Source organism: Nicotiana tabacum, chromosome 4 (assembly GCF_000715075.1).
Source record: "Nicotiana tabacum cultivar K326 chromosome 4, ASM71507v2, whole genome shotgun sequence".
Classification (NCBI taxonomy): Eukaryota; Viridiplantae; Streptophyta; class Magnoliopsida; order Solanales; family Solanaceae; genus Nicotiana; species Nicotiana tabacum.
In genome coordinates, this window is record NC_134083.1 from 6,521,725 (window position 1) to 6,593,813 (window position 72,089).

The following is a 72,089-nucleotide window of genomic DNA, read 5'->3' on the forward strand; positions in this document are numbered from 1 at the left end:
CTAAAATAAGTAATTAAAATAATTTAAATAAGTCAGGTATGATTAAAAGTGACTGTGTTAAAACCACAGAACTCGAGAATGCCTAACACCTTCTCCCGGATTAACAGAATTTCTTACCCGGTCTTCTGGTTTTGCGAACCTTAAACAGAGTCAATTTTCACGATTTGGGATTTTAAAATAAAATGGTGACTTGGGACACCATAAATTATTCCAAGTGGTGACTCTGATTAAATAAATAATCTCATTTCGAATAATATCACTTAAATTGGAAAAACTCCCCTATACCCCGGGAAAAAGGAGGTGTGACAGCTCTGGCGACTCTGTTGGGGAAAAGAACCCATAACGTTTTGTTCAGGATTCAGAATTCGAGCTTGTAATGTGATCTATACTTGGCTTTATTGATTGGATGTTATTACTGTGTTTTTGGGCCTAATGTGCTAATTACCTCTTATTTACCGCTTTGATATTATCTGAACTGTATTAAATTGTCTTCTTACGCCTCCTTTATGAGTCTTCTGAATTTATGGTGCATACGTGCGTGTGGCCCACTTTTCTGTTAGAAGTGTGTTGTTCTTTCTATTTCCTATACTCTAGGTTTGGGCAGCCAAATGGGTTTGAAATGCATGAAAAGGTCCTTAACAATAAGTAGAACAAAGACACATGGCAGATTCATCGTCGCTTCGCCTTCATAGTGGTGTTTCTGGGAATTATGGTCTTCCCAAATGAGGAGCGGACAATTGATACCCGCATAGCCAGGGTTGTACAGGTCCTCACTACCAAAGAACATCACACTCTTGCCCCGATCATTCTATCATACATTTATCGGGCGTTGACTTTGTGTAAGTCCGGGGCAAAATTCTTCGAAGGGTGTAATATTTTATTACAAATGTGGTTGATCGAGCATCTCCGACTTCACCCCAAGTGTATGAGCTATGGTCCTAGCAAGGACAATTTCATTGAGAGTTACGAAGAGAGAGTAAAAGATTACAACTCTCCAGAAAGGGTGGAAGCCTGGATATCCCACTTAAGATCTTTAAATGCAAGTCAAATTGAGTGGACTTTGGGATGGCTCCGGGTAAGAGAGGTGATACACATGTCGGCCCTAAAAAGTTATTTGCTACTATTGGGTTTGAGAAGTGTCCAGCAGTATGCGCCACACAGAGTTCTAAGACAGCTAGGAAAGTACCAAGTAGTACCTGAGGATGAAGAATTGAGTGTGCAAGTGATTGAGCTACACCCCGAAGCCCCACTCACCGAAGCTTTAATCCAGCATATTTGAAATGGTTGTCGCTACTTGAAATATGATACTCAGGTGCCAGATCTTGCTAGAGGTGAGGTAGATCCGGGTTATGCTATATGGTTTGGGAAGAGGTCTCGCGTGGATGATGAGCCAGAGCCCAAAAGGCCCATAAAAAGGCCGCATGTTCAAGCCTTTGATGATAAAATCCAAGAACGGTTGGCCTGGGGTGAACGGGAAAAGGGATACAAAGCAACTATTCATGCCTTAGAAGAAAGGCTGAGAAACCTCAATTTTGAGAAAGACTTGAAAGAACAAGAAGCCGAAGGGGAAAAGAAGAGTCTGATCCGCAAAAATGAAGCCCTTCGTACCCAACTTCAACAGATGAAGAAAGCCTCTGAACTGCCAGTGAGAAGTTGGAAAGACCAAAGAACCATTGCCAATCTGATGGAAAAGGTGCAAGATTATGATTCCCTCCTGGCAAAGACTGAAAAGGCATTGGACAAAGCCAAGGAAAAGATCGTACAGTTAAATGAGAAGGCCGAATCAAGTAAGGATCGCCAAGTAATAAAATTTGAAGAAGAGAGGACTCAATTCGAGAGAGAGAGAAGGCTCATTGGGTACGTTCAGAAGCTCAGCTCCATGCACAGTTGGAAGAAATGAGAAGGTACCACAGAGAATACCAGCATGTAGATTTTGATAGGGAGATGGCTCAGGCAATACTCGAGCAGGCTAGACTTCGGGCTCAGTTAGAGTCGGCCTTAGATCGCGAGGACCACATAAGGGAGATTGCCACCACTCGCCAGCAGCAGTTATAAGATTGAGACCATAATTTTCAGTACTTCAGAGAGCGAGTCCATGATTTGGCTGTTTATACCGCTCAAAGTTGTGTAAACTGCCAAGGGATGGATTATGAGAAGTTTTTGGAGCATGCACCTACTTTTGCCCGTCATCTTGCAGCAGAGTTAGAAAGGATGTACCGTACATTGGGGGGTCAACCAGGGCAAGCCCCATCATGAGCAGATGTTCTAGTGGTTGAAAGCAAGAAGATTGTTGAGTTAAAATATAGTCGTAGTTGTTAGAACTTTTCATGTAGTAGTTATGTTTTAGTTTGAGTCATTGTTGAACCATTAAAATCGTTGTCTTTTAGTCTTGTTAGAGTCTGGTAAGTCATTTTCAATGTAATGTCCTTTCTGTTATTGTATTATTTCGTTTTGTTAAAAAAAACTATTATTGTTTTTCCCTGAACTACGTAATGGTCTGATTCATACAGTGTCATGATAAGTAGGTAATCCTCATCGGATGCGATCATAACCATAATTAATCTGGAAAAAAAGGGGAAAAAAATAAAAATAAAAAGAGCGTTAAATTCAAGATGAAAATAAACCAATAAATCAATAAGCCGGGATGAAGCATAAAGCCTTCCAAGATCATTTTAGAAATGAAAATGGCATTAGGTGCATGACATATAATATGTGATTAATATCTGCAAAATGCCTAACTCTAACACGTTTATTGTTTGTCATTTTAAAAGATAAAGTTAAACAAAGGTGGTTGGTTTGTGGTTTAAACTAGCGACTCGCCCTTACAACACGAGATCAAAAGGAAAAAGTAGAATGGCAAACAACAGTGAGAATGAGTCAGATAATGATGATGTCCATGGATAATTGATTGAACAGGGTTCGGGACTGGTTGAAGAAGTAAGAGTGTTGAAGCAACAATTGGCAGAGGTGTACCAAGCCTGGGTAAATGGACAGGCACCACCCTTACTACCCATAGGGCCTTCGGATAATCTTCATAATGTGTCAGTTTCAACTCAAGTGCCCATCTCCATAACAAGTAACACATTGTACCAACCTGGATTCAGTCCGAGCATTAACCTTCCCACTATCCCCAGTACATCCATTCTACGTCCTCCAATCGCACCCCTCAGAAATGACCCACCTACTATACCCATTGTCCATACTTTCACTGTCCCTCAACCGGCTCTTGCTTAAAAGTCCAATAATGATCCACAACTGGATGCTCATGATGCCCAACATTACTCTCCCGAACTGACTTTCAAGGTTCTAGATTCATACAAGCATACTCATCATAACGTGTTCCCAATTGAGATCGAAAAGCCCAACAAGAATATGGAACAAGAGGAAATGACCAGAAAAATGAAGAGCTTGGAACAAACCATGAGAAACATACAGGGTTTGGGAGGCCACAAGAGTGTTTCGTTTAACGATCTATGCATGTTTCCCCATGTTCATTTGCCACCCGGCTTCAAGACCCCCAAGTTTGACAATTATGACGGGCATGGTGATCCCGTTGCCCATTTGAAGAGGTATTGTAACCAATTAAGGGGAGCGGGAGGCAAAGAAGAATTGCTCATGGCTTATTTTGGGGAAAGTTTGACAGGAATTGCTTCAGAGTGGTTCATAAATCAAGACATCTCTCACTGGCACGTTTGGAATAACATGGCTCAAGATTTTGTCCAAAAGTTTCAGTATAATATTGATATAGTGCCAGACCGCTCCTCTCTCGTCAATATTAAGAAGAAACCAACAGAAAGCTTCAAAGAATATGCAATCAAGTGGAGAGAGCAGGATGCTAGGGTCAAACCACCAATGAAAGAGGCATAAATGATTAACTATTTTCTCCAAGCTCAGGATCCTTATTACCTCCATTACATGTTGGCTGCCATTGGTAAACCTTTTGCTAAGGCGATTAAGATTAGTAAAATAGTTGAGAATGGCATGAAGTCGGGCAAAATTGTGAGTCAGGCAGCCTTTAAGGCGACCACGCAAGCAATTCAAAGTGGGTCAGGCAGTTTCGGAAATCGAAAAAAGAAAGAGGAAGGATCCATGATGGCATCTGGGTTCGGGGGAGTTCAAAGAGGAATAGTTCCTTATTATGTGCAATTCCAACAGGGACAATCCAATTCTCCTCAATATTACTATCCACCTCAGGGTCCCCGATACTCAGTTCCCCCACAACAATACACAGTGTTTAATGCTCAGGCTTATGCTAGGCCTCTCAATCACCAGCAATGGCGGGCACCGATTCCACAAGGCTCCCATCAACTCCGGCCGAATTTTCAGGCACCATATAATCCTCGTTCCCGATAAGAATATGTGAGGGAACAGGAGCCAAAGAAAGCGTTCACCCCAATTGAAGAATCATATACAAGCCTATTTCGAAAGTTGATGCAGTTGAAGTTGATTGAACCTATTATGCCGCGTTATGTGAATCCAAATTCAAAAGGTTTTGACTCAAATGCAAGATGTGAGTATCGCTCTAACACCCAAGGTCATAGTACCGAAAATTGTTGGACATTAAAGAAAGCCATTGAAAATTTGATTGAAGCAAAGGCAATTGTGGTAACCAATAATAAGGATACTCCTAATATCACAAACAATCCGCCCCTAGCTCATGATAATACATATTTTATTGGGATAATTTGTGATGATCGGGATTATAAGAAGTCCGGCAAGACATAGATGGTTGTTAACCATAGAACAAGAACCAAAAATGATAGTGAGCCCGCCGCAATTGACATCGTTGATTGTGAAAGGTGCGAGTTCTAGTTTGAACTTGGCAGGTTTTGAAAAAACGATTCTCTATGTCCCTGGAAACACAAAAAAGGTTGAGGTTCAATTAGGTGGGCCAAACCTTTACATCCCTGGGGGCATTCAAAAGATTATTCCGAATAATGGTTTGAGAAATATAACAGAGCCAGTTATGATCCGACCTGTTGCCCAACTCCCAGTGACAAACACAAAATCTATTCCCCGGAATTATAACAAAACTATCATGACATACAAAGGAAAAGAGATAGTTGAAGAAACAGATGAAATGAGGGGCTTGACCCACTCTGGAAAGTGTTATTCACCAGAGGAATTGAGAAAAGCTAAGCAAGCTAGGGAAAGTCACTTGCCAGTGAAAGAACCTGTTGCAGAAAAAGAAGCGGAGGAATTCCTTAAGAAGATAAAAATGCAAGACTACTCAATCATTGACCAACTAAGGAAAACTCCTGCTCAGATATCTTTATTATCTCTACTTTTGCATTCATAAGAGCATCGCCGTGTGTTGATCAAAACTCTAAACGAGGCATATGTCTCAGAAAAGACAACGGTGAATCAGCTAGAAAAAATGGCTGAAAGATTCTTTGAAGTAAATAGAATTACTTTCGGCGATGATGATTTGCCTGAGAAAGGGGCTGGCCACAATAGAGCTTTGCATTTTATGGTCAAATGTGAAGGGCACTACGTAAATGGAGTCATGATTGATGGAGGCTCAAGTGTAGATGTATGTCCTCTTTCTACTCTACAACAGCTGAACATTAACACTAATAAAATTCGAACCAGTAATGTCAGCATCAGCTTTTGATGGTTCAAAAAGAGACACTATTGGGGAAATCGAACTCACCATGACAATCAGACCGGTTGATTTTAACATTGTCTTTCAAGTGTTAGATATGGAAACTTCCTATAATTTTCTTTTGAGAAGGCCGTGGATCCATATGGCCAGAGCTGTACCATCCACCCTATATCAAATGGTAAAATTCAAGTATGACAGGCAAGAAATTATTGTTCATGGGGAGGACGACTCATCCGTCTATAAAGACCTTTCCATTCCATGTATCGAGGCCAAGGAAGGATGTGAATCCATCATTTATCAAGTATTTGAGGTGATTGAGGTGGACCAAGTGGAAGAAGGAAAACCAATTCTGCATCCCCGTCTTTTAGCCACATCTATGATGGTAGCTTCGCTGATGTTGAGGAACGGCTATGAACTAGGAAAAGGATTGGGATCCTCTCTGCAAGGAATTATGAACCCCATTGCTCCCTTTTTGAAGAAAGATACCTTTTGCTTGGGTTTTAAACCAACACCAGCTGACATAGACAGAGCCAAGGCCCGTAAAAAGAATGGTTGGAATATGTCCAAACCAATCCCTCACATTGCCTACTCTTTTGTCAAGCCACAATTTGAAGAAGTCCAAAATGCTTCTACTCAAGATGACATTGATGAAGTTTGCTAGGGTCTCAAGGAGATTTTCTATGAGATCAATATGGTTCAAGTTGGGGAGGGCCCTAGCCGTGCAAGTGTTCAGTTGATTGGTCCAGATACCTCACTCAGCAACTGGAAAGCAACTCCTCTTCCCATTAGGAAGGAGTCTTGGTAGCATGTTTTGTTATTTTTTCTGTATTTGGATTATTTTAAGGGTTGCAGTCCAGATATTTTAGTTTAATTGCTTTGCTGTGATGTTAACCCTTCTATCCTTTCAAATTCAATGAAATGAAGTTCCATTTTCGTAGTAAAATTCTATCTTTTCATTTCCCTAATTTTTGTTAATTTATTATCATTTTCAGTTTCGTTAATGTTGGCTTTAAAAACATGACATGCACGCGGAATTCATGCCCAGATCTTAAAAAGCTGTCTAATCTCGAAATAATGAATCAAGAAGTTGAGTATGACGAAGATGAGGCTTTTAAGGAAATAAAAAGGGAATTGGATCAATTTGAGAATAAGCCTAAGCCTAACTTAAATGAAACTGAGGCAATTAACCTGGAAAGTCCTGAAGAAACCAGAGAAACAAAAATAAGCATTAATACTGAACAAAAGACGGGAGATGCCATAATTCAAGTTTTTTTCGAGTACAGAGATGTATTTGCTTGGTCGTATGATGACATGCTGGGTTTGGGTGCCGATTTAGTGGTCCATAAGCTTCCCACATATCCTAATTTTTCACCAATCCAGCAAAAACAAAGGAAATTTAAGACAGACATGAGTGATAAGATTAAAGAAGAAATCATGAAGCAACTAAGTGCAAATGTGATCAGGGTCGTCCAATACACTACATGGTTAGAAAATGTTGTGCCACTGCCAAAGAAGGATGGAAAAATCAGAGTTTGTGTTGACTATAGGGATTTAAACAAAGCAAGTCCAAAGGACAACTTTCCCTTACCCAACATTCATATCCTTGTTGATAATTGTGCTAAACATGAGATCCAATCTTTTGTGGATTGTTATGCCGGATATCACCAAATTCTGATGGATGAAGAAGATGCAGAAAAGACCACCTTCACAACTCCATGGGGAACTTATTGTTATAGGGTCATGACATTCGGTTTGAAGAATGCAGGGGCAACTTACATTAGATCCATGACTACCATATTCCATGACATGATACACAAAGAGATTGAAGTGTACGTTGATGATGTGATCATTAAGTCGAGAACACAAGCTGACCATGTGCAAGACTTGAAAAAGTTCTTTGAAAGGCTACGAAGGTACAATCTCAAACTCAATCCAACCAAATGTGCATCTGGAGTTCCTTCTGGGAAGCTTTTGGGTTTTATAGTTAGTCGAAGAGGCATTGAGTTAGATCGCTCCAAGATAAAGACCATTCAAGAGCTGCCTCCCCCGAAGAACAAAACAGAAGTCATGAGTTTACTCGGGAGGTTAAATTACATCAGCAGGTTCATCGCGCAACTTACAACCACATGTGAGCCTATTTTTAAGTTGTTGGAAAAGAATGTCGATATCAAGTGGACAGATGAGTGCCAAGAAGCTTTTGATAAGATCAAGGAATATTTGTCGAATCCCCTTATTTTGGTCCCGCCGGAACCTGGTAGGCCTCTGTTTTTATATCTATCAGTAATGGATAGTTCCTTTGGTTGTGTTCTGGGTCAACATGATGCCACAGGCAAAAGGGAACAAGCAATATATTATTTGAGCAAAAAGTTCACCACTTATGAGGCCAAATACACTCTTTTGGAAAGGACATGTTGCGCCTTAACTTGGGTCGCCCAGAAGCTTAGGCATTATCTTTTGGCCTATACAACATACCTCATATCCCGAATGGATATCCCGAAGTACATCTTTCAAAAGCCGATGCCAACTGGCAAATTGGCAAAGTGGAAAATCTTGCTCATAGAGTTTGATATTGTTTATGTAACTCGCACTACCATGAAGGCACAAGCTTTGGCTAATCATCTGGCTAAAAACCCGATTGATGATGAGTATGAATCTTTGAACACATATTTCCCAGATGAAGAGGTTAATTTAGTTGAAGAAGTAGTCCAAGATGACAGTCAAATTTGGAAACTATACTTTGATGGGGCTGTCAACATCAAAGGCATAGGGATTGGGACAATTCAGGTATCACCTACTGGGTAACATTACCCTGCCACGGTGCAACTTCGTTTTTTCTGGGAAAACAACATAGCAGAATATGAAGCTTGCATCATGGGTCTAACCATGGCAATAAACCTAAATGTGCATGAACTGTTGGTGATGGGAGATTCAGATTTGCTTTTTCGGCAAGCTCAAGGTGATTGGGAGACTCGAGACATCAAGCTCATTCCATATAGACAATGTGTGGAGGATCTTAGCAAAAGTTTCAAGTCCATCGAATTCAGGTACATTCCCAGGTGTCACAATGAATTAGCTGATGCCTTGGCCACCCTGGCCTCAATGCTTCCATATCCGGGTAATACTCACATTGACCCATTAGAAATTCAAATTCGGTATCAACATGGTTATTGCTATACAATTGAAGCAGGACCAGATGGTGAACCATGGTATCGTGATATTAAACAATTTCAGAAAATAAGAGAAAATCTGGAACATGCTAATAGGGATCAAAAGAGAACTATTAGGCGACTCTCTAATGGTTTCTTTTTGAGTGGGGAAATCCTATACAAAAGAACTCCGGATTTGAATTTGTTGAGATGTGTGGATGCCAAAGAAGCTGAAATGATTATGAATGAGGTGCACTCGAGAGTTTGTGGTCCGCACATGAATGGATATGTTCTAGCAAAGAAAATCCTTCGGGCAGGATATTATTGGCTTACTATGGAACGAGATTTCTTTCGTTTTGTTCGCAAGTGCCGCCAGTGTTAGATTCACAGTGATTTGATTCACTCGCCTACTTCAGAGTTGTATCCTATGTCGGTTCCTTAGCCTTTTGTTTCTTGGGGAATGGACGTCATTGGCCCAATCGATCCAAAAGCTTCAAATGGGCACAAATTCATCTTGGTTGCAATTGATTACTTCACCAAATGGGTGGAAGCTATTACATTGAAAGCAGTTACCAAGAAAGAAGTAGTATACATTGTTCACTCCAACATCGTCTGTCATTTCGGTATTCCAAAAATCATTATCACGGATAATGCTGCTAATTTGAATAGTCACCTGGTGAAGGAGGTATGTGAATAATTTAAAATTGAGCATCGCAATTCTACTCCTTACCGTCCCATGACTAATGGATCTGTTGAAGATGCGAATAAGAACATCAAGAAGATTCTTAGGAAGATGATCCAAGGGTCTAGATGATGGCACGAGAAACTGCCTTTTGCTCTTTTGGGATATCGGACAACTATCCGTACATCAGTTGGCGCAACGCCCTACTTATTAGTTTATGGAACTGAAGCGGTCATACCTACTGAAATTGAGATTCCCTCTCTCCGAATCATTGTTGAAGCAGGGATTGAGGATACTGAATGGGTGAAGTCCCGATTGGAACATTTGAGTTTGATTGATGAAAAGCGTTTGGCGGCAGTTTGTTTTGGTCAGTTATACCAACAAAGAATGGCACGCGCTTACAATAAGAAAGTGCGCCCAAGACAATTCGAGGTAGGGCAACTTGTTTTAAAACGTATCTTTCCGCACCAGGAAGAAGCAAAAGGAAAGTTCGCCCCGAATTGGCAAGGTCCTTACCCCGTCAAAAAAGTATTGTCAAAAGGAGCTTTACACTTGGCAGATATAGAAGGAAAGGTGGTTGATATATCCGTCAACGCAAATGCGGTCAAGAGATACTATGTCTGACATGGCTCTGTTGGGGCATTTTTATATTTAGCATTCTCAGGTTGGGATGACGAAAGGCTATAATTCTCGCTACCCAAACACCGGTCAACCCTAGTTAGCCCTTTTGAAGACTTGTTTATATTTCTTTGTTTTCCCCTCTTTTGGAACCAAAGTATTTTTTAAAAAAAATAAAAAAAAAAGAAAAAAATAGAAAAAGATTCATCATCAAAAGAAGTTCAGGTTTATTGAACTACGTCTGACCTGATTCCAAAAAGATACGTAGGCAACCTCACTCTGGGGTTCAGTCACACAAAAATAAAAATCCATATTTTTCCAGTATTCAAATAAACTGGGCATGATTTTATTTTATTTTCGATGGTTGTTCCATCAAAATGGTTCCAAAAGTTGTAATTCATTTGAATAGTTCTTTTTACCTTTCCCTGCTATGACCTTCTGAGCAACTTTTGAGAATGCTAAGTCAATATACTACGGGTGATGCCTGAGTTAATGTAAAGAGAGAAAAATAAATAAGAGAGTCTTATTGGTGAAAACCCTCACGGGCACTATACGACAATGGTGAGTTGAGAGAAAGGCAAATGAGATAGGTCAGTTGGTGAAAACCCACATAGGGCATCATTGATTGATTTATGTCTTCATATATCCTGGCACAAGTATGGTTAAGACAAAGAACTCAGCTCCAAAGTGAAGTTTACAACAGATTTTGAGAATTAGACGGTTCAAACGGATCGGGCATCCAGTCCAAAGTGCATGTCATGTTCATTGAAGTCAGCATATTCCCCCAGATAAGTCCTTTCTTTTTTTTCCCCTGAAAGGGACACTTCTTGATTAAGTTGTAACAAGTATTAGTTCACCTTCTTGTTTTCTTTCGCATTACTTTTTTTTGAGTCCCTTTCAGTCTAATTTTGTCAAAGCAAAGCAAAGAAAAGGCCGCAAAGTTGGTTATAGTTTTCCCGTTATATAAAGCAAAAATTGCTGGGCATAAACCGTATGGGCAAAGGCATAAAGCCATCTGTGATTTTTTCCTAACGAACAAAAGGCTTGAAGGACTAAACAATGTTCAAGGCTCAACAAAAGTTACTCAGTTAAAGGTTGTGAGAAAGAATATCTCTAGAAAGAAAAGACAAAATCTCCCGGCAATTTGTACAATCATCAACAGAGTCAGTTTTTCTAACAAGTGTAATGGACGCAAGGTCAAATCGCCCAAGAAATCAAGGTCACAAACTGACCATCATTTTAAAACTAACAAGTCTTTCTTTGTTCAAAACAAGAACATAACAATTTTAGGAAACAGTTCGTGAAAAGACGAACACCACCAAGTGAAGTTCTCAAATCCTTGATTTTCTCCTAATATACATGTAATCATGTTATTTTTAGTTTCATTATAGGGAATCAATACCCTATCTTCAACACAGGGTACTACATCCCCTGGTTGCATTTCTGGTTGCAAACATAGGGTACGACATTCCCTAGTAGCATCCCAGAGTGCCAAAAGCCTCACCTCATTGCCAACACAGGGTACTACATCCCCTGGTTGTATTTTTTGTTGCATACATAGGGTACGGCATTCCCTAGTAGCATCCCAGACTGCCAAGAGCCTCACATTATTGCCAACACAGGGTACTACATCCCCTGGTTGCATTTCTTGTTGCATAAATAGGGTACGACATTTCTTAGTAGCATCCCAGAACGCCATGAACCTCATCTTATTGCCAACACAGGGTACTATATCCCATGGTTGCATTTCTTGTTGCAAACATAGGGTATGACATTTTCTAGTAGCACCCCAGAGTGCCTGGAGCCTCATATTATTGCCAACACAGGGTACTACAGCCCCTGGTTGTATTTTTTGTTGCAAACATAAGGTACGACATTCCCTAGTAGCATCTCAGAGCGCCACGAGCATCATTTTATTTCCAACATAGGGTACGACATTCCCTAGTAGTGTCCTATGAGTGCCTCGAGCCTCATCTTATTTCCAACAAAGGATACTACATCCCCTGGCTGCATTATGTTTTACCAACATAGGGTATGATATTTTCAAGTAGCATCCTAGAGTGTCACAAGCCTCATCTTATTATTAGCACAGGGTACTACATCCCCTGATTGCATTCCTTCTTGTTAACATAGGGTACGACATCTCTTATTATAAAAAAAAAAAAGGGATGCAAAGCCCTATTTTTTTAATTCTTTATTTCTGCAATAGCAAAGATAGTTTAATGTGTTTTCAATAACTCACAAAAAGTTTTAGTGCAAACTGGGGGCAAAATATTTTTATTCGTTTTGTTTGTTTCTGATGACTTGCAGGTTTTTCTGCAAAGTACGGATTGGATGTGAAAAAATAAAGATTCCATCTCTTGCTAGAGAAAGTGAAACATTTGATCGCAATACCAAACGCAACTAACTTTGACATAGGGCTCAAGATTCATCTTCTCATCATCTGATCAAGAAACAAGCCTGTGAGAATATTTCATAGTTTGTTACATCGAGAGCATCAAGTTTCAGTCTAAAGTCAATGGGGCAAGCAACTCAAGAATCAAGACAAGACTCCAGATGACAGTTAGATAGAAATTTTGTAACTCTTAGATTTCAACAGTATGTAATTTTCTTTTCATTTTTATGTAATAGTAGGAACCGCGGATCGGAACCTCGACGGAACTTCGCTCGGCTCTTTATCTAAGCGTACTCTGTCACTCTTTTTCCATTTGAACTACACGTGACCTGATTCCCTTATAACCCGGTATATGTAGGCTACCTAAAGGCTCGGACACATCTTTTCTTTTATCTTCTTTTCCTTTTTAAATAATAGTGAGGTCAAAAATCAGTCACCTTGTTCATTTTCTTTGCTTGAAAACTCTTCATGTTTCCAAGCAAAGAGCGGCATGTTGTGAACAACTAATTTTTTACCATACCCAAATTTTATACTATTTTAGTGTAAATATTTATTTAAGGTCTAATCTTAATATTTTAAACTTTTATTTTACTCTTAATATTTTAAACTTTTATTTTACTCTTAATAGATTTTAGTTTTAAAAGAAAAATAATTACAAAAATATTCACATGCTTGTAGTACAAATTTTATTTCCATTTCTAAAGAGAAAAAGAAAATTTACAAAGCTAAATGGTTTCTTTTAATTAGAATTTGAATAAGTTGTGGTATTTATTTTAGTGTAATTAAATTATATATATATATATATATATATATATATATATATATATATATATCTTTTTTTTGTTGTTAATCAGACTTAGTTAATTAATATTTTAATTGAATTTTAGTTCTAAAAGAAACAAAAAAGAAAAAAAGAAAGAAGAAGAAGCAATTAAGTTTACGTAACTTTGCAAAAGTTTAGTAATAAACTTTAACTTAAAAGAGATTTCACTCACCCCATTACTCTCATATACACCTCCATATTCACGTGATTTGCTCTCACAAAGATAAAAATATAACTAACTCCCTAATTCCGTTCCCCTTCACATCAATCTACTCCAGCCCACACCTCACGTCTCAATTCTTTTCTGAACCTCAATCCCACGTCTTCACTTCGACTCCTTGGCACAAGACTTGATAACTACCATTGTTCTTCTTTATAAAAGAAAAAACTCACGAAGAAAAGAAAAAGAACATTGGAGAGGAATCGGATAAAAAAAATCATCCATCAAAATACCACAAAGAAGGAACTCACTTTCTTCCTTGGATAGAGAACGAAAATAGTCAAGGAAATAGGTCTCCGGTTGCGGTTAGGTTCTGCAATCACTGCTCAAGTTTCATACTGGCGATATTTTGAATTCTACGTTAAAGGTTCATTACTTGCTTTGCCTTTTAAATTTTGTCTCTTATACTATTTTGAATATTGGATCCATATCTTAATCATTTCCATCCCATTTTGATGTGTCCGATTTGGATTATGTGATAAAGCATGAAATGAATTTGGCTTTATAATTCAGTTTATTTATTTATATTGAAGGATTAGTTTTTGGAGATGAATTACTAAATGGGTTTAGAATGTATAATATTAAGGGGAATAATGATTATCTATTTGCATGGTGGCATCTTTTGGTTTATAAAATATTGAATCGACTTCATGACCCATTATATTTGGGGTTTGATTTTTTTAGTTATTTTAAACCAATAGAAATATCTGTGATTTGATCTATCTGCTCTCATGTTGGTATTTAGATTACCATACGGTTTAAAAATTTAAAAAATTGGTGAACAAACAACATGGGATGTTGGGGGTTTTAGCAAGATCTGGAACGAATTTGACCTTTGAAGTATTCTGTCATATGCATATTATTTGAGTGAGCTCATATCAAACTACTGTTTGTTTCATTACCACGTCTGTCGTTTTGCTTCAAGGAAAGTATGATTTATTTTGTTAGATCATCTAATAAACTTTTAAATAATTCAAATTTAGATAGTTTTTGTAGAGCTAAGAGGAATTTTGAGAGTTTAGATTTAATTTTTTGGGCCTCATACGAGCCCACCATTTCGGTATTAGATTGATTCTTATCATGTTACTTTGCTGCAATAGGGAGCAGACGAACTTTTCCAAGCCCATTTCCTTTAGTATCCATATGGTGGCCCAATAACGAATAAATAATACTAACCTATTTTTTTCATAGATAATAAATGTGCATACCTGCTCTATACTATTAGTCCACTTAACACCCTCAAAAGTACTTCATTCATCAAACTAATTCCATATCCATAAATCATGGCCTCACAACAATCTCAAATGTAGCAAAAAAACAAACAATGAATACGCAAGTATGCTTTTAGGTGCGCTCTTAATTAATTGAATCATCGTGATTATGTATACGTTCGCGTGACATAATTATGATTCCCAAAATTAAAACTAAGGTATGCGTTCGCGCAACTTTGGGCAAACAAATCTTAAAAATAATAAAGTATTATTAATTATGTACACGTACGCGTGACATGATTCATGACACACCAAACAAGATGGGTACACGTACATGTGACTCATTTCAAGATAATTCCATAATTACGAATAATCAAGCAATCTAAAAGCGGTAAAAGGTAAAATGCACATAGGTTCTAAAATAAGTAATTAAAACAATTTAAATAAGCCAGGTATGATTAAAAGTGACTGTGTTAAAAGCACAAAACTCAGGAATGCCTAACACCTTCTCCCGAATTAACAGAATTTCTTACCCGATCTTCTGATTTCGCGGACTTTAAACAGAGTCAATTTCCATGATTTGGGATTTTAAAATAAACTGGTGACTTGGGACACCATAAATTATTCCAAATGATGATTCTGATTAAATAAATAATCCCATTTCGAATAATGTCACTTAAATTAGAAAAACTCCCCTATACCCCGGAAAAAAGAAGGTGTGACAGTGGCTTGGAAACAACTCATAGCACGTTCGAGATCGAACGTATGTTTAAGTGAAGGAGAATGTAATGACCCATCCGGTCGTTTTGAGTATTATAACCTCATTCCCTCATTTACTGCTCAATTTATGCCTTATAATTGATTTATGACTTATTAGGTTAATTGGTTCGAGTCTGGAAGGATTTCGGAGTGAAATGAGACACTTAGTCTAATAATTGAAAACTTAACTTAAAATAGTGACCGGATGTCGACTTATGTGTAAACTACCTCGAAATGGAGTTTTGATGATTCCAATAGCTCCGTATAGTGATTTTGGACTTAGGAGCGTGTCCGGAAAATTATTTGGAGGTCCGTAGTGGAATTAGGCTTGAAATGCCGAAAGTTGAATTTTTTGAAAGTTTGACCGGGGGTTGACTTTTTGATATCGAGGTCAGAATCCGATTATGGAAATTTAAATAGCTTCATTATGTCATTTATGACTTGTGTGCAAAATTTAAGGTCAATCGGACTTGATTCGATAAGTTTCGGCATCGAATATAGAAGTTAGGAATTTCATAAGACTAAAGTTTCAAATGAGTTCGCACAAGACCTAACTTCAAATGAGAATAACTATCAGGACACAAAGTTTTATATGGTGTATTACCTATCAAATGAAATATCTTTGAGTCTAGTTTCTAACTCTTCAAACCGTTCGTCATTTGGACATTTCTACAAGAAGTTATGACAAAATTACCAAAGGCTGGAAAAATACAATTATGCGACCAATTATGTGATCGCAAAATAGTTATGCGATCGCAAAACTGCTTCTGCGACCGCAAACTGGTCGCAGATTGGACCAAAAGAGCCCAGTTCTGGGCACCGATTTTGTGATCATTTTTGCGGCATGCATACCCATTCTGCGGTCCATTATGCGACCGCAGACCTGCTTTCAGAGGGTTAATTTTTTTATTTTTATAACCCGACCCCATTTTGATAAATAGGCTTTGGGGCTTATTTTGGGGCAATTATTTGATGATTTTAGAGAGAAGTGAGAGTGTTCTAGAGAGAAGAAGTAGATGAAATATCTTGTTCATCAAATTCTTGTCCAAGCCTTGAAATCCAACAAGAAATCCATCAAGTTCTTCATCAAAGAGGTAAGGTTCTAATCCCTAATCTTCAATTTCGAGTTTCGGTAATGATGGGTGATTAAGAGTATGATTCTTGGGTGTAAGAGTATTATTTATACGTATCAATGAGATTTATGGAAAGTTGATACGCGCCATTTGGAAGTTGAGCTGAATCAAATTAATTGTGACTAGATTCGAGCCGTTTGGAAGTTGATACGCGCATAATGGAATTTCTGGAGCATTGCTTAGCTTGCTCGACATTGAATTTGGCTTGTTCGAGGTAAGTAACTCTTCTAATCTTGGAGTTGAGGGTATGAACCCTGAATATATGTATTCTGTAAAATGTTGGGAGGTGACGCACATGCTAGGTGACGGGCGTGTGGGCGTGCACTATATAAATTGTGACACAATTATTTCTGTGAAATGTTGTAGTTAAATGATCTTGGCATTTTCCATGCGATTTTATGGGTTAAAGAAATTGAGCTGAAAAGCATATTAAAAATCATGTTGAGGCTATGTGCCAGTATTATTGGGACCCACAGAGGTCATATTGTTGTGAAATATTTATTTTAAATTAAAAATTCATACTCAGTCATATTCATTTCATTGTATATCATATCTCAGTCTCTATTGTTATTTATTAATACATCATATCATCAATTTTGGGCTATTCTCATGACATTGTGAGCCCATGAGAGAGAGACTGGAGAGATTGATGACTGAGGGAGGCCGAGGGCCTGATTGTGAGGATATTTTTGGGATCGGGCTGCACACCACAGCAGGCCATGTTGGCTTTATATATATTATTACTATTATATGGATCGGGGCTGCCCACATGCAGCAGGCCTTATTGTCTTATTTTTGCACGTGAGTTGGCCGTGCAGAACGTGAGTTGGCCGTGCGGATCCTTATATTATTATTGCGTGTGAGTTGGCCATGGAGCACGTGAGTTGGCCGTGCAGATCCTTATATTATTATTGCACGTGAGTTGGCCGTGCAGCATGTGAGTTGGCCGTGCAGATCTAGATATTTATATTATGGCACGTGAGTTGTCCGTGCAGCACGTGAGTTGTCCGTGCTTATAGCTCTTGGGCTGTAGGAGCCCCTCACGAGTCTGTACACACTCCCAGTGAGCGCAGTCTACTATAAACAGGGATCGGGTTGCACGCCGCAGCAGGTATTATATAGCGCTGAGTGATTGAGTGTGCTGAGCACAGTGAAAGAGAATGTGAGACAATGAGAATGAGTACTCTGAGAGAGTGTGAGTACATGAGTGCAATCTGTGAGATACATTGCTTTGACATGCACACATGACATATATGCATAGATATGTGTTTTCCTCATGCTGTATGGTATCACATTATTCATGATTTCTCACACATGTTGGAAGATGGGCATAGTGATGCATTTGTTTTACACTGGTTATCTGGGAAAGGAAATGAGATATTTTATTTATTATTGAAAGAATTTTGGAAAAAAATAATGTTCTCAAATTATTCATATTTTTGGCAACTTCGGCAAATGATTTGGGTTTTCACTGATGTATTTGAAAGGATGAACTATTATTTTTGAAATCATAATTTGGCTGAGCATTTTATCTCTGTGTTTCTTCTGGTATTATTTGCTTTATGTTGTTATGGACTGTTGTGGACTAGTGGTTTTGGACCCGAGCTTGGTAGAAGCCCGTCACTGCTTTCAACCTAAGGCGAGGTTTGTTACTTACTCAGTACATCGGGTCGGTTGTACTGATACTGCACTTCTGCATGTTGTGTGCAGATATTGGCTGTCGTTGTGGCTGTGTTCGATGGTTGCCGAATTTGAAGATGTACCTGTGTTCCTGTTGTAGCTGCCTCTAGTTCAGGGTAGCCTTAGATTTATAAAAGCTTTGTTTATGTACTATTCAAACAGACTATGTATTTATTTCATTTTTGCTTTGTATACTCTATTCTTAGAAGCTCATGATTTGTACTACTAGTTCTTGGGAAAATGTATTGGTTTTAGATATTTTCTTTTAAATAATAGTTATTGTAATTGAATAGTTGGTAATTGGTTTACCCAACGGGTTGTGTTAGGTACCATCACGACTAGTTGGATTTTGGGTCGTGACATAAAACTTCCCGTATGTGATTTTAATATTTTATGACTTGCGGGGATGGTTGGTTCGGGATTTGGAAGTGTTTGGGGTAAAATCGGAACACTTGGTTCCTTAAGTTGGCCTTGAAGGGCTAAGTTTGACTTTGGTCAACATTTTGAGAAAACGACCCCGGAATCGGGATTTGACGGTTCCAATAGCTCCGCATGATGATTTTGGACTTAGGAGCGTGTTCGAAATTTTATTTTGAAGTCCGTAGTTAAATTATGCTTGAAATGGCTAAAAAAAGAATTTAAGTTTGGAAGTTTGACCAGAGAGTTGACTTTTTGATATCGGAGTCGGAATCCAGTTCTGAAAATTTACATAGCTCCGTTATGTCATTTATGACTTGTGTGCAAAATTTGAGTTCAAACGGACTTGATTTGATAGGTTTCGACATCGAACATAGAAGTTGGAAATTTTAAGTTTCATTAAGCTCGAATTGGAGCATAATTCGTGGTTTTAGCGTCGTTTTATGTGATTTATGATTTCAAATAAGTTTGTATGATATTTTAGGACTTGTTGGTATAATTGGTTAAGGTCCCGAAGGGCTCGGGTGAGTTTCGGACGGCTAACGGAACATTTTTGACTTTTGGAACACTGCTGATTGCTGCTGGTATCTTCTTCTAATTTCCTTATACGCGATTGCATAGGTTGGTCTGCGATCGCATAGAGTAATTTAGACAGAGGTGGAATTGTTCTACGCGATCGCGTGATTGGGGTTGCGATCGTGTATGCTTAATTTGGGCAGCTGGGAATTTGTTCTCTGCGATCGCGTGGACACGTCCGCGATCGCGTAGGTTGGGATAGTGTGTGCATCGCGATCACGTGTCATTGTTTGCGATCGCATAGGGGAATTTGAGAGGAAGCTGGGCCACGCATTTATGCCACGCGATCGCGTGAAGAGGGATGCGATCGCGTAGAGTCAGAACCTTGTGCATCGCGATCGCGTGAGACTTGATGCGATCGCGTAGGGTTACTTCTTGGCAGAAATATTTGTGGTACGCGATCGCGTGAGGAAGTTCGCGATCGCGTAGAAGGAATAACTGGGCAGAGAGTTTAAGTTCTGAAAATGGGACTCCATTTTTAACGATTTGGAGCTCGGATTTGGACGATATTTGGGAGATATTCAGAGAAACAACGGGGTAAGTGTTCTTAACTCAATATTGGTAAAATTACTCGAATCCATCACTGTTTTTAACATTTAATTGGTGAATTGAGTTGGAAAAGTTTGAAAACCCTTTTGGATAGATTTGAGGATTTGAGGGCCGAATTATTAGTGAAATTTAGTGATTTTGGTATGGGTAGACTCGTGGTTGAGTGGGCGTTCATTTTTTATAACTTTCGCCGGATTTCAAGACGTGGGTCCCACGAACGAAGTTTTAATTAATTTCGGAATTTTATTGAAAATGTTGTATTTTCTTATAGAATTGACTCCTATAATTTTTAGTGATTGTATCGAATTATTTTGGCTAGATTCAAGCCAGATAAAGTTGGATAATCGTGGAAAGGGCCTTCTAGTGGATTAAATTGGAGCAAGACGAGGTAAGTCTCTTGTCTAATCTTGTGAGGGAGAAATTACCTCATAAGTGATTTAAATTAATAATTGTTGTAAATTGTGGGGGCTACGTATGCACCAGGTGACGAGAGTCCGTGCGTAGCTACTATTAATGTTAAAGTCCGGATAGTTTTGGACTCAAAAGCATGAATTACTTGTGTAAATTATATTCTTTATTTAATTAAATTATTTGATATATATATATATATATATATATATATATATATATATATATATATATATATATATATATTAGGGAAGATATTAAAGGATGAAAATCCCATATGCTTAATTTTCTGTTTAAATTTATTAATTGTTAAAAAAAATTGTTCATCCTCCCGAATTGATTTTAATAAATATACTCTCTTTCCGGAGGTACATAAGAAAATGTCTTCCTTTCTTGTGGAGCGGGCCGAACGCCTCGGTAGCATAGATGCATCTATGGATCGTACCGCATGTCCCTCGGCAGTGTACACGACACTCTGGACCGGGTCGTACGTCCTCGGCAGAAATCGTGCTTAATAATAAAAATTACACGATACTCTAATGGTTTATTTCAGCTTGCGAAGCTAATTAATAAATTAGAAAATCCTTGGAATTTAATGAATTATTATTCATGTTTGTTAAGGAATTAATTGTTATTCCTGTAAATGAAATTAATTGATAAATTAGAAATTATTTGAATTGAAGGAATTTAATTAATATATTGAGAATTTTTGCATTTGAAGGAATTTAATTATTTCTGCTGGTTAAATAAATTATTGTAAATTCTGTGAATAATGTTGATTTAGATATTCTATTTTTATTTCAATTATTATTATTGACCCTTAGTGAGTGTCATAGTCAGCCATCTCGTCTCTACCACTTCGAGATTAGGCTTGATACTTACTGGATACACGTTGCTTACGTACTCATACTACACTTGCTGCACTTTTTGTGCAGGACCTGAGGCAAGTACTAGTGGGGACCTATCGTCTTACACCCACACTATCCAGGGGCATAGTGGTGAGTTACCTTTCTGAGCCGTTCTGCAGCTACTAGTGTCTCTCCTTGTATTTTATTTTATTTTATTATTCTGTCTAGTATTTAAGGTTTTGTATAATCTACTAGATGCTCATACACTTGTGACACCAGGTCTTGGCACACACATTAGTAGAATTTGGTGTCTTATTATTTTTTTTAGGATTTAAATTTTATCGCTATATGTTTAATTTATTAGGTGGCTTGCCTAGCTATAGTGTTGGGCGCAATCACGACCTATAGATGAAATTGGGTAGTGACAGGTTGGCCCCTCCACTGGACTTTTACTGCAGAAATCATCTTGGACCTCAACTGGCGAACCTGTTTATCAACAATGGCAACTGGCTCCCCGTCAAAACCCAAGCTATTATCTAGCTGAACTGTGTTGAAGTCTAACACATGTGATAGGTCGGCATGATACTTCCGGAGCATAGATACATGGAAAATCGGATGAACTCCCGATAGACTGGGTGGAAATGCAAGCTCATAAGTAACCTCCCCAACTCGTCTCAACACCTCAAATGGGCCTATAAACCTTGGGCTCAATTTCCCTTTTTCCCAAATCTCATGATTCCCTTCATCGGCGAAACTTTCAAAAGAACTTTTTCACCCACCATAAATGATAAATCATGCGCTTTCTGATCCGCGTAACTCTTCTGTCTGAACTGTGATGTACAAAGTCGCTCCCCAACTTTACCTTTTCCAAGGCATCTTTCACCAAATTGGTATCATATAATTTAGCCTCATTGGGTTCAAACCATCCAATGGGCGAACAATATCGCCGACCATATAAAGCCTCAAATGGATCCATCTCGATGCTGGATTGGTAACTGTTATTATAAGCAAACTCGGCCAAAGGCAAGAAACGATCCCACTGACCTCCAAAGTCAATCACACATGCCCTGAGCATATCCTCCAAAATCTGAATTGTCCGCTCTGACTGCCCGTTGGTCTGCGGATGAAAGGTTGTGCTGAGCTCTACACGGGTCCCCAACTCACTCTATACTGCTCTACAGAATTGTGAAGTAAACTGAGGGCCTCTATCTGATATGATAGAAATTGGCACACCGTGCAACCGAACTATCTCCTGAATATAAATCTGGGCCAACCTCTCTGAAGTATACGTAGTCACAACAGGAATAAAATGTGCCGACTTGGTCAACCTATCAACAATCACCCAAACTGCATCAAACTTCCGTAAGGTCCGCGACAACCCAACTACAAAGTCCATAGTGATGCGTTCCCATTTCCACTCTGGTATATTCATCTGCTGAAGTAGGCCACCTGGCCTCTAGTGTTCGTATTTAACTTGCTGGCAATTTAGACACCTAGCTACATAATCGACTATGTCATTTTTCATTCGTCGCCACCAATAATGCTGCCTCAGGTCACGATACATCTTCATGGCACCTGGATGAATAGAATATCGAGAACTGTGTGCTTCCTCTAGGATCTTTTTCCTCAGTCCATCCACATTAGGAATACATAGACGATCTTAGTCGCAGAACACCATCCGCTCCAATAGTACCTTCCTTGGCACCACTTTGTAGTATCGTTTCTTGAAGAACCATTAAGTGTGTATCATCATACTGGGGAGCCTTGATCTGTTAAAATAGTAAAGACTGGGCTACAACACATGCAAGAACTCGGATGGGCTCTGAAATGTCCAATATCACAAGTCGGTTAGCCAAGGATTGAATATCCAAAGCTAATGACCTCTCCTCTGCTGTAATGAAATCCAAACTACCCATACTCTCTGCCTTTCTACTTAAGGCGTCTGCAACCACATTTGCTTTACCCATATGATATAGGATAGTAATATCATAATCTTTCGGTAATTCCAGCCATCTGCATTGCCTCAAATTTAGGTCCCTCTACTTGAACAAATGCTGCAAACTGCGATGATCAGTGTAAACTTCACAAGACACCCCATAAATATAATGCCTCCAAATCTTAAGAGCGTGAACAATCACAACTAATTCTAAATCATGTACCGGATAATTCTTCTCGTGGGGCTTCAGCTGACGTGAAGCATATGCAACAACCCGCCCTTCCTGCATCAATACACAACCCAAGCCAACGCGTGAAGCGTCGCAATACACTGTATATATTCCTAAACCGGAAGGCAAAATTAACACTGGTGTTGTAGTCAATGCTGTATTGAACTTCTGAAAGCTCACTTCACAATCATCGGACCATCGAAACGGATCACCCTTCTGGGTTAATTTAGTCAAAGGTGCTGCAATAGATGAAAAACCTTCCAGGAACACACGATAATAACCTGCTAAACCCAGAAAACTCCTGATCTCAGTCGCCGAAGTGGGACGATGCCAATTCTGAACTGCCTCAATATTTTTGGGATCAATGTTAATACCCTCACCCGATACAATATGCCCCAAAAATGCTATAGACTCTAGCCAAAACTCACATTTAGAGAATTTAGCATATAACTTTTGTTTCTGCAACGTCTGAAGCACTACTCTCATATGCTTCTCATGTTCCTCCTTACTGGGCGAGTAGATCAAGATGTCATCAATGAAGACAATGACAAACGAATTAATATATGGCATGAATACCCTGTTCATCAAATCCATAAATGTTGTTGGGGCAAATCGAAGGACATCACCAGAAACTCATAATGACCATATCTAGACCGAAAAGCAGTCTTCGGAACATCCGAATCCTAAATCTTCAACTATGGTACACCCGACCTCAAGTCGATCTTAGAGAACACCGTAGTACCCTGCAACTGGTCAAATAGATCATTAATACACGGCAATGGGTACTTGTTCTTAATTGTGACTTTGTTCAATTGGCAATAATCAATACACATCTGCATTATTACATCCTTCTTTTTCACAAATAATATCGATGCACCCCAAGGCGATACACTCGGTCTGACGAACCCTTTGGCTAGTAACTCTTCAAGTTGTTCTTTCAATTCTTTCGGAGTCATGCGATAAGATGGGATAGATATAGGTTGGGTATTTGGAGCCAAGTCGATACAGAAATCAATATCACGATCAGGTGGAATACCTGAAAGATCTGAAGGAAATATATCGGAGAACTCCCAAACTACAGGCACTGAATCAGTAGCAGGAGTCTCTGCAGTAGTATCCCGAACATAGGCTAGATAAGCCAAACAACCGTTCTCAACCATATGTTGAGCCTTTTATAAAAGAAATAACTCGATTAATTGAACTAACAGACGAACCCTTCCACTCCAACTTAGGCAATGCTGGGATAGCCAAGGTAACTGTCTTGGCATGACAATCTAGAATAACATGATATGGAGATAACCAGTCCATTCCCAGAATAATTTCAAAATCGGTAATCTCAAGCAGTAGGAGATCTACTCTAGTTTCATAACCACAAAATTTAATAATACATGACAAGTAGATCCGGTTCAAAACAACAGAATCGCCTATAGGAGTGGACACATAAACATGAGTACTCAAGGACTCACGAGAAACACCCAGGAATAGAGCAAATAGAGATGACACATATGAATACGTAGATCCTGGATCAAATAATACCGAGGCATCTTTGCCGCTTACAGAAATAATACATGTAATCACAGCATCTGAGGCCTCTGCATCTGGTCTGGCCGGAAAAGCATAGAACCGAGCTGGAGCGCCAGCTGGCTGGCCTCCGCCTGGCTGACCTCCACCTCTTGGTGGTCGGACAACTGGTGGAGCAACTGGTCCGGTAATCATAGGTTGCTGACCCTGTTGTACTAGTTTACCCCGAAGCATGGGGCAGAATCTCCGTATATGACTGGGGTCCCCGCACTCGTAACAACTCTTCGATGCGATGGGCTGATGACTAAGAGTCTGGCCCTGGGAACTGAATACCCACTAGGAGGACCCTGAATAGCTGGTGGGCGATAAGAACTCTCTGGTATAGCATTGAGATAGGGTTGCAGTAGAGCAACTCGAGGAGGCGGTGGTGCTGGATATGGAGGCCTGCTGGACTGCCCTCTCACGAACTGACCTCTGCCCCCAGACGGAGCACCTCTGAACTCTCCAGTATACCTGAACCGCTTATCTCTCATAACCTTCTCTCGGCTCCGCTGACGTACACTCTCAATCCTGCGGGCTATCTCCACGACTAGCTCATAAGAAGTACCCATCTCAACATCTCTAACAATAGTGACCTGAATGCCAGTATGTAAACCCACAACAAACCTCGGCACTCTATCCGCCTTAGTAGGGAATATCATAAGTGCATGGCGAGATAACTCAGAAAATCTCACGTCATAATCGGTCACTAACATCTGACCATGCTGGAGCTGCTCAAACTGAAACCTCAACTCTTCCCTCTGGGAGGGTGGAATATACCTGTCCAGGAAGATACGTGTGAACCTGTCCCAAGTCACGAGAGGAGAATCTGCTAGTCTGCCAAGAACATAAGACTGCCACCATCTACGGGCTCTACCCTCTAGCTGAAAAGTAGTAAAGTCTACCCCGTGAGACTCCAATATCCTCATATTGTATAGTCTATCCTTGCACCGATCAATGAAATCCCGGGGATCCTCATGCCGATCACCCCTAAATATAGGAGGATGTAGTCTAGTCCATTTGTCCAATAGTTTCTGCGGATCAGCGGCTGCAGCTAACCTGGGCTCAGGTGTAGCTGCTGCCACTGGCTGGGCTCCACCCACGGGTAGTGCACCCTGGGTCTGATATACAGCAGTTGCATGTCCATGAGCCTGTGCGGTAGGGGTCTGTGCTCTCCCCCCCGGAATGTGACTGGGTCTGCCGGAAATAAACCGGCCTGAGTCATATTGTCCATGAACTGCAGCATACGACCCATAACATCCTAAAATCCTGATGCAAATATGAAATCCACCGGAGCTGGATCTGCCACAAGCACCTCACCATGTTCCTCAATAATGGAATTCTCTACTGGACCTAGTGGCGGCTTAACTGGAACAGTCCTGGGACGTCCTCGCCCTCTACCATGGGCTGGAGCTCTCCCTCGGCCTCGGCCTCTAGCAACTGGGGAGTAGCTCTTCCCTAGTCTGGAACCTCATTAGAACGCGTTCTCACCATCTGTGAGAGAATAAGAGAATGATATTTAGAACTACATCAATTGCACGATGGAATATGAAGAAAGGTAGTTTTCTAACACCCTATAGCCTCTCGAAGATAAGTTCAGACGTCTCCATACCGATCCGCAAGACTCTATTAGGTCTGCTCATAACTTGTGAGACCTACGTGAACCTAGTGCTCTGATACCATATTGTCATGGTCCAATTTCATCTATAGGTCGTGATTGCCCCCAACACTATAGCTAGGCAAGCCAACTAATAAATTAAACATATAGCAATAAAATTTAAATCCAAGAAAAATAATAAGACACCAAATTCTACCAATGTGTGTGCCAAGACCTGGTGTCACAAGTCTATGAACATCTAGTAGATTATACAAAACTCCAAATACTGTCTGAAATAAAAATAGACAGAATTAAAAATATAAAAAGATGCACTGGTAGCTGCAGGGCGGCTCAGAAAGGTAGCTCACCACTACGCCCCTGGATAACGAAGATATGCGATGATAGGTCATCCACTAGTATCTATCTCAGATCCTGCACAAAAAGTGCAGCAAGTATAGCATGAGTATGTAAACAACGTGTACCCAATAAGTATCAAGCTTATTCTCGAAGTGGTAGAGACGAGATGGCCGACTTTGACACTCACTAAGGGTCAACAATAATAAATGAAATAAATTATAATTATTCAAATCAGTATGATTCACAGAATTAACAATAATTTTATTCAATTAGTAGAAATAATAAAAATCCTTCAAATGCAACAATTTCCAATCTATTAAATAAATCATTCAATTTCAATAACAATTTCAATTTATCAAATAGATTTACAAGCTGCAATTCAATTTCAATAAATTTTCAATTTATCAAATAGCTTTACAAACTGCAATAAACTGTCTAAGTATCGTGTAATTATTATTATTATTAAGTACGATTTCTGCTGAGGTCGTACTGCCCGATCCAGAGTGTCGTGTACACTGCCGAGGGACGTGCTGTACGATCCATAGATGCATCTATCCTACCGAGGCATTCGGCCCACTCCACAAGAAAGGGGTACATTTTCTTATGTACCTCCGGAAGGAGAGTATATTTATTATAAGAGAAATTCGGGAAGAAGAACAATTTTTCTTAACAATTAATTAATTTAATCAGAAAATCAAGTATATGAGATTTTCATCCCTTAATATTTTTATCTAACAATTCACAATATATATATCAAATAATATTAATTAACTAAAGAATACAATTTACACAAGTAATTCATGCTTTGAATCCTAAACTACCCGCACTTTAGCATTAATAGTAGCTATGCACGAACTCTCGTCACCTCGTGCGTACGTAGCCTCCATAATTAGCAATAATTATTACTTTAATTACCTATGGGATAATTTTTCCCTCACAAGATTAGACAAGAGACTTACCTCGTCTTGCTCTAATTTAATTCAGTAGTAGGTCTTTTCCTCGATTATCCAACTTCGATTGGCTCGAATCTAACTAAAAATAATTTGATACAATCACTAAAATTTATAGGAATCAATTCTATAAGAAAATACTATATTTTCAATAAAAATTCCGAAATTAATTAAAAATTCAATAGTGGGGCCCACGTCTCGGAATCCGGCGAAAGTTACGAAATCCGACAACTCATTCAATTACGAGTCCAACCATACCAGTTTCACTCAAATCCGACTCTGAATCGATATTGAAATCTCAAAAATTCATTTTTATGAGATTTCTAAAAAAATTCCAAATTTTAATCTCAAAACTATAATTAAATTGTGAAAATAATGATATATTTTTGTATATTGACCAAATCCGAGTTAGAATCACTTACCCCTAATATTTTTCCTTGAAAATATATCAAAATCGCCGCTGCTCAAGCTCCAATTCGTCAAAAATGGCAAATGAGACGAAGTCCCCTATTTTTATAACTTACAGATCTGTCCAGTCCGATCATGCAGTCCGATCATGGACCTCGATCATGGACCTCGATCAGGGAGCTCGGTCCTGGACCTCGATCATGGAGTCCGATTTTATACCTCGGTCATGGAGTTCGATTTTGACAGATAAGGGGAAAAAACCATATCAGCCAAAAACTAGCAAAACTCTAAATAGTATGATGTTTCCCGGGGCAAATGCACAAATAGCTATTCTCAGGTTAATCTCTAAATAGTATCCCTGAGAATAGCTATTTGTCCGCTTGTGTGCTAAGTCGTGCTCTAGTAATTTCCAGCTTGGGATTTAGTTTAATAACATTTGGAAAGGAGAGTTTTGGAGCAACAGTAAAATTATTTTTGTGTGACCTATAGTTTACAGGTTCGAGCCGTGGAAGCAGCCTGTACTACTTGTATTAGGGCAGCATATCTTACATCATACCCCTTGGGATGGGTGCGGCCCTTCCCCGGATCCTACGTGAATAAAGAATACTTTGTGCATCAAGCTGCCCTTTAATGTAAATAAATTTTACAGCACCTGTGCAATTTAATTTGTTATAGAAGATTACCTTTCTGTTGCCTATTTTCCGTTATCAATTGCACTTATTATATGTAATTTTTCCTTTAATTACCTTTACATTGACATTGTACAAACATTAAAAAGCTAACTTTAAGTCTTAATGTGGGAAGTGATTTTGTCGTATCGAATTTTCATAATAGTTTTACGGCTTTAAGTTTTTTACTTATTCATAACCTAATATTTTATTGTTACTTAAAAAGCAACTGTTATAACTTTTATTGTAAGAATTATTGAACTATATCAACATATTTAATTATTGAATATTATTATCGACTTGAAATAAAACAAAAAAGATCACCATATTGTTACAGAAACCAGAATATTTTGAGATATGAACCTCATCATTGCTAGAAAACATTACTATGAAAACACGTAAAAATAATCAAAGCTTTTAGTTTTTATTTAATTTCAAAATAACTTTTGAAGTCAAGAATATTGATATTGAACATTATATAAGAGGAAACAATACCATGATATCTAAGGAAAGAATACTTCATCTGAAATGAAATACTTATGCAAAAGAATAAGATTCAAATAAAACTGAAGAACACAAGTGAATGTCACCATGAGCAGGAAGGAGTTCTATGTCCATAAGGGTTATGTTGGTGCATAGGATAGAGTTACTACAAGCAAAATGCATTGCTATATTCTTTAATTTGAAGAGGCAGTAGAATTGGTCAATTATGAATATGGACTGCAGAAGTACCTTTCATGTCCTGATCGTCATTCTATTATCGGCTGCTTTATGAAACACTCTAATGTTTGATGCGCAGCAACACAAGAATATATCCCTTTTTCATTGTTTTTTGCCGTTAGTATTTCTGACTTCAATGCTAAGTAGCCCTTATACCATTAATTAGGAACCACAGGAGGAGTTGTGATTTGTTGGTGATTGAAGAAGAAGCTGTTTATTCTGGGTTTTATTGCTCTGGTGAAAATCTCTAATTGATAAAAAAAAGTCTCAGAATTTAACGTTTGTATAACATAGGTAGGCGTCCTTTCCAATTGCCACAGTTATTTTCGTTAACTGTTCCGACCTTTCCGCTCCTTTTGGAAGGAAGTGAACGCACCTTTTGATTTTTCTTTTTAACGAACATAAAAGGGAATAAAATTGGGGGAAAAAAAACAAAAAAAACAAGAAAAAAGATAAATACCAATCCTAAATGAAAAGATGTGCCATGTCAGCACTCTTTGGCCCTCCTTTATATATATATATATATATATATATATATATATATATATATATATATGAACCTCCAATTCCAAGAACACAAATTAAAGGTTTAATTCAGTTCTGCTTAGAAAGGCGGAAGTAGTAGTTCAAATATAAACCATATTTTAACTTTATATATATATAAAACCTCTAATTCCAAGAACACAAAAGGTTTAATTCAAATATAAACCATGTTTTAACTTTGGAAAAAAAAACTTTCACGTCCTGAAAAGGAAAGAAAGTATAATTTCCATGTCAACTTATATGGTAAGTCATGACCAACTCCAACGAGGAATAGGAAGTTGTAAAAGAACTGACTGAAATATATATAAATTAGCTTGCGGTTCTTATGCTTATACGAGCCTGTAATTCCAATGGCAGAAAATTAAGGTTCAATTCGCTCTCAAAATTATGGAGGAAATAGGTGATGGAGAGGACAGAATATCAGAGTTGCCTATACAAATAATTCATGACATCTTACGATCGGATTCGTCGTCAATATGGGCTAAAAGAAGAAGCTCGAACTTGCATCTTGTCTAAGACATGGAGTTCAATTTGGAGATCGCGGCCTGAAGTGATAATCAATCAATCCATCCACAACAGTTTCATGAATTCCACGGAGAAATTCGTTAAATTCGTTGATGATTCCTTGCGGTCCCATGTCGAGCAAAACTTAAGAATAGAAATACTCCGCCTCATAATCGTTGGTTGAACTTGGCAATTAAACATAATGTCAGATCTCTAGAAATTCATCCAACGTCTAATTTTAGCTACTGCATACCTGATGCTATTTATGCAGCTAAGACGCTGACTGAATTATCGCTGAACAAGTGCAACTTTGAAATTGATAATAACAACAGTACCACTAATAAATTGCAACGGATAATTAGTACATGCCCGTTTATCAGGGACCTAAAAATAGGTCATTGCACGGGGATCCAGAATTTTCATGTTTTCGGCCTAGTAAATCTGGAGAAATTGGAGCTACGTATGTGTAAGAAACTCGCAAAGGTGGAAATCTGGGCTCCAAATCTTCGATAGTGATGGGTTGAGTTTGGGCTGTCTCATGGGTTGAGTTTGGGCTAGCTTGTAATATGGGTTGAGATGGGTTATGCCCAAATCATCTAATCAGGAAAAATGTTTCATGCCCAACCCATTAAATGTTGGGCGGATTGGACGAGTCAAATGGATTTGGGTTGTTTTTGCCACCTCTACATAGGATTCATATCTCTATCGAATTGTTTTCTCCCTTCAGTTTGCTCCATGGTGAATTGGACGAATTATCGTTCTAAATACTTGATTTATGCATTGCGCTACTTGTTTAACTTGGTATTTGGGCTTTGCACAATATGCAGAGTATTCTTATTTATGAAGATCCAAGTGAAATTCTTGTTCCACCAACTTGAAAACTAGAGCTATGCATAGAGAATTCTTCAATGCATCTTGAGTCATTCGTAAATGAAATGATGTTTTCTCAGCCCATGACAGTATCTATAGTGCATGGCATGGACAGCAAAATACTTCAGGTATAAACATACATTATATCCCAAAATGATAGTGTTTAAGTGGTTTTTTTATACAACTCGATATTCTCATACGTACCGCAGTCCTTAAGGCGCACATTTAAACATGTACAAACGAAAAACATTCTCATAATTATAAGGATTTGAACATATGACATAGCACAAATTTTAGACGATCTTTCCCTCTAAATTAAGAGCTTCTTATATCAAGGGGATTGAACTAGGTAAAAATATTTATTATCTTGTTGGCACGGTATAATTTTCTAAAGGAAAGAAATTCAAATTAAGCCTCTTCATTATGTTTTGATATGTTGCTGGTATATATCTAAGATTTTCACGTGGTATGGAATAACAGGCGTTCAGTGAAACAACAAAAGAATGCAGAATGAAGCAATACAAAAGATTAAATGAAGTCATTATTCACAAAGGCGCAACTGAGGATGGGGGAACGTCCTGTCTGAACTCTTGGCTCAAATTACCACCTTTATGTTTAAATGGGAGGAACCTCCTAATTGATGTCGCACGTTTCAAGTTTCTTCGGACTTTGCTCTATAGTATAGTTTACATATACATATATTTTAACCTTTCAGTATTTGGAATTAACCAACTTCGCTTCTCTGTGCGATTATATATTGAAAAAGGGTTAATGCATGCTTGGGTGCAACAGGTAAAAGTCTGGTCATGATTTTATGGATAGCCCGAGTGCTAAATTTTCTTCGATGTAGTCTGCTTTTATTTTTCGTTGTTTTATGTTTCTTTTGACTTTCTTGATTTGAGGCTTAAATGTTAGACTCGTCACACCCAAAAAAAGAAAAAAACAAGGTTGCCCCATACTCTTTTATATATAACTTAAAATTTAGTTAATAAAAACAGAATGACTGCATAACTTCAATTTAGGTCCATTTCTTTTCTTTCCTTAATAAAATTTAAAATATTCATCTCAGACCCCCTCTTTTATGTATTTTGGTGATCATCGATTGATCTCATTAATTTGCTTCCAACTAGGAGACATCTTTTGTAATACAACAGAAAGAAGTTATATGGAGTAGTATTATTTTGTTTTAATTTTTTCGGTTTCAGGTACCCTAAAATTAACTATTGCTAGACATTGAAATTCTTGTATAATATGTATTGTTCTTTCTCACTTCTGAATTATATTGAAGAAAAGGCCACCTTTTCATTAAGGATCATCAATTCCTCTTTCAAATAGTTTCAAACACAAGACAATAGATTCAACTCCCAACACAGTCATACAATTGATTTAGTTGGTCAGCTTTTTCAAACCACAAAAGACTTGCAACCAGTAAACCTACAACACTCAAACAAGCAAAAAATTAAACAAACCATTCAACATCTTGCACAGTGCAACATCTTGCCTACAGTGCAAGTTATTTTTCATAGACACGCGGGGTTAAAACTTGTTCATGCTTGGTGAATCGTAAACCTTCCCTTGGGATTTTTCACCTTAGGCTTATTGCCATACATATCACGCTCTCCCTTATACTCGTCGTTCACCAAATTCACATTCTCGATCACCACACCCAAGTCCTACATGCAAACATCACCGACTGTTAAAAAAAGAGATTAGTTGATGCAAAAATTATGAAATTGGAGGTGGAACTTACAGTAGTAAGTTTCCAGCGCCATTGAACTCGTATCCTTCAGGAGCCATCTCATCGCAGTCGAAGAGCAAGAGTGGAGCATAAGCTCCGCTCTCTGAGTCCTCTGCTGTGAACGGCCTCCCATATCTCGGAATCAACGTCACAGTCCCATATTTCTTGCACTCTTTGCACTGAATATGAGAAACTTAAAGAGATGAGAAACAAAGCTGGAGCGTCTAATTAAACAAGGATAAAATTAGGAGTTTGTTTTACTCTTATAACATGGTTAACTGTGTCACGGCCGTGCTGGACACTCTCGCTGATATAGACGCATTGTCTTTTCGACAGTTCCTGGCAGTTTTGGCAGCGAAGCTGAAACAAAAACAGAGAAGTAGAAAGTAAGATTACTTGATCTTCATATAACAAAATGAAAGTCTATGAAACTTATAATCTAACTTTAAAAAAATGTGGCATGTTTTCATCATCTGCTCCACCGTTTGGAACCATGGTGGCAGTGTGGTTCAACCTAGCACTGATTTCTAGTAGAAATTTCATATTTGCCTTTCTGCCTTTCTAGTAGAATATAGGTGTTAAGTACTCTAGTTTCAAGTGAGAATTGAGGGGAGGAACAACACTCTTATATAGGAGTAAGCATGTGATATTGGGCATATTTTGATATGTGTTGATGTTACTTTACCCATATTTTAACCATTTTTTGATGTTATTTGATATTTAAAATATCCAACATGGTTTAATTATTGGTTTTATGACTAATTGAGTTGTGTCTGATGAATTAGGGTGTTTGGAGTGCAAATATATGAAGAAAAGGTGCTCTAGGTAGAGGAAGAGGGGTTGGATGCGTCGCATTCAATCTAGAGAAAAAAATTAGATTTCGTGCACCCTTAGCAGTGAAGTCGGCCCATAGCATCCACACCTGGGCAAAGCTGAGAAGGAGGAACAAAGGGTGGATACGACGCATCCACCCTAGCATGCGAAGCTGAGAAGTGGAGGACGAGGTGGATGCGACGCATCCACCCCAGCATCAATCCCTGTAGCCAAGTCGGATTAGGAATAGGAGAACTTTGGCCCACGACTTTTGTACGCAATATATAAGCCAAAAACGCCTCTTTTAGGGCATCTAACATATTGGGAAGAGGGAAAAGGCCACGACAAAGCTGGGGAACCACAGAATTCATCTTGAGTTCTTATTTTTCCTTCTTTTATTGATTATTATGCACTGTTGTGAATTATTTGATGATTGCATGAACATGAATGGCTAAGAACCCTATTGTTCTAGGGTCATGGGTATACATGAATGTTGATGTTTGAAGTTTAATTTGACGAAGTTGATTTTATCATATTGAGTTGGTTATTTAATTCTGTTTTTAATTATTTTACTGAGTAGCTAACAGTGAAATACTATCTACGAATCTAGAGTTGAACTCGAAACTGAGAACTCTAGATTGCATATAGAATTAAATAGAGCAAGTTCTTAAACCCAGGTATCGGGGAACGGATTCGCAATTGGGATAGACATATACCTAATTGCCTTGCTCGGTTGCAATACAGGAATTGTAAATGCGTGCTTGTTAATCTTAATTCCATAGACATATAGGTATTAAGTTAGCTTGAATAGGCGAGTAAGGGTTCGACAGATTCTTATGAGTAATATCAACCCTGTCAATCAACAATCCAGATAAATCAATTAGTTATTTTAAGCTAAGAATGCAACATGATTGTTAGATAACCTGTGATCCTGGAATATTATCTCCCATTGATTGTCATTTAAAACTATTTAAGTGTTGTGTTGATTTCTAGTAATTCTTTACTTGATAGTCTTTAGGTAGTAAATTAGACAATTATTTATTTTATAAGAAATCGCTTGAATCGATAAGCTATTTGAGTTTGAATTAGTCAAAAGTTAATCATAAGTCTTCGTGGGAACGATAATTTATTCACTACTCTATTACTTGATGACCGTGTATACTTGCGTGAGTGTGTTTGGTCGCAACAGCATGTGAGAGAAAATGTGAGTGGGGGTGTAGAATGGTGAATTATTGGTGCATAAATTGTATGTGTTCAACATTATTAGTGTCTAAAATACCTATTTAGTGCTAGAAAATGATACTAATATAATAAATTAAGCATAAATATTATACACACGGAAGTGGAAATTTTTTTAATATTAATTAGAATAACACGGATGATGAAAATACCGAATAAATGAAAGAAGATTGGTTGAGAATATCTATCATAGACCGGCTATCCCAACTATCAGAGAGAAATAAAGGAACTTTAGTCTATGATAAAATATTACTTGACATCCCGTATTTATATTAGTTTATTAATTAATTATAAGTCATATCAACTTGAGTACTATGATTAAGTATTTTAATAAGGTGAGAATATACATATGACAAACGATAGTTAAATGAGAAAATTTTATGTATAAAAACATATGCTACACGTTATGATTTCTATCAACCCTCTTCATAATTAGAAAAGCATGCCTATATAAGCTGAATTCTCAAAGTTCTCATATATAGGCAGTGTTAGGATTTGAACTTGTGAGTTAAGAATTATATTTCTTTGAAGTTGTTGAATTTTAAATTAATAACTTGTATATATTAAATAAATTTATAAGACAAATACAAAATTTGGACTGAAATTAATTGGTTCGACCAAACTTATAAGATGGTCTCTAGCTCCGTCCCTATTCTCATATATAATAGGTAATTTTCTAAGTCTAAAAAGTTGTACTAGCTAGTGAAGATAAACCAGGCGAAAATGCTCTTATAAGCATCAAAAATAAATATTGAGTTTCTCTTCTTCAGTTTTTGGCTTTTTGACAGTTGATGTGTATATATGAGCATTTTGGTGCTGTTTTTTTTTTTTTTTTTTGTTATATATCCCCATGCCATAATTAACTATGCTAATATTCTGTTTCTTTAAATTTCTTTTTAGAGGACGTGGATTATATATAAGGCGTAGGACTTCCAAGTTTTGAACTCTGTTGTTAACTTGTCAAAAGAACATGAATTATATGTTGACAATTTGAGGATTACAGTAAAAGAGTAAAAGGAAAATATATTTGACATTGTAATGAATAAAGTTAAACATCCGCTAAAGGTGGTTTACAAGAGTGGGTTTCTCTAGTGGTAAGTACCCTTAACTTCCAACACAAGAGGTTGTGAGTTCGAGTCACCCCAAGAGCAAGGTAGAGAGTTATTGAAGGGAAGGATATTGAGGGTTTATCGGAATCAGCCTCTCTACCTCCGGTAGGGATAAGACAAACAAAAGAAGAAAATAGTAAAGAAGTAAAATGAAAGGAATAAAGTAAAATGAAAGGAATAAAATGAAATGAAAGGAATAAAATGAAATCTGAGATGAAGTTACTATCTTTCTTTTATCAACAGAAAATAAGTCCCATCCCTTTTTAAGAATTTGACCAGTTGAAAAATGTCCCATATTCCCACAACACACAAATCGCTCTGTAGAAAGAATACGGTAAAAGCAAAGGCATATAGTGCATGCCCTGAGCAGAGATTACAACTAGTACTTCTTATTTTTGGTGTATGCGTTTTGAATAAAAACATCAATAGTAGCGGTAGGAATAAACATGAAGGGCTAATCTTGGCATAAAAATTTAGTACCCTTTTATCCTTTGTTTGGTTATTAATTTTGGGATAAATTATCCCAAAATTAATAATAGTACTGGGATAACTTATACCTGCGAGAGGGTGGCTGAATACTAATCACATGATAAGTTATCTTAGGATTAATACAACATACCAAACAGTCAATAAAAAATAATACTCGGATAACTAATTTCAGCATAACTAATCTTAATATAACTATTAACTCATCCCAACATAACTAATTCTAGCATAACTTGTCTTCAACCAAACGACCCCTTAGTTATCCCTGCAGTATTATTTGGTTGGGAAATAAATTATCCTAGGATTAATTATCTCGAGATTAATAATCCTGGGATAGTTATCTCACTTTCCCATAGGGATAAAAATAACACTACAATCTCGCGATTAGTTATACCGCTATTTTTCCCAACAAAATATGAGATAAACTTATCTCAAATTTAATTACGAAATTAATTATCTCTTATCTCTCGTACCAAACGATCGCTTAATGCTGCAATGTTGTTCCTGACAAAGTCCAAACCAAGTTAATTGAACAAGTAGACGAATGCATAAACCAAGTGAAGCAATAATTGAAGTCTAATATATAATGGAGAAAACTGAAGGGAAACAATCAATTACGCAGAGATATAAATCACACCGGTAAAAGGGAGAAAAGAAATTAATACCTCTTTGCAATTAAATACAAATATATGACCCTTTGAATAGTTGAACTTTTCCTCAAGAAAGGAAACGAATTCCTTACTGACGCAGCAGTACCGAGGATTTTTTTTTCCGACGCTATTCCGAAGGACTTTCCGACGGAGTCCCTCAGTACTTTTGAACTTTTTAATTTTTATTTTTTTAAAATATAACCGACGGACAACTCTCGGTAAGTAATGATACTTTGACCGATCAAAATTTAATTGGTTGTACCGATGCACTCCGTCGGTAATTTACCGATGGACTCCCTCGGAACATTTTGTATTTATATTTTTGAATTATTTTTTTAGGTACCGACGGTGTCTCTCGGTACTTTTAAAAAAAATAAATGAAAAAGAAAATAAAGTTATCGACGTTCTCAATCCTACTGTATTTACATAATATTTTGAATTTTGTTTTTACAGTACCGATGAACTTCCGTCGGTAACTTAAATAAATAATCTTATAGATAATTATTTTGTATTTTTTATTACACAATACCGAGAGAGGTCGTTGGTAAGTCTCTCGGTAAGTATTTACTTAATTATCTTAGTGATTGATTAGCCTATTTATTGAAATTTTACACTAAGTGGAGGCAATACACTACTTAAAATATATTAGTTGTAATTAGCTTAGTAATTTATAATTACACAAAGTAAAAGTGAATTTGTAGTATCCTTAACTACATTGATTAACCTATACATTAATAATTACACACTAAGAAGAAGTGTATTAGTCGTTTCCGTAAGAAATATTAGTGATGGTTTATCTTATAAATTAATAATTACTGTAAGTAGAAGTGTATTAATGGTGTCCTTAAGTAACGTTAACAATTGATTATCATACACATTGATAATATACTAAGCAAAAGTGTATTGGTTGTATTTAGCTTGTTGATTGATAATTACAGGAAGTATAAGTGTATTAATAATATATATGTAAGTAATGTTGGTGATTGATTAGCCTATATACATTGATAATAACACTAAGTATTAGTGAACTAGTGGCATCCTTATATAAGTAACGTTAGTGATTGATTAGCCGATACATTGATAATTATATACTAAATGGAAGTGTATTAATGCTATTTGTGAGAAATGTTTGTGATTGTTTATCTTTAGTTTGATAATTAAAGTAAGTAGAGGTTTATTAGTGATATCCTTAAGTAATATTAGTGGTATCCTGAAGTAACGCTAGTGATTCATTAGCATATATATTGATAATTATACTAATTAAGTAGAAGTGTATTAGTATAGTCTTAAAAACTATTACTGATTGATTATCTTATGCATTAAGAATTACACTAAGTAGAAGTGTATTAGTAATATTAATAAAAAATATTAGCGATTGATTAGCTTATAAATTTATAATTACATAAAGTAGATGCATATTAGTTGTAAATATTGAGTTTAAGGACGAGGTCCTTGTGGTGAAATATTTATGAGTTTAAAATTCTCCCTTGTGAAATTTAATTTGTGCAATAATATTAGTATGGAGTCATGCCTGTTAGGCTTATTTGATAATGCTTGTATATTTTCTGTTCATATTCATCCATTTTTGTACTGTAAATATTGAGTTTAAGCCTATGAGGTGGGTGCCCAGGTGACGTTAAATGTGACTCATTAATCCGAGTAAGTAATCATGAGGTCTTCATGCCTCACGTTCTGTTGTCAGTATTGTAAAAATTCGAAACGAGGTGATGATTAATATAAGATTAATTGATGATACTGGAATTAATTATGAACAGCTTTTAAGACCAGAGATGTGGTGATGAGCATACATATGATGTGCTTCATGTCCTTATATCATTATGATATGGCAATGTTGAGATTAATGTTATTGATATATACCCTGTGGTATTTTGTTGGGTTGTGGATATGTTGTTAGGAGTTATTTGGGTGTTACTCTGTGGCAGGTGGATAGGCCCAATTACAAGGGAGACTCTGCAGAAATTTGTGAAAAATATTTGCGAGTTAGTAAAATTTGGGAGATTGAGATTTGCGAAGGAAGAGATGAATTACGTTATGTGTTTGAGGGCGAATGATCCTAAGCGGGGAATAATGTAGCACCCAGAGAAAGTTTTGAATTACTTCAACACTATTGAAAAAATTTATATGTGCATAGGCACGAGTTGCTATAGCCAGTTGAGACTAACACTGTGCATTGTTGTGAGAAATCAGGCATTTTGAAAATGATCGGAGAGTTAGGGACTTTGCTTTAAAGCTTATAAGAATGGAGAAAAGAAATAATTTCAATTGAGATGGTGTTGTCGGACCCGTGTTAAATTGCAGGAATGTAAAATCACTCACAAGTATGTGTGCAAGAATATACTCAGTAATTTAAAGTCCTCAGAAAGATTCTTAGCACATTCGAGGACGAACGTTTGTTTAAGAGGTGGAGAATGCAACGACCCGACTTGTCATTTTAAAAATTAACGCCCCGTTCAGTGACTTAAGGTTTCGAGCAGCCTCACAATATGTATTATGACTCACGTGTGTGGTTGAGTTAGATTTACGGATGATTCGGAGTGATTTGGGACACTTAGTCCCTAAGACGGAAGCTTAAGTCTTAGGATTTTGACAATAGTCATAACTGTGTGAAGACGACTCCGGATTGGAGTTCCGACGATTCTGTTAGCTCTGTTGGGTGATTTTGGACTTAGAAGCGTGTCCGGACTGTGAATCCGAGGTCTGTAGCCAATTTAGACTTGAAATGGCGAAAGTTAAATTTTTGGAGAATTGGACCGGAAGTGGACCTTTTTATATCGGGGTCGGAATGCGATTCCAAGAGTTGGAACTGCTCCGTTATGTTATTTGGGACTTGCCTGCAAAATTTGACGTCATTCCGGGTTGGTTTGATAGGTTTCGGCACGAGTTTTAGAAGTTGAAAGTTTTAGAAGTTCATAAGTTTGATTTGTGGTGCGATTTGTATTTTCGGCATAATTTGATGTGATTTGAAACGTCGAGCGAGTTCGTGATATGTTATGGGACTGATTGGTATGATTGGACGGGGTCCCGAGGGGCTCGGGTGTGTTTCGGGGTAGTTTCGGACCAAATTGGAGTTGTTTGGACTGTTGTTGCTGAAGTCTGGTTTCCTTCTTCGCGAACACGAAGGGAGTCCCGCGAACGCGAAGAGGAATTTGAGGGGCTGATGATTTGTCCTTCGCGAACGCGAAGCTATGAACGCGAACGCGAAGAAGGAGCAGGGCAAGCCTTCGCGAACGCGGCCCAGGCAACGCGAACGCGAAGAAGAAAGGAAGATAGGGGCCTGGGATCGTTTGGCCTTTGTGAACGCGAAGAGTGAAACTCGAACGTGAAGGAGTTGGTCAGCTGGTCATCGCGAACGCTACGAGGGGTTCACGAATGCGAAGAGGAAATGATGGGGCAGAAACAACTGGCCTTCGCGAACGCGATGAGGAGGTCGCGAACGCGATGAAGGATTTGAGGCAGTTGGGTTTTGGCCTTCGCGAACGCGAGGCAATGGTTGCGAACGCGAAGAAGGCCTATCTGGGCAGAATTAAAAGTCCCAAAATGGGGGTTTGAGTTCATAACTCAAGATCAAAGTTGGAGCTCGGTAGAAGGCAATATTTGGATAGATTCTTGCGTGGGTGTTTGGGGTAAGTGATTCGTATCTAGTTTTGATTAATTTCCATGATTATGTCTTTGAATCCATCGTTTAATTCGGATTTGATGGAGGAAAAATCAAACTTTTTTGTAAAATCTTCCAAAAATGAAAATTTAAGATTTGAAAGTCGAGTTGTTATTGGAATTTGATAAAATTGGTATGGTTGAACTCGTATCGGAATGAGTATTCGGATTTCATAAAAATTATGTCGGGGTCCCGCGTTGACTTTTTGAAATAAATTTTTATATCGACGTATTATTACCGGAATTGTTTTCGATGAATTTTAATGAAGTTATACAATTAATTTGGATAGATTTGAGCTATCAGGAGGTCAATTCAAGGAAGAAGGCAATTTTGGAACATCGGCATAACTTCAAAGAGGTAAGTGTCTTTCTTAACCTCGAGTGGGGGAAATTTCCCTTAGGCATTGAGTCTTATGTGCAACTTGGGTAATTGAAAACTATGTACGCAAGGTGACGAGTACGAACTTGGTTTATATGTGCAAATTTTATTGAGTTAAAAGTCTTGAGCATATTGTGGAGTAAATTGGATAATTGTTGACATGTATTTAATCATCTACTTGTCGTGCCTAAACCCTTGTTGTTGACTCTGTTGTTATATGACAATGTGATGTGATTGTTATTTGATTATTTATGAAATTTCGTGAATTTGCTAGTTTGATAATTATTGCAATTAAATTTTATTTTAGATTTTCTCCTCTGCAAATAATTAATTAAATGATCTTAAAAAGAGGTGTTTATATAATTATTGAAAATTTGATCTTTTTTGAAGACTTTGCTTTATGTTGAGTAATTTCTATCTCTATTGATTGTTTATGGGTGTTGTACACATTGTGTAGAGCATTTGGCTATTTACTGTGAAATTAATTGACATGGTTGTAGCTTTGAAATTTGGTTGTGGTCATTGGGCAAATTATGATATGAATTGATTTTTGTTATGTTGTTGTGATAATTTCCTATGTAAAATGTTTTGTGTGAGTTGTTATTTTGGGGAGATAAGGGTGGCATTTCACTGTTGATATTATGTGGTTAGAAGGGTGGCATTTCACTGTTGTGTTTGTTGGCTATTGATATTGTCTGGGCGGAGTGATAAGGGTGGCTAAAGGAGAGATACGGGTGGCAATAGGAGCGATAAGGGTGGCTATTGATATTGTCTGGGCGGAGCGATAAGGGTGGCAATAGGAGCGATAAGGGTGGCTATTGATATTGTCTGGGCGGAGCGATAAGGGTGGCAATAGGAGCGATAAGGGTGGCTATTGTCAGGGACGATATGTGATGATGTGGGGTTGTGGTGTTGGTAATTTTCACGTGATGTTGTGATTTTTCTTGTGCTTAACTTTTTATACCTTGTGCGACTTGTCTTATTGTTAGTAAATTGATAATAATCTGATTTATATTGAAATTGGGAGCCTGTGGCTATTGCCAGGCGGTTTATAAAATAAAATATGGGCACGAGGTGCCGTGAATTGTGATATGAAATGGGGATATTGACACGTGAATTGTCCGTGCAGTTGTGATATAAAATGTGGGCACGAGGTGCTGTGATGAAATGGTAATGATATTTGGCACGTGAATTGTTCATGCAGTTGTGATATGAAATGAGGGCACGAGGTGCCGGGCAAATATGATGATTTAATTATGGGCACGAGGTGCCGTGGAAATATGAAAATGGGTTGAGACCCGTATATACGAAAAATATAAAAATGGGATGAGACCCGTATTTTAATAATTTTGAAATGAGGTGTCACACGGTATTTTTTTAATTGAAAGAATTATATTCAAAATATTTATTTGAAAGGATTTTTACTTAGAAAGTATCATATAAAAGAATTGTATTTTGAAAGAAATTTATTTAGGAAATTGTATTTGAAAAGATTTATTGAAAGAATTATATTTGAAAAATAATTATTTGAGAGAATTATATTTGAAAGAGAGTTATCTGGAAGAACTATGTGAAAGACATTTATTTGAAGGACTTGATTTAATTGGGTGTAATTGTATTTATTAATTGTTGAGTGATATTAATGGTGTTCTTGTTGTCTGTTGTGCATATCACTGGTTGTTTTATCCTGCCTTTATTATTATTTGTTTCCTATTATTTTGTATAATATTTTGCACAAGTTATTAGACTAGTGAGTGTCTTGACTATACCTCGTCTCTACTCCATTGGGGTTAATCTTGATACTTACTGGGCACCGCTGTGGTGTGCTCACTCTATACTTCTGCACATTTTTGTGCAGAGCCAAGTATTGAAGATATCGGACTTGAGCAGAGTTAAAGCGCGATCATAAGGATTCAAGGTAGAGTTGCTTGGCCGTCCCAGTCCCTTGGAGTCTTTTCATTTCATTGTACTGTTAATTTGTAATCAAACAGTATTGTATATTCGGTCCTCGTGATCATTCCATGTATTCAGTTAGGGTTCGTGACTCAGTACTACCAGTCTTGGGAGGTTGTGTATTGTAATTAATTCCGCTGTTAGATTTTTTAAAAAATGGCTTCAAAATGTAATAGAAATCGGCTTACCTAGTCTTAGAGACTATGTGCCATCACGACGCCTAAGGTGGGAGTTTGGGTCATGACAGATGGAGATAAAATATACAGTGAAGGATGGCTATATAGAAATTCCAATATACAATGATATGAGTGTGCACTTGTATATGGAGATGAAAAAGTAAATCCTGGATATCACTGAATATCTATTATGCATAACTTTGAAAACTGTATAATCAAGTGCTGAATGCTCATATTCAAGTTCATACATAGGTGGCAACTTACTCGCAACAACTTCAATTGGTTTACAATGTGAGAACGTAGAAGAAGTACACAGAACTAATATTGTTGAGATGACAGATAATCATGGAAAAGAAGATAAAATTGAGATATTGAAGGGAAATTGTATAATAAACAATCCACAACATGAAGAAATTGTAGAAGGCCAGCTGTATTGGGATAAAGATACACTTATTAGTGTAATAAAGCACTACACAATACGAGAAAAATTTCAATTTATAGTGGATAGATCATCTACAACAAGGTATGATTTCTACTTATGAGATTGTACTTCTCTGTAATTTTGTGTATACTGCTTGTAAATTTTTTTGTAATTATTGTATAATGAGATTGCATATATATATATACTGCTTGTTTATTTAAGACACAAGTGTAAAAATCCGAAGAAGTGCATTATCATAACATTATATTTTAAATAGGTATTGTCTTATATCCGTGGATAAAAGTTGCAAATGGAGTCTTAGATCTTCAAGTCTACACAAATCAAATGTCTTCAAGGCTAGAGGGTTCAATGATGTTCACACTTGCCCAGAGACGAGTAGACTGTTTTCATAACGTCATGTTACTTCGTCAGCCATTGCAAAAATGATTTGCAACAAAAATGCCAATCCAAAAATAATATACACTCCGAAAGACATCATGAGTGATATGAAATAACAGTATGGGATTAGTATGAGTTATGTAAAAGCTTATAGAACAAAAGAAAAGGCATTTGAACTGCTAGGAGGGATACCACACGAATCTTATAGAAAACTGCCGGGTCACTTGTATATGATAAATATGACAAATTCTGGATCTTTCACAATGTTACATAAATCAGAGGACATGTGCTTCATGTATGTTTTTGTCGTACTAAATGCATCAATCATAGGATGGAAATACTGCTACCCTATTGTAGTGGTTCATGGGACATTCTTCAAATCATCACACAGGGGAACAATGTTAACAGCTAGCGCACAAGATGCGGCAGGTGAATATGTCGCAGACTCGTATAATAATTATATATGGTATAGATAGTTCTTATACGTGTATAATAAAAATAACATGTAGATGCTTTCTTATTTGCTTAACCAAGTAAAAGTTTTCCACTAGCATACGCTGTTGTCGATTCTGAAAACGTTGCTTCGTGGGAATGGTTTTTTGAAATGTTTAGACAGGCTTTTGGGGAAAGGGAAAGGATGTGCATCGTATCCGATCATCATGCAAGCATATTGAGGGGTGCTTCGATTGTGTATCCAGAGGTATCTCACTGTGTATGCATCTATCATATTTGGAATAACATAAAGAAGCAGTTCAAGAAGAATCATGACCGGCTGAGGGAAGTATTTTTTGCAATGGCCAAAGCATACAAAATTGAAGATTTTAATCTCCTCATGCAAGATATGGACAACATTGATAAGAGGGCAAGGGGTTACCTGTTCCAAGTTGGTTATGAAAAGTTCTCCATAGCGCATTCCACTGTTAATATATCCATGGTGATTACTTCAAATATTGTCGAGTCACTCAATGCAAGAAAGGAAGAGGCAAGAGAGCTACCAATCATGAGTTTGCTGGATTACATGATGAATTTTGTTATGGAATGGAATAATACAAATAGATTGACTGCAATGAGTACATTTACTGGCCTAGGAAAAACATATAACGAAGTACTGAAGGAAAATATCTATTTGTCTCAGAAGATGACGGTAAATATTCTTTTATCATGTCTTACTTCATACGCCTGAATATCATACTTTAACAAAAGTGCATTAATACTTGTCATATCCCTCTTTTACTAATGATATTTATTTAAATTTAGGTGAGGCCTTCAACTGATTATGTATATGTAGTAATGGATGCTGAACCAAGGCAGATCATAGTCTGCATGCAAAAAAGGGAATGCTAGTGCAAACGATTTCAAGTGGATGAGATTCCTTGTCCACATGCTATGGCAGTATTGGATTACACATACATATGAGGACCCAAATATTGTTCTGCCTATTACACCAAGGAATACTTCAAGAAGACATATGAAGTGCCAGTTAATCCACTTGCAGATGAAACTACATGGGACCTTCCAACAAAGGTGTTAGATAATGTGGTCCTAGCACCGATAGTGAAGGGCAAACCAAGAAGACCAACGAAGTCGCGACGCAAGGGACTTTATGAATATTTGTATACTGAAACAGTTACCTGTGGACTATGTGGAAAACAAGGACACAACAGAAGAACATGCAGGAATGCTCAAGACAACTAGTAGATGTTGCTACAATGATTTAGTATTTTGTAACATTTTTTCTTGTGAATGTTAAAATTAGAATATTGGAAAAATAATGAGATTTGCAATCAGATTCTCTCTGATGTATGAATAAAGATGCTACTTTTGTCGTAATGAAAGTAATGGTAGGAGTTTTATTCCAAATACTATTATAGATGTCATTATACAAAATATTATATAAAATAAATGACAATATACAAAATATATACAAAACATATTGTCACTATACAAAATATATACAAAACAAACTATCACTATCCAAAAAAATATACAAAATAGATTGTCATTATACAATTTATATATAATATTTTCTTCCTATACAAAAAACATACAAAATAAATAGTCGCTATACAAAACATATACAAAATAGATGTCACTATACAAAAAATATATACAAAAAAGTCTATCACTATACAAAACATATACAAAAGGACTGTTACTATACAAAAATTATATAAAATAGACTGGCGCTATACAGTTTATATACAGTTTAGCTGCCCCAAAATTTCATTCACAAAACTTCCTATAATAACTTAGCAACACTAGCTAAATTTGCAAAACTTGTTGAAACAGATTAAAACTATATAAATTATAAAACTAAAACTGTAGAAAAGTCAAAACTACACAAAATCTGAAACTTTAATAATTTCACTATTAACTGAAAACAAACAAGTCACAATTAAAAGTAATATTCAACATTAGCATTTCAAACATATTGTATAAAAACATCCCAAAATAAAAAGCATAAAACGTGATATAAGTATGCAACTGTATTCAATCATAAGACAATATCAGAACCAAACTACTTCATCTTAAAACTACATGTGATTTTTCTACTAAACTATCCCTTTTTCTTGCCCTTCAACTTGCCCTTTTTCTTGATATCCTTCAAAGTCTCGTCATCTCCAACGACATGCAACTTGCTCTTTTTCTTGATATCCTTCATAGGCTCGTCATCACAAACGGCATGCATCTTGCCCTTTTTCTTGCTATCCTTCAAAGCCTTGTCATCAACAACGGAATGCGACTTGCCCTTTTTCTTGTTATCCTTTTTTGTCAGATCTTTCAATCTACCAGTAGACTCATCATCACTAACTGCATGTCCTCTTTGTTTATTCACTAGAAAATCCCATAGCAATATACCATATCGGTTCCGTATCCCATCAATATCAATAGCTTTAGAAATACTGCTGCCTTGAATGATGTACTCAGCAAATGCAATAACCTAAACACCACAGTCACTACATACAAGGTTACACATAAACATTGAATAAGTTAGTATAATATCCAAATAGGAATTCATGTACAAAAATTAAATAAGAATAAAAAATATTCAATAATAATTTACGTGGTATCTTGCGTTGGCAACCCATCAACGAGATGAATCTCAAAAGGATCAATGGCGGGGATTCCCATAGGATTCTACTTTGTGTCCCAAAAACCAATACGATGAAGGAAATATGGGAGCAACACTGAGTATGACTCAATTGATCTCCGAACTGCACTATTCTTCCGCGCTCCACTCATGGAATTGTATACATAAATATGCAGATCTTTGAATAAAAGTCTCGCCAATATCCAGTGCCACTTAACAGACATATTTATAGGGAAAATGACTTCATCAACAGTACACCAAGGAACATTACTTCTTAAAAAATACCCAAGTATATACTCAGTAATTGGATTTATTTCAGTAATCAAATTCATGTCTCTGTTTTTCTCCAAAAACTCCTTGTACAAATTCTAAATCAAGCAGTTAAACCAACAGTCGGCAGCTGTGAATCTTACTGAAACATCAATACTGTACTTTCCTTTCTTTCTCAAATAATAAAAAATAACATCAATATGCTGAAATATGAAGAATAAATACACATAGTTAGAAAATTACAGTATGAGAAAACTAAAATGTATATCACCAATTTACATTTTACAATTAAAGCGTTGACTTACTAAATCACACACGGGTAAGCCGGGATATGCAAATGTGAAGAACTATTTTTTTTCTCCAATATCATCAACTCATAATTCAAAAATTTTATTTATCTTATTACTAATCTATGTATAAACACCGACCCTGATGAATCACGATAAAAAGATATGGTTAATAACACGAAACACGAAAAATAAAGAAGAAAAAAAAGAAAAAGAAAAAACTGAAACATAAAACTTCTGGTGCATTAGTCCTTAAGCCTCTATTGATGTAAGTGTTCCACTTACACAATATTCTGAAATCAACAGGATTGTCAACATTTCCCAGAAAAGGATACTTTATAGTCAAGATGGGCTTCTTTGACTGTTGGCTTATTTTGAACAATTTGGATGGTGCCACCAGAGTCAAATGTGTTCCTGAATGGTGACTTCATGACCCCTGCTGGTTTCCTTTCTCTAGGGATCATTTTAGGTGTGTCATGATCAACAAAAACTATACGATCTTCCTGCATAGTGACAATATTTTTCTCCACTCCTAAACAATCACCATGTACAATATTTTGATTGAAATACTTTTGGGTGATTGCAGTTATTTGAGCTTCAGCATCACTAGTCCAGCCATTGTCCTCAACAACTTCCTCACAACTATTTTTAACAACAACTTGTACAGAATCCTCCACCAAACTCCCCATATTAGTAGTATTTGTATCACAAAACTTCTGGGTGGTTGCAGTGATTTCACGCTCAGCATCCTCAATCCAGGCTTCGTCATCACCAACTCCTTCACTACTTTTTCCAGCTTCTATAGAATCCTTCACCACACCCTCCATAACATCAACAGTTTGCTCTAGACTTACCTCAGTATCAATATTTTTTTTACAACTTCCTCACTGTAAATATTTTTTTCCATAACTTCCTCACTACAAAAATTATTCTCTGCAACTTCCTTATTGTAATGACCCAACAAGTCATTTTTACTTTCAAAATCCCCTTCTCTGCTATTTACTGCTTAATTTATGCTTTATAATTATTATGTAACTGATCGGGATTGTTAGTTCGGGTCCGGTAAGTTTTTAGAATGGATTGGAACACTTAGTTCCAAAGTTTAAAACTTAAGTTGAAAGGTTGGCTGGATGTTGACCTATGCATAAACGACCCCGGAATAGAATTTTGATGATTCCAATGGCTCCGTATGATAATTTTAGACTTAGAAGCGTGTTTGTAATTTTATTTGGAAGTCCGTTGTTAAATTATACATGAAATGGCTAAAACAGGAATTTACGTTTGAAAATTTGACCAGGGAGTTGACTTTTTTATATCGGGGTCGGAATCCAGTTCCAAAAATTTTCATAGCTCTATTATTCCATTTATGACATGTGTGCAAAATTTCAGGTCAATCAGACTTGATTTGATAGGTTTCGGCATCGAATGTAGAAGTTGGAAATTTTAAGTTTCATTAAGCTTGAACTGGAATATGATTCATGGTTTTAGCGTTATTTGATGTGATTTGAGGTTTCGACTAAGTTTGTATGATGTTATAGGATTTGTTGATGTATTTGGTTGAGATCCCGAGGGACTCGAGTGAGTTTCGGACGGCTAACGGATCATTTTTGGCCGTTGGGAGATAACTGATAATTGTTGGTATTTTTCTTCTAGTTTCCTTATACGCAATCGCATAGGTTCATCCGCGATCGTGTAGGCTTGTTTGGGGCAGTAATATTTTTGTTATTCGCGATCGCGTGAAGAGAGCTGCGACCGCATAGATATGGGAGTTTGTTATTCACGAACGCGTGAAGAAGGTCGCGATCGCGTAGAGTAAGTTGAGCAGAAGTGGAGGTCACGCGTTTGTGCTTCGCGATCGCGTGGATGAGTTCACTATCGCGTAGGCCTGTGAGTTTGAGCTTCGCGATCGCATGGACAAGTCCGCGATCGCGTAGGGTTAATTTGGGCAGTGGAAAAATTGTGCTTCGCTATCGCATAGAGCAAATGACTGGGCAGAGAGTTTAAGTTCTGAAAATGGGACTTCGTCCCATTTTCCATTTTTACCGATTTGGAGCTCAGATTGAGGCGATATTTGGGAGAATTTCAGAGAAAACAATGGGGTAAGTGTTCTTAACTCAATATTGGTTAAATTACCCTAATCCATCACTGTTTTTATCATTTAATTGGTGAATTAAGTTGGAAAAGTTTGAAAACCCTCTTGGATAAATTTGAGGATTTGAGGGCCTAATTGTTATCGGAATTTAGTAATTTTGGTATGGGTAGACTCGTGGTCGAATGGGCATTCATATTTCGTAATTTTTGCTGGATTCCGAGACGTGGGCCCCACGGATAATTTTGAGTTAATTTCTGATTTTTATTGAAAAATATAGTATTTTCTTATGAAATTGATTCCTATAATTGTTGGTGACTGTATCAAATTATTTTGGCTAGATTCGAGCCATTCAGAGTTGGATAATCGAGGAAAAGGCCTACTAGTGGATTAAATTGGAGCAAGTCGAGGTAAGTCTCTTGCCTAACCTTGTAAGGGGAAAATTACCCCATAGGTGATTTAAATTAATAATTGTTGCTAATTTTGGGGGCTACGTACGCTCGAAGTCACGAGAGTTCGTGCGTAGTTACTATTTATGCTAAAGTCCGGGTAGTTTAAGACTCAAATCATGAATTACGTGTGTTAATTGTATCCTTTATTTAATTAAAGTATTTGAACTATACTTTGAATTGTTAGGGAAAATAGTAAAAGATTGAAATCTGATATACTTGAATTTTTGTATAAATTAATTAATTGTTAAATGAAAATGTACACCTTCTTGCATTAATCTCGTAATATATATATCCTCATTCCGGAGGTACATAAGAAAATGTCCTCCTTTCTTGTTGAGCGGGCTGAATGCCTCGGTAGTATAGATGCATCTATGGATCGCGCCGCACGTCCCTCGGCAGTGTACACGACACTTTGGATCGGACCGTACGACCTTGACAGAAATCGTGCCTAATAATAATAATTACACGATACCTTGATATTTTAATTGCAGCTTGTGAAGTTAAATAAATGGGGAATTATCGTATTTGAAGAAATTTAATTATTTCTGCTGGTTAAGGAAAATTATTGTAAATTCTATAAATCATATTGATTTAAATATTTATGTTGTTATTTTATTTATTATATTTTACCCTTAGTGAGTGTCAGTCGACCTCTCGTCACTACCTCTTCGAGATTAGGCTTGATACTTACTGGGTACACGTTGTTTACGTACTCATGCTACACTTGCTGCACTTTTTTGTGCAGGACCTGAGACGGATGATATAGTTGGACCTATCGGCGCGCATTCACGTTAGCCAGAGGCTTAGTGATAAGATGTCTTTCTGAGTCGTTCTGCAACAACTAGTGCCTCTTCTTGAAATTTTATTCTGTTTATTTTATTTCAGACAATATTTGAAATTTTTATTTAATCTACTAGATGCTCATACACTTGTGATACCAAGTATTATCACATACTAGTAGAAAATTTGGAATTAATTCGGTTCCTGTATTTTTTTTTCTAGTTTACCAGATCTTTTTATATTGTCTTAATTCTTGCAACTTGTAAGAGTTTAATTACTCGGTTAATTTTTAAAGAGTTGAATATGTGTTTAAATCACTACTTGGCTTACCTAGTTGTAGTGTTGGGCGACATCACAACCTATATGTGAAATTGGGTCGTGACAACATGGTATCAGAGCACTAGGTTCACGTAAGTCTCACAAGTTATGAGCAGACCTAATAGAGTCTTGCGGATCGGTATGGAGATGTCTGTACTTATCTTTGAGAGGCTATAGGGTGTTAGGAAACTACCTTTCTTCATCTTCCATCGTGCAATTTATGTAGAACTAAATATCTTTCTCGTATTCTCTCACAGATGGTGAGAACGCGCTCTAATGTGGTTTTAGACCAGGGAAGAGCTACTCCTCATGTTGTTAGAGGCCGAGGCAAAGACTGAGGGAGGGCTCCAGCCCGTGGAAGGGGACGAGGACGTCCTAGGATTGTTCCAGTTATACCACCAGTGGGTCCAGCAGATGATCCCATTATTGAGGAATAGGGCGAGGTACCCGTGGCAGAGCCAGCTCTGGTGGATTACACATCTGCACCGGGATTCCCAGAGGTCATGGGCCGTATGTTGAGGTTCATGGATACTATGACTCAGGCCGGTTTATTTCCGGCAGACCCAGCCACATATCAAGCGGGCAGGGGAGCACAGACCCCTACCGCACAGGCTCAGGGGTAGAACTGCTGTATATCAGACCCAGGGTGCACTACCCTTGGGTAGAGCCCAGCCAGTGTCAGCAGCTACACCTGAGCCCAGACCAGATGTGACTGCCGAGCCGCATAAACTATTGGACAGATGGACTAGACTACATCCTCCTGTCTTTGGGGGTAAGCGACATGAGGATCCCCAGGACTTCATTGATCGGTGCAGGAACAAACCGCACAACATGAGGATATTGGAGTCTCACAGGGTTAACTTTGCTACTTTTCAGCTAGAAGGCAGAGCCCGTAGATTGTGAAGTCTTATCTTCTTGGCAGACCAGTAGATTCTCCTCCCATGACTTGGGACAGGTTCACTTGTATTTTACTGGACAGGTATATTCCACCCTCCCAGAGGGAAGGGCTGCAGTTTTAGTTTGAGCAGCTCCAACAGGGTCAGATGTCAGTGACCGATTATGAGGCGAGGTTCTCTGAGTTATCTCGCCATTCACTTATGATACTCCCTACTGAGGCGGAGAGAGTGTAGAGGTTTGTTGCAGGTTTACATACCAGCATTCAAGCCACTATGGCTCGAGAGGTTGAGATGGGGACTTCTTATGAGTTGGTCGTGGAGATAGCCCGGAGGATTGAGGATGTGCGTCAGCGGAGCTGAGAGCGGGTTATGAGAGATAAGCAATTTAGATATTCTGGAGAGTTCAGAGGTGCTTCGCTTGGGGGTAGAGGTCAGTTCGTGAGAGGGCAGTCCAGCAGGCCCCCATATCCAGCACCACCACCTCCTCGGGGTGCTCTAGTACGACCTTATATCAGTGTTATGCTAGAGAGTTCTTATCGCCCACCAGCTATTCAGGGTTCTTCCAGTGGGTATTCAGGTCACCAGGGTCAGACTTTTAGTTAGTAGCCCATCGCACCGAAAAGTTATTACGAGTGTGGGGATCCTAGTCACATGCAGAGATTCTGCCCTAGGCTTTGGGGTAGATCAATGCAGCGGGGTCAGCAGCCTATGATTACCATACCATTTGCTCCACCAGCCGTCCGACCACCAAGAGGTGGAGGACAGGTGGGTAGGGTCCGTCTTAGAGGTGGAGGTCAGCCAGGTGGAGGCTATCCAGTTGGCGCTCCAGCCCGGTTCTATGCTTTTCTGGCCATACCAGATGTAGAGGCCTCAGATGCTGTGAATACAAGTATTATTTCTGTTTGCGGCAAAGATTCCTCCATATTATTTGATCCAGGGTCTACATATTCATATGTGTCATCTCTATTTGCTCATTTCCTGGGTGTTTCTCGTAAGTCCTTGAGTACTCCTATTTATGTGTCCACTCATATGGGCGATTCTGCTGTTGTGGATCGGATCTACCGGTCCTGCATTATTACATTCTGTGGTTGTGAAACTAGAGCAGATCTTCTACTACTTGAGATGACCGACTTTGAAATCATCCTGGGCATGGACTGGTTATCTCCATATCATGCTATCCTCGATTGTCATGCCAAGACTGTTACCTTGGCTATTCCAGCATTTCCTAGGCTGGAGTGGAAGGGTTCGTCTATTAGTACATTTAATCGGGTTATTTTTTTTTATGAAGGCTCGACACATAGTTGAGAAGGGTTGTTTGGCTTATCTAGCCTATGTTCTGGATACTACTGCAGAGACTCCGACTATTGATTCAGTGCCTGTAGTTCGAGAGTTCTCCGATGTATTTCCTTCAGATCTTCCAAGCATGCCACCAGATCGTGATATTGATTTCCGTATTGACTTGTCTCCAGATACCCAACCTATATCTATCCCACCGTATTGCATGGCTCCAAAAGAATTGAAAGAATGATTTGAGGAGTTACTACCCAAAGGGTTCGTCAGACCGACTGTATCGCCTTGGGGTGCACCATTGTTATTTGTGAAGAAGAGGGATGGAACGATGCGAATGTGTATTGATTATCGCCAATTGAACAAAGTCACTATTAAGAACAAGTACCCGTTATCACGTATTGATGATATGTTTGACCAGTTGCGGGGTGCTAGGGTGCTCTCTAAGATCGACTTAAGTTCGGAGTACCACCAGTTGAAGATTTGGGATTCGGATAATCCGAAGACTGCTTTCCGGACTAGATACGGTCATTATGAATTTCTGGTGATGTCTTTTGGTTTGACTAACGCCCCGGCGGCATTTATGGATTTGATGAACAAGGTATTCAGGCCATATATTGATTCATTTGTTATTGTCTTCATTGATGATATTTTGATTTACTCGCGCAGTAAGGAAGAGCACGAGCAACATATGAGAGTGGTGCTTCAGACACTGCAGGGATATAAGTTATATCCTAAGTTTTCCAAATGTGACTTTTGGCTAAATTATGTAGCATTCTTTGGGCATATTGTATCGGGCGAGGGCATTAAAGTTGATCCTAAAAAGATCGAGGTAGTTCAGAATTGGAATCGTCCCACTTCGGCAACTGAGATCAGGAGTTTCCTAGGTTTAGCAGGTTATTATCGTCGGTTCGTGGAGGAATTTTCATCTATTGCAGCGCCTTTGACCAAATTGACCCAGAAAGGTGCTCCGTTCCGATGGTCTGATGATTGCGAGGTGAGCTTTCAGAAGCTCAAGATAGCATTGACTACAACACCAGTGTTAGTATTGCCTTCCTGTTTTGGGATGTATACCGTATATTATGACGCTTCACGCATTGGTTTGGGTTGTGTATTAATGCAGGAGGGGCGAGTTATTCCGTATGCTTCACGTCAGCTGAAACCCCATGAGAAGAATTACCCGGTACATGATTTGAAGTTAGCTGCAATTGTTCACGCTCTTAAGATTTGGAGGCATTATCTTTATGGGGTGTCTTATGAACTTTACACTGATCATCGCAGTTTACAACATTTGTTCAAGCAAAGGGACCTTAATTTGAGGCAGCACAGGTGGCTTGAATTACTAAAAGATAATGATATTATTATCTTGTATCATCCGGGCAAAGCAAATGTAGTTGCAGACGCCTTGAGTAGAAAGGCAGAGAATATGGGTAGTTTGGCTTTCATTTCAGCGGAGGAAAGGCCATTAGCTTTGGATATTCAGTCCTTGGCTAACAGACTTGTGTAGTGGCCCAATCTTCATTAATTGAGTAGATCAAGGATCGCCAATATGATGATCCACACGTAATGGTTCTTCGAGAAACGGTACTACAGGGTAGTGCCAAGGAAGTTACTATTGGCGCGGATGGTGTTCTGCGACTCTAGGATCATCTATGTGTTCCTAATGTGGATGGATTGAGAAAATAGATCCTAGAGGAGATACACAGTTCTCGGTATTCTATTCATACAGGTGCTACGAAGATGTATCATGACCTAAGGCAACATTATTGGTGACAGCGAATGAAAAAGGACATAGTTGAGTATGTAGCTAGGTGTCTAAATTGTTAGCAAGTTAAATATGAGCACCGGAGGCCAGGTGGCCTACTTCAGCGGATGACTATACCGGAGTGAAAATGGGAACGCATTACTATGGACTTTGCAGTTGGGTTGCCGTGGACCTTGCGGAAGTTTGATGCAGTTTGCGTCATTGTCGACAGGTTGACCAAGTTGGCACATTTTATTTCGGTTGTGACTACGTATACTTCAGAGAGGTTAGCCTAGATTTATATTCAGGAGATAGTTCGGTTGCACGGTGTGCCAATTTCCATCATATCAGATAGAGGCCCTCAGTTTACTTCACAATTCTGGAGGTCAGAACATAGTGAATTCGGGACCCACGTAGAACTCAGCATAGCCTTTCATCCGCAGACCGACGGGCAGTCGGAGCAGACAATTCATATTTTGAAGGATATGATCAAGGCATGTGTGATTGACTTTGGAGGTCAGTGGGATCGTTTCTTACCTTTAGCCGAGTTTGCTTATAACAACAGTTACCGATCCATCATCGAGATGGCTCCATTTGAGGCTTTATATGGTCGGCGATGTCATTCGCCCATCGGATGGTTTGAGCCCGGTGAGGCTAAGTTATATGGTACTAATTTGGTGAAGGATGACTTGGAAAAGGTAAAGTTGATTCAGGATCGACTTTGTATAGCACAGTCCAGACAGAAGAGTTACGCGAATCAGAAAGCGCGTGATTTATCATTTATGGTGGGTGAAAACGTTTTGTTGAAGGTTTCGCCAATGAAGGGAATCATGAGAATTGGGAAGAAGGGAAAGTTGAGCCCAAGGTTTATATAACTATTTGAGGTGTTGAGACGAGTTGGGGAAGTTGCTTATGAGCTTGCTTTGCCTCCCAGTCTATCATGCGTTCATCCGTTTTTCCATGTATCTATGCTTCGGAAGTATCATGCCGACCTGTCACATGTGTTAGACTTCAGTACAGTTCAACTAGATAAAAACTTAGGTTATGAAGAGGAGCCAGTTGCCATTGTTGATAGACAGGTTCGCCAGTTGAGGTCCAAGAAGATTTCTGCAGTAAAAGTCCAGTGGAGGGACCAACCAGTCGAGGAAGCAACTTGGGAGGTCGAGGAAGACATGCAGAGCATATATCCGCACTTAATTAGCACCCCAGGTACAATTCTAAACCCGTTCGAGGACGAACGTTTGTTTAAGAGCTGGAGAATGTAATGACCCAACAGGTCATTTTGACTTTCAGAATCCCATCCCCCTGCCCCCTATGTACTGCTCAATTTATGCTTTATAATTATTATGTGACTGACCGGGGTGGTTAGTTCGGGTCCGATGAGATTTTTAGAATGGATTGGAACACTTAGTTCCAACGTTTAAAACTTAAGTTGAAAGGTTGGTGGGATGTTGTCCTATGTGTAAACGACCCCGGAATAGAATTTTGATGATTCCAACAGCTCCGTATGGTGATTTTGGACTTAGGAGCGTGTTCGCAATTTTATTTCGAAGTCCGTAGTTAAATTAGGCTTGAAATGGCTAAAACAGGAATTTAAGTTTGGAAGTTTGACCGGGGAGTTGACTTTTTGATATCGGGGTCAGAATCCAGTTCCGAAAATTTTCATAGCTCCGTTATGTCATTTATGACTTGTGTGCAAAATTTCAGGTCAATCGGACTTGATTTGATAGGTTTCAACATCGAATGTAGAAGTTGGAAATTTTAAGTTTCATTAAGCTTAAATTGGAGTATCATTCATGGTTTTAGCATTGTTTGATATGATTTGTGGTTACAACTAAGTTTGTATGATGTTATAGGACTTGTTGGTGTATTTGGTTGAGATCCCGAGGGACTCGGGTGAGTTTCGGACGGCTAACGGATCATAGCTGATAACTGTTGGTATTTTTCTTCTAGTTTCCTTATACGCGATCGTATAGGTTCATCCGCGATCGCATATGCTTGTTTGGGGCAGTAATATTTTTGTTATTCGCAATTGCGTAAAGAGAGCCGTGATCGCGTAGATATGGTAGTTTGTTATTCGCGAGCGCGTGAAGAAGGTTGCGATCACGTAGAGTAAGTGGAGGAGAAGTGGAGGTCACACATTTGTGCTTCGCGATCGCGTGGATAACTTCGCGATTGCGTAGGCCTGTGAGTTTGAGCTTCACTATCGCATGGACAAGTCCGCGATCGCGTAGGGTTAATTTGGGCAGTGGAAAAATTGTTCACGATCGCGTAAAAAGGTTCGCGATCGCGTAGAGCAAATGACTGGGTAGAGAGTTTAAGTTTTGAAAATGGAACTTCGTCCCATTTTATAATTTTACTGATTTGGAGCTCGGATTGAGGCTATTTTTGGGAGAGTTTCAGAGAAAATAACGGGGTAAGTGTTCTTAACTCAATATTGGTTAAATTACCTGAATCCATCACTATTTTTATCATTTAATTGAGGACTTGAGGGCCGAATTGTTATTGGAATTTAGTAATTTTGGTATGGGTAGACTCGTGGTTGAATGGGCGTTCATATTTCGTAATTTTTGCCAGATTCCTAGACGTGGGCCCCACAGACGAATTTTGAGTTTATTTCAGATTTTTATTGAAAAATATAGTATTTTCTTATGAAATTGATTCCTATAATTTTTGGTGACTGTATCGAATTATTTTGGCTAGATTCGAGCCATTCAAAGTTGGATAATCGAGGAAAAGGCCTACTAGTGGATTAAATTGGAGCAAGTCGAGGTAAGTCTCTTGCCTAACCTTGTAATGGGGGAAATTACCCCAAAGGTGATTTAAATTAATAATTGTTGCTAATTGTGGGGGCTACGTACGTACGAAGTGACGAGAGTCCGTGCATAGCTACTATTTATTCTAAAGTCTAGGTAGTTTAGGACTCAAATCATGAATTGCGTATGTTAATTGTATCCTTTATTTAATTAAAGTATTTGAACTATACTGTGAATTGTTAGGGAAAATAGTAAAAGATTGAAATCTGATATACTTGAATTTTTGTATAAATTAATTAATTGTTAAAATAAATAGTACACCCTCTTGCATTAATCTCATAATATATATATTCTCATTCCGGAGGTACATAAGAAAATGTCCTCCTTTTTTGTGGAGAGGGCTGAATGCCTCGGTAGTATAGATGCATCTATGGATCGGGCCGCACGTCCCTCGGCAGTGTACATGATACTTTGGATCGGATCGTACGACCTTAGCAGAAATCGAGCCTAATAATATTAATTACACGATAACTTGATATTTTAATTGCAGCTTGTGAAGTTAAATAAATGGGGAATTGTCGTATTTGAAGAAATTTAATTATTTCTGCTAGTTAAGAAAAATTATTGTAAATTCTATAAATCATATCGATTTAAATATTTATGTTGTTATTTTATTTATTATGTTTGACCCTTAGTGAGTGTCAGTCGACCTCTCGTCACTACCTCTTCGAGATTAGGCTTGATACTTACTGGGTACACGTTATTTATGTACTCATGCTACACTTGCTGCACTTTTTTGTGCAGGACCTGAGACAGGTGATATAGTTGGACCTATCGGCGCGTATTCACGTTATCCATAGGCTTAGTGGTGAGCTGTCTTTCTGAGTCGTTCTGCAGCAACTAGTGCCTCTTCTTGAAATTTTATTCTGTCTATTTTTTTTTAGACAATATTTGAAATTTTTGTGTAATCTACTAGATGCTCATACACTTGTGAAATCAGGTATTGGCACACACTAGTAGAATATTTGGAATTAGTTCTGTTCCTGTATTTTTTTCTAATTTACCAGATCTTTTTATATCGTCTTAATTCTTGCAAGTTGTAAGAGTTTAATTACTCAGTTAATTTTTAAAGAGTTGAATATGAGTTTAAATCACTAGTTGGCTTGCCTAGCTGTAGTGTTGGGTGCCATCATGACCTATAGGTGAAATTGGGTCGTGACAACATGGTATCAGAGCACTAGGTTCACGTAGGTCTCACAAGTTATGAGCAGACCTAATAGAGTCTTGCGGATCGATACTGTAACGACCCGACCGGTCATTTTGAGAGTAATATCCCCGATCCCCTATTAAGTGTTTCCCCCAAATCGTTTTCTGCTATTGTGACTTGCCGGGATGATTGGTTTTGAGTTTCGGAGTATTTTGGGACACTTAGTCCCTAAATAAGAGCTTAAGCCTTAGGATTTGGACTGTAGTCGGAACTATGTGAACATGACTCCGGAATGGAATTCTGTCAGTTCCGTTAACTCCGTTAGGTGATTTTGGGTTTAGGAGCATGTCCGGATAATGTTTTGGAGGTTCGTAGCTCATTTAGGCTTGAAATGGCGAAAGTCGAATTTTTGGAGTTTTGGGCTGGTAGTGAAATCTTTTGATATCGGGGTCATTTTCTGATTCTGGAAGTTGGAGTAGGTCCGTAATGTTGATTATGACTTGTGCGCAAAATTTGAGATCAATCGGACGTGATTTGATAGGTTTCGACATCGGTTGTATAATTTTGAAGTTTCAAGTTCTTTAAAATTGAATTGGAGGATGATTTGTGATTTTTGCATTATTTGATGGGATTTGAGAGCTCGACTAAGTTCGTATAGTGTTTTAGGATTGGTTGGTATGATTGGTCGAGGTGTCGGGGGCCTCGGGTGTGTTTCGGATGCTTAACGGGTGAAAGCTTGGACTTAGAGGAATTTCTGATATATTTTACTGGTTCTGGTGTTTTCGCACCTGCGGTGGGAAGTTCGCAGGTGCGGCCGCGCAGAAGCGAGACTTGCAGACTCAGATGCGAGAAAGCCGAGAATTGGCCTGGGGTCGCAGGTGTGAGGAAGTTCCGCATCTGCGATGCCCGCAAATGCGCAAGGCTGTTCGCAAATGCGCAAGATGCGCAGAAGCGGAAGGGTTGTCCGCAAGCGCGAGCGCGCAGGTGCGGCCTTTTCTTCGCAGGTGCGAAGGCAGAGGGGGTAACTGAGTTGCGCAAATGCACACGTTTCCTGCACAAGCGCACCCGCAGGTGCGAGCCCAGGTTCCGCAGGTGCGGAAATACCTGGGCAGTGATTAAAACTGAAGGGCTTTGCAATTTTTATCATTTTTGGCTTTGCAAACTCGGGTTGGGGCGATTGTTGAGAGCATTTTCGAGGCATTTCTTGAGGTACGTTCCTTGTGCTTATTTTTGGTCAATAATTTTGCCTTTCCATGTATTTTCCCACCTAGTTAATGTGTATTTAAGGTGGAAATTGGAAGTTGGAAACTAGGGATTTGGGAGTTTGAATTGTGGATTGGAGGACTATTTGGTGTCAGATTTTAGTAAATTTGATATGGTTAGACTCGTGAGTGAATGACTTTCTAGTTTTGTGATTTTTGGTGGGTTTCGAGACGTGGGCCCTGGGGGCCGGGTTTGAACCAATTTCGGGTTTTGGCCTATTTGTGTAGTTTTTCTTGTGGGATTCATTCCATTAGCGTGTATTGATGGTATTGTACTGTTTTGAATAGATTCGGGCCATTTGGAGTTGGATACTCGTGGCAAGAACGTGATATCAAGTTGATTTGAGCGGTTCGAGGTAAGTGGCTTGCCTAACCTTGTGTTGGGGACTTTTCCCTTAGGGTATCTTGATATTATTTGGTGTGTGGGCGCCGTGTACGTGAGGTGACGAGTACGTACACGGGCTATTATTGCAAAAATCATGTTTAAACTTTTTAAATCATAAATTTCTTCTCTTATTAATTGTACTAATATGTTTAATTGTGTAGTTTAGACTAGAAAAGCATGCTAACGTGTTTTAACTGCCTAATTGACATTCTGTGCATCATGTTTAGTTAAGTCCTTATTTGCCTTATCTATGTCCAGTAAACACTGTATAACTCGATGGCATACCTGTCATTTCATCTTGCGTTGCATATTTAAATTGGGACTACGGACGTATTCCGGGAGATCCCCCTGTACTGCATATTTACTTTGGGACTACGGACGTATTCCGGGAGATCCCTCTGTACTGCATATTTACTTTGGGACTACGGACGAATTCCGGGAGATCCCCCTGTACTGCATATTTACTTTGGGACTGCGGACGTATTCCGGGAGATCCCCTTGTACTGCATATTTACTTTGGGACTACGGACGTATTCCGGGAGATCCCTTAGCACTGCATATTTACTTTGGGACTACGGACGTATTCCGGGAGATCCCCATGTACTGCATATTCATTTGAAACTACGGGACGGTATCCCGATAGATTTCCCACTGTGTTTACCTTGTTTTGAGCCGAGGGCTCCCTTAACTATTAAATTTTTGATAATTTCTTTAACTGTGTTACCATAAATTCTACTTATCTCTTTTACTGTTTAATTTATTATATTTACTCCGGTAGGGCCTTGACCTGACCTCGTCACTACTCGACCGAAGTTAGGCTTGGCACTTACTGGGTACCATTGTGGTGTACTCATGCCCTTTCCTGCACATGTGTTTCGTGTGCAGATCCAGGTACGAGCTATCAGCCTTGGAGTTAGTACGTGCTGCTGATTCTAGGAGACTTCGAGGTATTTCTGCTTGCGTCCACAGATCTTCGTAGTCCCCTTCTACTCCCTCGTCTAGAAACTTTCCTTATTATCTTCAGACTTTTGTATAGAGCTACAAAGATTATAGCAGCTTATGACTTAGTGGTATTCCGGGTTTTGGGAAACTATTTTGCATATGCCGAGTTGTGCTACTCTTGGCTATTTATAGTATACTGTTTACCTTTAAAATGTTGTATTTTCTTTATATTTTTTGTAATATTAGGCTTACATAGTCGTAAAGACTAGGTGCCATCACGATCCCCTTACGGAGGGATAATTTGGGTCGTGACAAGTTGGTATCAGAGCATTAGGATCGTAGGAGTAGCGAGTCACAAGCCGATTTATTAGAGTCTCGCGGATCAGTGCGGAGACATCCGTACTTATCTTCGAGAGGCTATGTAACTGTTAAGAACAATCATATTTCTTTGATTTCCTTGTCGTGCGAGTTATTGACACCAAAAAAAAATTCTAAGATTCTATTCTATTCTTTCTCACAGATGGTGAGGACCCGCAATGGGAGGACGGACGATCAGGCACCTGAGCCCCCTTCCAGAGCCACCAGAGGTCGGGGTCGGGGTAGAGGACGACCACGCAGTGTAGCCCGAACACCTGCGAGAGCTGCGTCAGAGGAGCCCCCAGCAGCTCCAGCTGGAGGGCCAGCCCCAGAGATCCCTATTGCTACTCCAACCCTCCATGAGACTTTAGCTCAGTTCTTGAGCATGTTCAGCACTCTGGCTCAGGCTGGACTATTTTCGATAGCTCCCGCTACATCTCAGGCCGGGGGAGGGGCACAAACTCCCGCAGCCCACACCCCTGAGCAGAGGGTCCAGGTTGATCAGGCCCTAGAGTATATTCTTATGCCCCCAGTGGCTCCGGTTCAGCATGAAATCAGGGTAGCTGCTTCTGAGGCAGAGCAACTCAGACTTGAGAGGTACAAGAAGTACCACCCACCTACTTTTAGCGGACTAGCTTCAGATGATGCTCTAGGTTTTCTTGAAGAGTGTCATCGTATTCTCCACACTATGGGCATTGTGGAGATGAGTGGGGTTTCTTTCACCGCTTTCCAGCTGAGGGGAGCAACATATCAGTGTGGCGTGCCTATGAGCTGAGTAGTCCGGACGAGGCAACCTCACTCACTTGGACTCACTTTTCAGAGATGTTCTTGCGTGAGTATGTTCTTCAGAGCCTCAAGGATGCTTGGCGCGTAGAGTTCGAGCAGTTGCGTTAGGGTTCTATGACTGTGTCAGAGTATGTAGTCTGTTTCAGTGGGTTAGCTCGCCATGCACCGGCTCTGGTTGCTACAGTCAGAGAGAGGATTCGCCGCTTCATTGAGGGACTCCACCCCAGTATTCGGACCAGTATGGCCAGGGAGTTGGAGATGGACATCACTTATCAGTAGACAGTGAGCATTGCCAGGAGAGTAGAGGGCATGTTCGCTCGGGATCGAGAGGAGAGAGAGGCCAAGAGGTCTCGAGATACTGATCATTATTCAGGAGCTCGTGCACCAGCAGCACGCTATGGTAGGGGTTTTGTGAGTCGCCCTGTTCATTCAGCTCTTCCAGTAGCCAGTGGTGTCCTAGCTCCTCCTAGACCTCAGGAGCACTATTATGCACCGTCAGTATCCAGTATGCCTCCTACTCGAGGTGCTATTATCGGCCAAGTCCAACAGGCCAGGTCCAAGTCAGTCTCAGTCGCCGCGTCCTCCGAGAGGTTGTTTTGAGTGTGGTGACACTCGTCACCTGGTTAGAGATTGCCCAGAGCCAGGAGGGGTGCACCTCCACAGACTTGTCAGCCTCCACATGCTCCACCGGGTCCTCCAGCCCTTCTTCAAGCACCAGCTACTGCCCCACCTCCTCAGCCAGCTCGAGGTGGAGGTCGGGGAGGTCGAGGTCACCCTAGAGGGGGAGGCCAGGCTAGGTACTATGCCCTTCCAGCCCGTTTAGAGGCCGTTGCTTCAGATTCAGTTATCACAGGTATCGTCCCTATCTGTCATAGGGATACATTAGTATTATTTGACCCAGGCTCTACGTATTCATAAGTTTCTTCTTATTTTGCCCCATATTTGGGGATATCTCGGGATTCATTGAGTTCCCCTGTTTATGTATCTACTCCCGTGGGAGATTCTATCGTTGTAGACCGCATATATCGGTTGTGTTTGATTTCTCTTAGTGGTTTTGAGACCAGAGTCGATTTGTTATTTCTCAGTATGGTAGATTTTGATGTTATCTTGGGCATGGACTGGTTGTCGCCCCATTATGCTATTCTTGATTGTCACGCTAAGACCGTAATGCTGGCTATGCTAGGTTTGCCGAGATTAGAGTGGAGAGGTACCTTAGAGTATACTCCCCGCAGGGTCGTTTCATTTCTTAAAGCTCAGCGAATGGTTGAGAAGGGGTGTGATGCGTATTTGGCCTATGTGAGAGATATCAGTATTGATACCCCTACAGTTGAGTTAGTTCCAGTAGTGAGGGACTTCCCTGATGTGTTTCCAACTGATCTTTCGGGCATGCCGCCCGACAGAGATATTAATTTTGGCATTGATTTGTTGCCGGGAACTCAGCCCATCTCTATTCCTCCATATCGTATGGCTCCTCCTGAATTAAAGGAATTGAAGGAGCAGTTGCAGGAATTGCTTGATAAGGGATTTATTCGGCCCAGTGTGTCACCTTGGGGTGCTCCGGTCTTATTTATAAATAAGAAGGATGGTTCTATACGTATGTGTATTGATTATTGGTAGTTGAACAAGGTTACAATGAAGAACAGGTTTCCTTTGCCTCGCATTGATGATTTATTTGATCAGTTACAGGGTGCAAGGGTGTTTTCCAAGATAGACTTGCGTTTTGGCTATCATCAGTTGAAGATTCAGGAGTCGGATATCCCGAAGTCTGCTTTCAGAACCATATATGGTCACTATGAGTTTCTTGTCATGTCATTTGGGCTGACCAATGCCCCAGCAGCCTTTATGCATTTGATGCACAGTGTATTCTGGCCTTATCTTGATTCCTTCGTCATTGTGTTTATTGACGACATCCTGGTATATTCCCGGTCTAGAGAAGATCATGAGCAACACCTGAGGACCGTGCTTCAGACTTTGAGGGAGAAGAGGTTGTATGCAAATTTTTCTAAATGTGAATTCTGGCTTGATTCAGTAGCATTCTTGGGCCATATAGTGTCTTGTGATGGGATCAAGGTAGATCCGAGGAAGGTGGAGGCAGTGCAGAGTTGGCCTAGACCGTCATCAGCTACGGAGATCCATAGTTTCCTTGGTTTGAAGGGGTATTACCGTTGCTTTGTGGAGGGATTTTTATCCATTGCAGCACCTATGACCAGGCTGACCTAGAAGGGTGCTCCGTTTAGGTGGACCGAGGAGTGTGAGTAGAGCTTTCATAAGCTCAAGACAGCTTTGACTATAGCCCCAGTATTAGTATTGCCTACAAGTTCAGGGTCATACACTATCTATTGTGATGCCTCGAGGATTGGCCTTGGAGCGGTATTGATGCAGGACGGTAGGGTGATTGCCTACGCGTCTAGACAATTGAAGGTGCATGAGAAGAATTATACAGTTCATGATCTCGAGTTAGCAGCTATTGTTCACGCCCTGAAGATCTGGCATCATTATTTGTACGGTGTTCCCTATGAGATTAACACTGATCACCGGAATTTGCAGTACTTGTCCAGGCAGAAGGACCTTAATTTGCGTCAGTGGAGGTGGTTGGAGCTACTTAAAGACTGATATCACTATATTATACCACCTGGGGAAGGCCAATGTAGTGGCCGACGCCTTGAGTCGCCGGGCAGAGAGTTTGGGGAGCTTGGCATATCTTCCGGCAGCTGAGAGGCCCTTAGCCTTGGATGTTCAGGCCTTAGCCAGCCAGTTCGTGAGATTGGATATTTCATAGCCTAGCCGGGTATTAGCTTGTGTGGTTGCTCGTCTTCTCTTTATGACCGTGTCAGGGAGCGCCAGTATGATGATCCTCATTTTCTAGTTCTTCAGGATAAGGTTTGGCGAGGTGATGCCAGAGATGTGACTATTGGTGATGACGGTGTAATGAGGATGCAGGGCCGGATCTGTGTGCCCAATGTAGATGGGCTTCAGGAGTTGATTCTTAAGGAGGCCCATAGCTAGCGGTACTCCATTCATCCGGGTTCCGCGAAGATGTACCAGGACTTGAGGCAGTACTATTGGTGGAGAAGAATGAAAAAGGACATAGTTGGGCTTGTGGCCAAGTGTCTCAACTGTCAGCAGGTTAAATATGAGCATCAGAGATCGGGTGGATTACTTCAGAGGTTGGAGATCCCATAGTGGAAGTGGGAGCGGATCACCATGGACTTTTTGGTTGGACTTCCTCGAACTTTGAGGAAGTTCGATACTATTTGAGTGATCGTGGATCGGCTGACCAAGTCAGCCCATTTCATTCCGGTGCTGACTACATACTCTTCGGAGAGGTTGGCAGAGATTTATATCAGAGAGATTGTCCGCCTTCATGGTATTCCAGTATCCATCATTTCAGACAGAGGTACACAGTTCACATCACGATTTTGGAGAGCCGTACAGCAGGAGTTGGGTACTAGGGTGGAGTTGAGCACAACCTTTCATCCTCAGACGGACGGGCAGTCCGAGCGCATAATTTAGATTCTTGAGGATATGCTCCATGCCTGTGTGATGGAGTTTGGAGGGTCATGGGACCGATACTTGCCACTTGCATAGTTCGCTTACAACAACAGTTACCAGTCCAGCATTCAATGGCACCATATGAGGCTTTGTATGGTAGGCGGTGCCGGTCCCCAGTGGGATGGTTTGAGCCGGGCGAGGCCCGATTGTTGGGTACAGATTTGGTCCAGGATGCCCTGGTTAAGGTGAAGGTGATTCAGGAGAGACTTCACATAGCCCAGTCCAAGCAGAAGAGTTATGCAGACCGCAAGGTTCGTGATTTGGCATTTATGGTTGGTGAGCGGGTCTTGCTTCGGGTATCGCCTATGAAGGGTGTCATGAGGTTCGGGAAGAAAGGCAAGCTGAGCCAAAGGTTCATTGGTCCTTTTGAGATATTGCGACGAGTTGGGGAGGTTGCTTATGAGCTTGCCTTGCCTCCCAGCCTAGCAGGAGTTCACCCGGTATTCCACGTGTCTATGCTCTGAATGTATCACGGTGATCCGACTCATGAATTGGATTTCAGCTCTGTCCAGTTGGACAAAGATCTATCTTATGTTGAGGAGCCAGTAGCCATTTTGGACAGGCAGGCCAGATTGTTCAGGTCAAAGAATATTGCTTCAGTAAAGGTCCAGTGGAGGGGTCAGCCGGTCGAGGAGGCGACTTGGGAAACCGAGCAGGATATGCGCAGCCAGTACCCTCATCTTTTCACAGTTTCAGGTATGTCTTTATACTCGTTCGAGGACGAATGATTATTTTAAGAGGGGAGGATGTAACGACCCGGCCGGTCGTTTTGAGAGTAATAGCCCCGATCCCATATTAACTGTTTCCCCTAAATTGTTTTCTTCTATTGTGACTTTACGGGATGATTGGTTTTGAGTTTCGGAGTGTTTTGGGACACTTAGTCCCTAAATGAGAGCTTAAGCCTTAGGATTTGGACCGTAGTCGGAACTGTGTGAAGACGACTCTGGAATGGAATTTTATCTGTTCCGTTAGCTCCGTTAGGTGATTTTGGGTTTAGGATCATGTCCGGATTGTGTTTTGGAGGTTCGTAGCTCATTAGGCTTGAAATGGCGAAAGTCGAATTTTTGGAGTTTTGGGCCAGTAGTGGAATTTTTTGATATCGGGGTCGTTTTCTGATTTCGGAAGTTGGAGTAGGTCCGTAATGTTGATTATGACTTGTGCGCAAAATTTGAGGTCAATCGGACGTGATTTGATAGGTTTCGACATCGGTTGTAGAATTTTGAAGTTTCAAGTTCTTTAAAATTGAATTGGAGGGTGATTCATGATTTTTGCATTGTTTGATGGGATTTGAGAGCTCGACTAAGTTCGTATGGTATTTTAGGATTGGTCGGTATGTTTAGTCGAGGTCCCGGGGGCCTCGGGTGTGTTTCGGATGCTTAACGGGTGAAAGCTTGGACTTAGAGGAATTTCTGATTTTGTTTGCTGGTTCTAGTGTTTTCGCACCTGTGGTGGGGAGTCCGCAGGTGCGGCCTCGCAGAATCGAGACTTGCAGGCGCAGATGCGAGAAAGTCGAGAATTGGCCTGGGGTCGCAGACGCGAGGAAGTTTCGCTTCTGCGATGCCCGCAAATGCGCAAGGCTATTCGCAAATGCGCAAGATGCGCAAAAGCGGAAGGGCTGTCCGCAGGCGCGAGCGCGCAGGTACGGCCTTTTCATCGCAGGTGCGAAGGCAGAGAGGGTAAGTGAGTTGTGTAGATGAGCACGTTTTCCGCACAAGCGCACCCGCAGGTGCGGAAATACCTGGGCAGTGATTAAAACTGAAGGGCTTCGCGATTTTTATCATTTTTGACTTTGCAAACTCGGGTTGGGGCGATTGTTGAGAGCATTTTTGAGGCATTTCTTGAGGTAAGTTCCTTGTGCTTATTTTTGGTCAATAATCTTGCCTTGCCATGTATTTTCCCACCTAGTTAATGTGTATTTAAGGTGGAAATTGGAAGTTGGAAACTAGGGATTTGGGAGTTTGAATTATGGATTGGAGGACCATTTGGTGTCGGATTTTAGTAAATTTGATATGTTAGACTCGTGAGTGAATGAACTTTCTAGTTTCGTGAATTTGGTCGTGTTTCGAGACTTAGGCCCCGGGGGCCGGGTTTGAGCCAATTTCGGGTTTTGGCCTATTTTTGTAATATTTCTTGTGGGATTCGTTCCATTAGCACGTATTGATGGTATTGTACTGTTTTGAATAGATTCGGGCCATTTGCAGTCGAATACTCGTGGCAAGAACGTGATAGCAACTTGATTTGAGCGGTTCGAGGTAAATGGCTTGCCTAACCTTGTGTTGGGGACTTTCCCCTTAGGATATCTTGATATTATTTGGTGTGTGGGCGCCGTGTACGTGAGGTGACGAGTAAATACACGGGCTATTATTGCAAAAATCATGTTTAACCTTTTTAAATCATAAATTGCTTCTCTTATTAATTGTACTAATATGTTTAATTGTGTAGTTTAGACTAGAACAGCTTGCTAACGTGTTTTAACTGCCTAATTGACATTATGTGCGTCATGTTCAGTTAAGTCCTTATTTTCCTTATATGTGTTCATTATAAACTGTATAACTCGATGTCATACATGTCATTTCATCTTGCGTTGCATATTTAAATTGGGACTACGGACGTATTCCGGGAGATCCCCTTGTACTGCATATTTACTTTGGGACTACGGACATATTCCGGGAGATCCTCCAGCACTGCATATTTACTTTGGGACTACGGACGTATTCCGGGAGATCCCTCTGTACTGCATATTCATTTGAAACTATGGGACGGTATCCCGAGAGATTTCCCACTGTGTTTACCTTGTTTTGAGTTGAGGGCTCCCTTAACTGTTAAATTTTCGAGAATTTATTTCACTGTGTTACCGTAAATTCTACTTATATCATTTACTGTTTAATTTATTATATTTACTCCGGTAGGGCCTTGACCTGACCTCGTCACTACTCGACCGAGGTTAGGCTTGGCACTTACTGTGTACCATTGTGGTGTACTCATGCCCTTTCCTGCACATGCTTTTCGTGTGCAGATCCAGGTACGAGCTATCAGCCTTGGAGTTAGTGCGTGCTGCTGATTCTAGGAGACTTCAAGGTATTTCTTCTTGCGTCCGTAGATCTTCGGAGTCCCTTTCTACTCCCTCGTCTAGAGACTTTCCTTATTATCTTCAGACTTTTGTATAGAGCTACATAGATTATAGCAGCTTGTGACTTAGTGATATTCCGGGTTTTGGAAAACTATTTTGCATATGCCGAGTGGTGCTACTCTTGGCTATTTATAATATGTTGTTTACCTTTAAAATGTTGTGTTTTCTTTATATTTTTTGCAATATTAGGCTTACCTAGTCGTAAAGACTAGGTGCCATCACGATCCCCTTACGGAGGGATAATTTGGGTCGTGACAGGTACGGAGATGTCTGTACTTATCTTTGAGAGGCTATAGGGTGTTAGGAAACTACTTTTCTTCATCTTCCATCGTGAAATTTATGTAGAACTAAATATCTTTCTCTTATTCTTTCACAGATGGTAAGAACGCACTATAATGAGGTTCCAGACCAGGGAAGATCTACGTCTGCACCGGGATTCCAGGAGGTCGTGGACGTATGCAACTGTTCATGGACACTATGACTCAGGCCGGTTTATTTCCGGCAGACCCTGCCACATATAAAGCGGGCGGTGGAGCACAGACCCCTACCGCACAGGCTCATGGGCAGGCAGCTGTTGTATATCAAACCTAGGGTGCACTACCCGGGGGTGGAAATTTATATTATGTATCAGAAATGTTTAATTTATGTATCAGAAGTAGATTCATATGTATTGCTACAAAATGTTGTAAACTAAACAAAAATACTTTTTACCTGCTCCTGACTTAAAAGAAAAAAATTCTTTCCCCAACCTCGGGAAGGTCACCTTCTTCTTTACAATCTAGTTTAGTATGCGTGGCACAAGATCTCCAATCCGGTAAGCGAGGTTTTTGCGAGTATAGGGGCAACATTCATAAAACCAACACTGGAATGCCAAAGTCAAACCACCATATCGGTACATCTCTCTCCCGCTACGAACCTTATCCTTTATTGACTCCAACGTAGCATTAAAAACCACTTTCCCCCAAGGGAAAGTCTCAAAATCACCAAATTCAACTAACAGAAAATCATTCTTTATTATCAAATCATCATTCGTAATAGAAAATAGGAAACTATGAATGAAATACAATACTGCAATCTTTAATGCGTCCTCATCAGATTTCTACATATTTTTTAAGAAACAGTCAGTTAACATTTTCTTAGACACTTTTGACATGTTTGGAAAGTACAATTCCATCAACCGACTCGACTGGGAAGATTCATAATCCTTATTGGGATCATCATTATAGTTTAAACCTGTGATAATACAAAACTTTGCAAGTCCAAAGCGCAAATTGGTGCTATTCACTTTAATCCATAACTCATTATCTTTAAGTGACACTACTTCCCTAAGCAACAGTGAATGAATAAGTTAGTTCTGTATAAAAAATTCGGGCAAGTCCACAAAATAACCAAGACATGTTCTTCTAAACATCTCAATCTGCTGATCATCCAAACTATCTTTCAAATATTTCACTATACTGCAGTTTGTATGCACACTGATACGAGAACTATAGTGATCACCCAAAGGAACATAGAAATCCCAAAGCTGCAGACAACATAAAAATATAGATATATATAAGCTTCATAACAATCACAAATAAGCACTTTAAACATTATTTATACACTATGTGGATAGATGATACACTTTATATACAAATTGCACATTACTTATTGACTTGATACAAATTATATACAATATGAAAAAGAATGATACATTTTATATACAAATCTGGAAAATAACTGCTATATTGGATAAATTTTCTACATACTAAAATAAACTAAGCGCACACAAGTCAGAGTTATGTCATTAGAAAATACCTTCAAATCAGATGAGCTAGAACATTTTTTATCAACATGAACTTTTCTCTTTTTTGATGGAACATCATCCCCATCCCTTTTAGCCTTCCTTTTAGAACCTTTACCTTTATCTTTCACAACATTCTTTCCCACCATTTTGATCTTTCTTTTTGAACTTGTGCCTTTTTCAACAACTACACGCTGAGCAGTTTGTGACCTCGTTACTCTATCGCTGGGAGTGCCACTATGTGAACGAGTCCTTCTATCAACAT

The 72,089-nt window shown here is 39.1% G+C and overlaps 3 protein-coding genes across 3 annotated transcripts; 2 read left to right on the plus strand and 1 right to left on the minus strand.

Annotated features, from left to right (window-relative positions):
* Positions 1-8,488: 8,488 nt before the first annotated feature.
* On the plus strand, positions 8,489-12,458 carry LOC142179778 (uncharacterized). The gene is made up of 2 exons (XM_075250652.1): positions 8,489-8,811; positions 12,362-12,458. Exons 1-2 carry the CDS (start codon positions 8,489-8,491, stop codon positions 12,456-12,458), a joined length of 420 nt encoding a protein of 139 aa, XP_075106753.1.
* A 20,286-nt stretch (positions 12,459-32,744) lies between these two features.
* On the minus strand, positions 32,745-33,789 carry LOC142161765 (uncharacterized). The gene is made up of 4 exons (XM_075251121.1): positions 33,595-33,789; positions 33,412-33,510; positions 33,163-33,329; positions 32,745-33,085 (listed from the first exon to the last, which is right to left on the minus strand). Exons 1-4 carry the CDS (start codon positions 33,691-33,693, stop codon positions 33,070-33,072), a joined length of 381 nt encoding a protein of 126 aa, XP_075107222.1. The 5' UTR covers positions 33,694-33,789; the 3' UTR covers positions 32,745-33,069.
* Positions 33,790-44,689: 10,900 nt separating this feature from the next.
* On the plus strand, positions 44,690-46,145 carry LOC142179779 (uncharacterized). The gene is made up of 4 exons (XM_075250653.1): positions 44,690-44,879; positions 45,002-45,594; positions 45,708-45,767; positions 45,915-46,145. Exons 1-4 carry the CDS (start codon positions 44,690-44,692, stop codon positions 46,143-46,145), a joined length of 1,074 nt encoding a protein of 357 aa, XP_075106754.1.
* Positions 46,146-72,089: the final 25,944 nt, after the last annotated feature.

Coding starts and splice junctions, on each gene's coding strand:
- LOC142179778 (XM_075250652.1), top strand. CDS start 8,489: ATGGCAATAAACCTAAATGTGCATGAACTGTTGGTGATGGGAGATTCA. Junction 8,812..12,361: donor GGACCAGATGGTGAACCATG/GTATCGTGATAT, acceptor GATGACTTGCAG/GTTTTTCTGCAAAGTACGGA.
- LOC142161765 (XM_075251121.1), bottom strand. CDS start 33,693: ATGAAATTTCTACTAGAAATCAGTGCTAGGTTGAACCACACTGCCACC. Junction 33,511..33,594: donor ACATGCCACATTTTTTTAAA/GTTAGATTATAA, acceptor TTTTTGTTTCAG/CTTCGCTGCCAAAACTGCCA. Junction 33,330..33,411: donor CAGTTAACCATGTTATAAGA/GTAAAACAAACT, acceptor TCTCATATTCAG/TGCAAAGAGTGCAAGAAATA.
- LOC142179779 (XM_075250653.1), top strand. CDS start 44,690: ATGACAAATTCTGGATCTTTCACAATGTTACATAAATCAGAGGACATG. Junction 44,880..45,001: donor TAGCGCACAAGATGCGGCAG/GTGAATATGTCG, acceptor GTTTTCCACTAG/CATACGCTGTTGTCGATTCT. Junction 45,595..45,707: donor ATTTGTCTCAGAAGATGACG/GTAAATATTCTT, acceptor ATTTAAATTTAG/GTGAGGCCTTCAACTGATTA.